Source organism: Euleptes europaea, chromosome 10 (assembly GCF_029931775.1).
Source record: "Euleptes europaea isolate rEulEur1 chromosome 10, rEulEur1.hap1, whole genome shotgun sequence".
NCBI lineage: Eukaryota > Metazoa > Chordata > Lepidosauria > Squamata > Sphaerodactylidae > Euleptes > Euleptes europaea.
In genome coordinates, this window is record NC_079321.1 from 63,303,672 (window position 1) to 63,375,760 (window position 72,089).

A 72,089-nucleotide genomic window follows, 5' to 3' on the forward strand; every position below is an offset into this window, starting at 1 on the left:
AAACCCAGGCAATTCATGCTGATTTAACCATTTGACAATAAATATTTGAATATAATAAAGTGCTAGGTATGAGATCCATTATTTTCTGGGACTTATTTGTAAAATTTGAAAATCAACATTATATTGTGGTAAGGATATCACAAACTATACTCTAAACACTTCCTAGATAAAGCAAACATGTTAGATGTCTCCAATGGCAATATGATGCAACACAGGATCCTAACACACAGGGTTGGATCCAGCATAAAGAGCTCACAGAAGGAGCTTATGGAATAGATCTTTCCTGACATTCCTTAAGCAGCCTGTTTTCCCCAAACGCATTTCACAGGGATGAAGGGCAATCTTTGTTATAAAAAGATTATGCAAAAAGAATTGTTGTCACATTTTCTAGATTAAACTAGGGTTTACTCTTGAGAAAAACCACTGACATTTTACAAAATACCCTTGTTTATTGATTAGTAAGAAATACAAAGTGGTACATATTTCCACATTCTCCATGCTTTCAACTTCTTTATATTATTTTAACAAGAAAAGGTAACTTGCAGAGGTCTTGTAAAGTTTTTCATGTCACAGTTGAAATGACAGCAGTGGAGAAAACCATGGGTGATGCAAAATATGGCCAGTCCAATTCCTAATCTCTCATGACAGGATCTTTCTTCCTGTTCAGCAGGAAAGTTTTCTGGTCAGGTTGTCCCCATCATGACTGATGGAAGTTAATAGTTGACTTTGCAGTTCCAATCCACGATCTTCATACATACAAGCCAACACTTCAATCCGCAGGTTGGGGAAGGACACCAATGTGCAGAAAATTATCAGGGTAGCTCATATGTTCACTTAGCCACTGTAGTGGTGTCTCCAACATTGGTTCTATTCCATGAATCACCACTTGGTTCTTTTCACTATCTAATTCCAAGAAAGACAGATTACTGATCAAACATCGACAGACTAAGACAGGTTTGAAGCAACAAGCATTGTTTCATTACGCAGTGAAATTCTTTAGAACCTTGTTTTCCTGAACTGATCATTATGCTGCTATTGCACAATTAACTGAATGAGCAGTAAGAAACCATCACAGAGAATGTATCAGATTTGAAGCCACATCACTGTAAAAAGAAATCTCATAGAAAATTTGTCTTAGTGCACTATTATGGAAGTTTCCACTTATTATTTCTGTTGTCCAAATTTTTTACCAATTCTAGTTTTAAGCTGCTGAAAATGGATTTGTCTTTTTTAAGTCATAACTGTTGTAACTAGGGCTTCAGAAAGAATCCTAGAAGAAATGTACTTGGATTTCATTGATACTTCCTGGCAAGTTTGCTTCACATCACAAATTTAAAACCTCAATATAAAATGCAGTCAGTGGTTCATAAATGGGGAGGGGGAGAGAATGGAACCCCTAGGGGATATGGTACACTAAGACTGAATGGCAAGTGTAGTGTAAACAATTCTGCATATTTTATTTGCGCAGCCTATCAACAGCCAAGGTTGACAGTCTCCAAAAGAAGGCAGGACAGATGTGAAGTAGCCTCAAGCCTTATTTATGGCTGTGAGAAACATCATGGGTGCCTGTTTGAAATGCAAGTGCATGGAAAGAGTTTCACAGGGCACAAATAGCCATTTGCACAACTTCTTGGACTTTGGCAGCGTTTAGGGTCAGTGTTTAAAGAGGTCAAAACTGATAACATACACCAATTTTAAATGGTTTCATGAAGATTCAACAGAAAATTTATCATATGAAATATACTACAGAACACAAATGTAATTTACACTCAATGCTGAGGTTATACCTCTGCAAACAATGACAAAGAAGGGCCATAGTAGTGCCTTTTGTCATGTCCAAATCTAGGAATTTGAGCCAAAGCTTTTGGAAGGAGGAGCCATAGTTTCTTGTTTTCACAGACTGAATAGTGTCAATAAAGAATATTACGGTATATTATGCCACTAGGAATATCTATTCACCTTGCTTGGCATTAAAATATGGAATTTTGAGCAGACACTTTTACTTATGTAAATCAGCAAAAAAATCCACCGAATTGAATCCAAGTTGTAAAGAACCACAGGCTTGGGCTTGGGATCTGTACTGCATATATCATGGTTGAAGGTTTTCTGCCTCCGTCATGGTGGTAATACTCAGTGGGGTCAGGTCAAAGAGGGTTAAACTGAGTCAGGATATAGTCAGCCAACGAAATACATCAAACAGACTTTAAAAGGGCAATTAATCTTAAACAGAAAATGCTTCCTGGGGAATGAGATCTCAATCTTAAGAGCACACTACATGATGTAGCAGTAAAAAAGTACATACACAAGCCTAGAGAGCTTTTATCCTGTGATCACAAACAGAAGGGAAGTGCTGTTCAAAAATACAAACCCTCAAACTTCTTCCGGGCTTCTACCCAGTGAAAATAAATGGTCAAATCATAATGAGTTACACAACATCAACAACTGTTTGCACACACAATTTTTAAAGATCTAAGGCTTAGACATTTATTAAATTTGCCCACAGTAAAAAACGGAGGAATCAAGAGCAGAAGATATAATGGTAGGCTTTGATGAGAACTTATGTTGCCACTGCATTTATTTCCTTATTAACACAACTGCTGAATAAAAGATAAATTGCAGGCCTTTTCAAATAAGCACAGAAGCCGCGGGGGGGGGAAGCTTGCTAAGCTGACTTCCAGTCACCCCAAGCCATGGTAAGATGGTTTGCCATTTATCAGCACAATGCTGGCTTCATCAGCTTCTGACACAACATTGAAAACGTTGCTGCCTGAGCATCTGCTGTGCCCAAAGTCACTCCAGGAAGAATCCTTCATATGTCATTCATTCTACAATTGTCTTTCTTGACTTCTAATTATATCAGCCTATGGCAATTTTATTATTATTGTTTTAATTGTAAGCAGCCTTGAGCAGGTTCTAGAGAGGCAGCATAGAAATTTATCAGTTTAATTAAACAATTTATTAATTTATTAAAATATTTATACTCCACCTCCCCTCTTGGCACTGTACACAAACAGACCATTAGTTGATCAAATTTCATTCCAGTTCCAAATGAAGTCTTACTTGCTATCACTGCATGCAAGCACCCCTACTCACAATCACCTGGCTAAATATGGCGCATTCTTACACATACACAGGTTTCCACGTACTACAAAATAGTTTTTGAACTGATTATGCTTCAACTTATTTTTTTAGCTCAGAAACTATTTTTCAAGATAACTGACTTTTAAAACCAGCTTAAGTTAAAGTTAAGAAAAATGAAAAGTGGCTCTACAAATAAGAAAGCATGTGTATTTTATACAGTACCTTCAGGATTAATAGCAGCAGGACAAACTTCTTTTAGGAGATCTCCCAGAGTATTTAGTTGTCCATCTGTCGCAACAGGACGGAACAGTTTCTGTATAAAAGGTTGCTCGGTTGTTGCCTGGCAGTAAGGAAGAACATGATAAAGATGTTACCTTACCTTACAGCATCATGATAGGTAATATACATCAATAAGCCAGTTACATCACTTGCAGGTTATAAACATCTCGAAGGGATAACAGTTATCAGGCCTGTAATCCTACACTTTTGCAACCTCTACATATTTATTGAGAAGCAGAGAATGTATGTATTTTAAAGCTCTGGTAGTGCTGGGAAAAGAGATTTTAAAAATAACATTCAAATGAGACTAACACATTCTTCTTCTAGCCCTAAACAGTATATGCATGGCACCATTATAATTTACAAAAAAGATGATTTACACGACATAAGATACAGAATTTTTAAAATCTGTTAGTGAAAATATGTAGTCAGAGTATAAGACTACAAATAAGTCTTTAACCAGCATCAAAAGCTTATCAAGCCTGACAATAATTGGAATGTCATCACTGAGAAGGCCCTCACAAGTCTCATAACAAAGGAAGAGGCAACAGGGCCTCAGATGAAGATCTTAATTGATGGGCAGGTATGCAGCAGTAGGCAGTTCTCTAGGTACCTTGATCCCAAGCAGTCAAAGGCTTTAAAACTGAACCTTGGCTTACCTGCGAAGGTTCATTCTACACTGAGGGAGGAGTACATCTTCATCAGTGGGTTTTGTCGTTCCTATGCTCAGGGAGGCAGGATCCAAAAAACCTTTGCTTCCTGTCACATGTGCTAGGACCGCCCTCTGATATCCAGTTTGAGGACTTCCATAGGAGAATTTTTAAAAACAGAAAGACAGATGTGCACCCAAAAGAACAAGGAGCAGCCATTGCAAAAAACACAGCTTAAAACCAAAAATTACCGTATTTTTCGCTCCATAAGACGCACTTTTTTCCTCCTCAAAAGTGAGGGGAAACGTTTGTGCGTCTTATGGAGCGAATGCCGGCTCGCGCCGTCCGGACGCACACGTGCCCAGCCGGCTCTGTGCACCCCGCCCGCCTCCCAGCTGGCCGTCGGGGCGGGGAACGCCGGCTCACGCTGTCCGGACGTGCATGCGCCCAGCCAGCTCTGTGCGCCCCGCAGCCTCCCAACTGGCCGTCAAAGCGGGGAATGCTGGCTGGGCGCGTGCGCATTCGGACGGCGTGGCAGGGCAGCGCGTGCGCGTCCGGACGGCGGAAGCCGGCGGGGCAGGGAATGCCGGCTTGCGCCGTCCCAACACGCACGCGCCCAGCCGGCATTCGCTCCATAAGACAAGTTTTTAGAGGAGGAAAACAAGATTTTTTCTTGTTTTCCTCCTCTAAAAACTAGGTGCGTCTTATGGTCAGGTGCATCCTATGGAGCGAAAAATACGGTAGTAACAAGAACATGAAAATACTTTATTCTAATTCCCCTTATTTACTATTCCTATATATAACGTATTGTTTTCCCATTAATTTTTTTTTTAATTCAGCTTTATCTGGACACTTGACATTCTTCATCTTGATCCATTCTTCACCCTGGGCGGGCAAGATGTACTCCTCCCTCAGTGTAGAAGGAACCTTCACAGGTAAGCCAAGGTTCCGTTCACCCACTGAGTTCGGAGTACATCATCATCAGCGGGATCTTCAAAAGCTGACATTCACTGGGAGGGAGTCTTCATTGATCATTTGATACAACATTCTGGAGGACTCTCCTGCCAAATGCCGTGTCGGATGAAGAATAGGCATTTATCTTGTAGTGACTTATGAACGTAGAAGGGCTCGACCAGGCCTTACAGATTTCTTCCACGGATGCATGGCCATCAAATGCTGCTGAAGTAGTGGCGCTGCGGACTGAGTGAACGGTAATTCCTAACGGCACTGGTATGTTGCTAAATTGATAGCACAGCTGGATACACTGTTTGATGCACTTGCTGATAGCTGCCTTTGCAACCTTTATTGGGTGATGAAATAGAAACGAATAAAGACTCTGAACGCCGGAAAGGTTCCGTCCTTCTCAAAAAGATGCGTAAAGCTCTTTTCATGTCCAGAGTGTGCCAGTTCTTCACCTTTGGATGAGTTCCTGTTGTCTATGGAACTTAGAATTTACCTTCGGGATAAAGGCCAGATCTAGATGTAGTACTACTTTATCCGCGTGGAAGACGCAGAGGCTTTTTCTAGATGACAAAGCCACCAGTTCCGAAACCCTTCTAGCTGATGTAACAGCCGCGAGGAAGAGAACTTTCATCCTAAGGTGACCCAGGGAAGCCTCCCGTAAGGGTTCAAATGGATGTCAAGTCAGAGCCTGGAGTACCACGTGAAGTCTCCAAGTCAGAAATCTATGAATTGTCGGAGGAGAGATGGCCGAGGCTCCTTTCAAGAAAGTGACTATGTGGGGATGCCTTGACGTTGGGTAGCCATCCAGTTGGGGAACAACCATCGCGATCGCCGTCACCTGTCGTTTGAGAGTAGATGCCTTCAGCCTTTGAGCTAATCCCTCCTGGAGAAAGTCAAGCAAGTTGCCAGTGGAAATGGTCACTGGATCAGTATGTTTTCTCCCGCACCATCTAGCAAGGCCTTCCAGGAAAAATCGTATAAGTGCCTGGTGGATTGTTTCCTGGCTTCCAACATGGTGTTGACGACCTCTGAGGTATAGCCCGTTTCTAGCAACCTTGACCTTTCAAGAGCCAGGCGGTCAGCTTTAACCAGGCTGGATCTGGGTGTACTAAGGGGCCCTGTTGGAGAAGGTCCTGGACTGGAGGTAGGGACCATGGCTCCTGGATCAATAGCTCTCTCAGTGTAGCGAACCAAGGTTGTCGAGGCCATCTAGGGGCTATGAAGATGACCAGGGCCCTCTCTTGTCTGATTTTTTGTAGAGCTTTGGAGATCACTGGTAGAGGTGGAAATGCATAAAGGAGACCCCGTGGCCACGGGGGCAACAGTGCATCTATTCCCTCTGCCCTTAACAGGAACCTTGGGAGGTGGTGATTTTCGCCTGTTGCGAAGAGGTCCATGGTAGGTCTTCCGAATTCCTCCGTTATTTGAAGGAAGGTCTCTCTCTTCAAGGACCACTCCCCCTCATCCACCTGCTGTTGGCTGAGCCAATCTGCCTGCTCTTTAGTACTCCTTTTATGTGCTCTGCCCTGATGGACGCCAAGTAAGCCTCTGCCCAATTCAGAATTGTTATGGCTTCTGCATGAAGGGAGGAGGAACGAGACCCGCCTTGCTTGTTCATGTAAGCTTTTGCTGAGACATTGTCCGTTCTCAGCAGGACGTGCCTGTTCTTGATTCTTGGCTGAAACTCTATCAAGGCTTTCCGGATTGCCCATAACTCCAGCCGATTTATGTGGAGGTGACTCTCTTCCGGTGTCGCAATGACCCTGTGCTACTTGTTGCTGCAGAATCACCCCCCAGCCTTCCAAGCTGACATCGGTGAAAATCTGGATCGTGGAGATCGAGAGATAGTTCTGGCTCTTGGCTAGGTTGTGGGATCTGGTCCACCACCTTAAGCTGTCCTTCACTTGTCTCGGGACGGTGAGGTGTGGGTTCCTCTTGAGTTATCTGCAGTTGAAACGCCTTGAGAAACCATTGCAGGTCCCTCATGTGGAGGCGAGCCCATGGCACAATCCCTATGCATGCCATCATTTCCCCCTGCAGTCTGACTAAGGACGACATGCCGGAGGATTTGGAAAGAATCACTGTCCTTGTCAACTTGACAATGGAGGAAATCTTGTCTGGTGGAAGGAAGACTGCATTCTGGTTCGTGTCTATGAACACCCCCAGGTGATGGATGAACTGGGACAGAGAGAGGGTGCTCTTGATCCGGTTTACCAGGAAACCATGGAGTTCTAGAGCCTGGAGGACGGTCTCCGTGTGCTGTAAGGACAGTTGTTCTGAAGGAGCGCTCACCAGGATATCATCTAAATATGGGAAGACGTGGATCCCTACCTCTCTCAGGTGAGCCACCAACGTCACCAGGACCTTGGTAAAGACCCTTGGGGCAGATGAGAGACCAAACGGGAGGGCCCGAAACTGATAGTGATCGAGGTTGTACGCAAAGCGGAGAAGCTTTCGTTGCTCGGGGTAGATGGGGATGTGTAAATACGCTTCCGTCAGGTCTATCGACGTCAGAAACACTTGGAGACGGAGTGCCTCTATGATGGACCTGAGTGTTTCCATACTGAAACGTTTGAGCCGTATAAATGTGTTGATGTGCTTTAGATTTAGGATTGCGTGCCAATCTCCGTTTCTCTTCGGAACGGTAAAGAAAACGGAGTATACCCCGGTGCACCGTTCTGTCTGGGGGACTGGTTCGATTGCCCTGATTTGAAGCAGGTGGTCTATGGCTGCTTGATTGTGGGCTATCTTGTCCAGTTTGGAAGAGGAGGGGAAGAGAAAGAAGCGGTTTGGGGGGGATTTGCGAAGTTCTAGGCTGCATCCCTCGTGAATAATCTTCTGTACCCAAGTGTCTGGGTGAAGGGAGTCCCAGGTATTGGCAAAAAGCTGGCATCTTCCCCCCCACCGGACTGTCCCAGCAGTCATTGTTTCCCGGGTTTCTCACTAAATCTGTTGGACTTGTCCAAGTGTTGTTGTTGCTGGAATCCCTTGTTAATGAGGCCCTTGCGAAAGAATCCCCTTCCAGAATTCCAATTGTTCCTTCTGTTGTCCGCTCTGCTCCTTGCCAGGGTGTGAGAGGTTCGAAGGGACGAAAGGAAGAAGAGTAAGAGGTATTACCTTCTTTCCTTATGTATTTTGGCAAGGCCTTTTTCTTGTCTTTCGTCTCGACTAGTATGTCCTCTAGTTTAGAGCCGAAGAGCCGATCACCCTCGAATGGGTATCCCAACAGGATGGATTTGGAACCGAAATCAGCTGACCAGGACCGCAGCCAAAGTGCCCTCCTAGAAATAGAGGAATCTGCCAGTGCCCTGGCCAACATAGTCATGGAATCAAGAGTGGCATCCACCATAAAATTTACTGCTTTCAGAACTCTGTTAAGACCACTCAGAACCCTTTTATTGTCTTGTGGAGTCAGGTCAATTATTTTTCTGATCCACATGATGGATGCCCGAGCCACCAATGCTGCCGTAGCCAATGCTTATATGGATACGGCCGAAGCCTCATGGGCCTTTTTGATAGCATAATCAGCTTTTCTATCTAGAGGGTCCCTGATGTTGCCAGCCTCATCCTCAGAAAGTAAGCCGATGGATTGCAGAGCGGTGACTGGTGCTTCAATTAAGGGAACCTGAAGGAGGTTAGAAGCTTGGGACTCTAGATCAGGGGTCAGCAAACTGCGGCTCGAGAGCCGCATGCGGCTCTTTGGCCCCTTGAGTGCGGCTCTCCGAACTTGGTTCGGAGCCCCTGCTCGCGCCGGCAGCCGGGCTGCGGAGCCGGCGGGCCTGAGAGAGAGAGAGTGCGAGAGAGCAGGCGAGTGGGCGTGCTGTCCCCCCCCCCCCGCCGTGGAGAATGGCCGGTTGGGAGGCTTGCCCTCAATGGTTGGGAGGCTAAAGCCTCGCGATTGCTGGGCGGGTGGTTGGGCGGTTCCTGGCCTGGGCCCGCCTATCAGCTGTTGGGCGGGGCGGGCTACCTTTGGCGGTGCGTCCCCGGCAGCGGCGTTGGGCCGCAGCGTCCTGTCTTCTGCGGCGCCGACTCCGTTCCCCCGTCGTCTTCTGGGGCTGCGGGTCCCTGTAAGCTGGGAAGAGGCACACTTTGTAGCCAGAGCAGGGGCTTGTCTGGTAAGTGGAGGGAAAGCCCTGGGGCGCGGGGTGGGGCCCCCGACCCGGGACACACGAAATGCTACAACTCGGGGTCGTCTGCTGAAGCTGGAGGGTGGGAGAATCAAAACTGATAAAAGGAAGTATTTCTTCACACAACACGTTGTTAAATGGTGGGACTCCCTGCCCCAGGAGGTGGTGATGGCTGCCAACTTGGAGGGCTTTAAGAAGGGAGTGGACCTGTTCATGGAGGAGAGGGCTATCCATAGCTACTAATCAAAATGGATACTAGTCATGATGCATGCCTATTCTCTCCAGGATCAGAGGAGCAGGCCTATTACATCAGGTGCTATGGAATGCAGGCCGGACAATGATCCTGCACTGGTCTTGCCGGTGGGCTTCCTGGAGGCACCTGGTTGGCCACTGTGGGAACAGACTGCTGGACTTGAAGGGCCTTGGTCTGATCCAGCACAGCCTTTCTTATGTTCTCATGTGTTTACTGCGTCTGTGAATCTAGAGAAAAGTTTGCTCACATTGTTCACATTAAGTGTTTGTCAGTCATTGTCATGATTTAATTTTATGGATACCTTACTTACTTTTTTCCCTCCTCAGAGGCCATGTCTACCCACTGGCTTTCTTGGCGGTAGACCTGGACTCTGAGGAGAGGAAAAAGTCCCCCTTCAGAGGCCAGGTCCACCAATTGGCTTCTATGGGCCTCCGGAGGCCAGGTCTACTGCCAAGAAAGCCAATGGGTAGACCTGGCCTCCCAATGGGACTACCAATAGGCTTTTATGGCAGTAGACCAGGCCTCCAGACGAGGACTCCGGACGGGGAGGGGGCAGGGACTTACAATTTATTTTTATCAATAAATAAGATCATTATTAAGTATGATATCAAGTTTTATTCAGTGTATCTATAGTTTAATTAAGACTTAAAACTTTAATTAAAGTTTATTAAGTTAATAAACAGTGTACCTACCTATATAGTTTAAGTAATTTGGCTCTCAAAAGAAATCTCAATCGTTGTACTATTGATATTTGGCTTTTTTGACTAATGAGTTTGCCTACCCCTGCTCTAGATTATACATTCTTCTAACAGCAGTGGGGAGCTGTCTGTTAAAGAGAGGCTTCTCCCATTTATTTTTGAGAAGGTCCTCAAAGTATTCAGGAAAAGGCACAGCCCGGGTATGGGTCCTCAGTCTGGTGAAGAATCCTTCATGCCCCTAAAATTAGCCTTACTTTTGGAAGCCTCTGAGTCCTCATCCTCATGAAGATCTAAGGCTGCCAATACCTTGCTCAGGAACGCCTGATAATCTTCCCCGGAAAATAACCGGGATTGTTGTTCCTGATTTTGAGTCTCCTCCCCCTCCTTGTCTTCTCCTGAGAACTCGCCCTCTTCTCTATCGCTAGAAGAGAGAGAAGGGGACCTGTTCCTGCTGGAAGAGGACAATTGTGCCTTCCTTGCTGCCTGTTGGCCAGGCACAGTGTGTGTCGCTGGAGCAATCCCCACATTCTGACTCAGAGTGGATGGAAGCCCTGGAACCCAGGGATGAGGCTCTGGATCTTGTGTCGTCCCCACAAGAATGGTCGCTAATTTGGGCAAACTCCTCTCTCAATGCCTGCCGCATTAAATTTATCAGACTTAAGTAGTCTTCCCCCTCTTCCGCAATTAAAAAATGAACATTTTCAACATTACCCGGGGTAGTCCCAGTCGCATGAACTCCAGAGGAGCCGGCATCACTGGGATCAAGTTTGCCCTCGTAACCTCTAGAGCAGTGGTTCCCAACCTTTTTTTGACCAGGGACCACTAGGACTTTTTTGTTCGGTGCAGGGACCCAAAGGTCCAAAATAAAAATTCAGAGAATTTGAAAATAAACTTTAATCATAACTGTTAGTTAAACATTTAACTTAGAATAATATTTGCATATGTTTTTTTTATAATAGAGAACTTTTAATTGAAAAGATTAATTTATTATGGGTTTATAACTTTGTTTCGCGGACCTTAATTTAGTTCTTGCGGACCCCTGGGGGTCCATGGACCCCCGGTTGGGAACCAGTGCTCTAGAGGCCGAATGGGGAGTTGCGGCGGCCATCTTGTCCGTGCGCGTCTTTTTCGCGCCGCTTTGAACGTCTCCCGTCTGGAGGCTCCATTTTTGTGCCACCGCCTGCAAATCAGGCCGATTAGCCTGTTTTTCCCCTTCGTGGCTCTTGGTGTCCCCTTCGTGGCCGTTAGGGAAAGCTGTTGGGGGGGGAAGGAGTCCTTCAACTTGCTCCTCGTCTCCTGACATTAATTCCTCTGAAGCCCTATCTCCACTCTCAGGCATATTGTAAACGGGGGAAGGTGGAGGGGAGGGGGAGACAGAGGCAAAGACGAGGGAAAACAGTAGATACAAGAGGAAAAGGCTGCTGGGTGCACACAGACCAAGATTAGGACTAAGAAAAAACACAGAAATAAAGTTAGACAGGAATAACTATTGAAGTACAAAGGCTAGGAAAGAAGCTAACCACAAATGCTGCTTCTCCCTCTAAGGCAGGAAGAGAACTGGATATCAGAGGGCGGTCCTAGCACATGTGACAGGAAGCAAAGGTTTTTTGGATCCTGCCTCCCTGAGCATAGGAACGACAAAACCTGCTGATGAAGATGTACTCTAAACTCAGTGGGAGAACCAGCACTTTGAATGTGGCTCTGAAGTGAATAGGCAGGCAGTACAGCTGTTGCAAGACTGGCACAATATGATGGCTATAATTAATGCCAATCAGCAATCTAGCTGATGCATTCTGCACTAATGGAGACTTACAGGCCATTTTCAAAGGCAGCCCCATAGAGAATGCGTAGCCATAATTTAACCAGGTTGTGACCTGAGTATGGGTAATTATGGCAAGGTCTTCCTTTTCAAGGAAGGGTGCAGTTGGCATACCAACTGAAGCTGTTACCAAAGAGACGTTATGAGACAGAGTAAATCTGTGCTTACATCGGCAGAGCAGAATACAACAGCACCCCCAAGTTACAAACCTGCTTCTTCAAGAGAACTGAAATGCAATCTAGAAGTTGACTCTTCATTCATTGATCAGCTACATCACTGACCAACAAGATTTCAGCCTTACTCTGGACTTAGTTTGTTGATATGATTTCTCGAGTGGCTTAATGAAAACCTATTTATTTCTGCTCTTCTTAAAATATGACTGCATACAATCAAAACTAGCTTCCTTCCTATCTTAACCTGCCTTGTGCAGCATGAGTAAAACTAAAAATCTACCAGATCACAATTAATGCTGTGATGGCAATCCTATCTATGATCTCTTCAACTGTATTCATGAAAAATTCAGGATCAGTTACGGCTTTTGATGCCCAAGAAACTGATGTAAATTACATTTTAAAACTTTTAATGAACAAAATGTACTCTGGCCTACTGAGATGTTTTTAGTTCATCAATTGCACTGGAATGCCTATACTGCCAACAATGGGAAACATGATCTATAAACGTTAATCTACAGACAGCCATTTTAACTTGAAAAGTGTGGATATTTTTTGAAGTTAGCTCTATTGAGCTTTTAAGCTCTGTTCTTTAGAAAGCTAATAATTACATAGTTCTTAAAAATCTGAAGCAAATACACATGTAGCACACCCGTAGCGGAAACCTTTAGTTGTCATGGTCTGTTATTTAGCAACATGTTATCATTATGTCTAACAGTATCAAAGAAATGTCAGCAATACTTAACCTAAATACTATGAATGTCTCACAGACTGTGGTTGAATTAAGGGCAGCCATTAGAATTACACACACATCTGGAATGAAGCTAAATGTATTTATTTTTATGTAGTAAGGTTTATTACAATTTTGTCTAGACAATGATGCCAAAAAGAATTTGGTCACAAATAGTTTAGGGACAATTTTCCTAATCATATGTGGGCAACAGCCCATGTCTTCCTCACATCCTTTCATTTGGCAAGGTATGTTGTAAGAAACAAATACAACTTTCCCAATGTCCTATATGATTAAGAGCAACAGTATTTCAAGGCCTATAGATAAATTATGGCAACTGTTTAGACTGAATCTCCCACACAGAGTGCTTATAAAGTTATTACCAACTTCCTTCAAAATGCCACCCAAATATGTTTTATAGTTTATTCAAGTTACTTGTATTCTTTCCATAACCTTAATACATATCTAAGCTAAACAGTCTGCAGCAATGACAGAAAGCTTTAAAGTACATCTACATTTGTCTTAAAGGATTTTATGCAGATATTCAAAACATGATTTATGAGCACAGTTCCAATGCTTTACCTTTCTGAAAGGGAAAAAAATCAGCACAGAATAAAATGATATAACAGTTACATTAGATAGTTGTTTTTAGTAGCTTATTTACTAGCATTACTTATAGTGGAACATTATACACAGAGTGAACAACTACAATTTTGAAGTACAGAGTCATATCCTTGGGTCTTGGGTCAGTTGGAAATAGCTTGCTATTCTCAAGCAGTGACCAACCCTACAAAGCATAAAGAGTTTCCTTTTCAACAACTCTTGCGTAAAAGCTAGACTGTTTGGTCAGTGGTCAGTGAAAATATATGGAGCCAAATACTCTTAGAAAAACTCTGACATATATGAAATGACAGCATCTGTTGTAAGTACATGTAATCAATTTAACTGCTGCTTTTTACACAAATGCCATCTCCTCACATGTTCATTTATGCTGCACATTAAATTATATTTATATCATTCATCTTCACACAAGATCGTTCTTTACAAGATGAGAAAATCTAGAATATATAATTTAATAAGAGCATTTATACCGCGTTTCAGCAAATGTGGTGATAAGCAATTTACTTCAATAAAACCATGAAATAAACTAACAGTCCACCAAAAAATTAAGAATCAAAGAGACATCTATCCATTAAGCAATAGTATAAAGCAAGCATCTAAATTGATGTCTAGATGTTCCACCTTAGCCACCTGACCACAAGTTGACGCTGAATTCAGACAAGATGAAGATGTTGGTTTGAAAGGCTGATAGTATAGAAATGTGTGGCCACTTAGGGAGGGGTGATATTCCATTGGCAGACTGTGGGGCACTTACGGATCAGTAGGCTGGTGTCGTTTACTAAAAATGCCTTTTTCTTTTTTCAATTACAACTGGTGCGGTAATCAGGTGCACTCTTGGATTCAGATGATCCATGCTACTGTAAATTTAAGACTAGATACATCTCCCCCTGTATGAAACTGTGCACCAACTTCATTTGTTACACCAGCTTCTTCTCACAGTTCCCTCCCAGAGAGACTCAGTCTGTAGTGGTCTGTTTCAGGGCTCTCTCAAAAATGCCCAGATAACTCTGAAGCAGGCTACCAGGAGCCAACAGCCTTTTCTTCCAATTACATAAATTTAGAAGATGGTAAGGAGAGCTTTCTGCTGATTTTTTCGACAGATTGTGAATACAGTTTTAGGCTTTGTTGTTTTGACTTTTAAAAAACTTTTTAATGCTTGCTTGCTTTACACATACTTTATGCACTACCTTGGGCCCATATTGTGAGAAAGGTAGCCTCTTAATATTTAATAAATAGAAAATAATTAGCTCAGAATCATTTTAAACAAAGGCAGGGGAAGAGTCAAAAGGAAGGTTCAAAGAGGCAAATGCAGAACAAAGAAAACCAAAAAGCTAGATAAAAATAGCAGTTAGGTACTATGCAAAATGTTTCTAAACAGATAAGGTACAATGTGAATCTCTTGTGGAAAGGTGTTTCAGGGAAAGTACCCCTACTGAAAAGGCACTGTCTGTCTGATTACCACCCACTTCACCTCAGTTGCTAGAAGTACCAAGACCTCTGATGCCAAACTTTAATAGGCAGGTTCATATGGGAAGAGATAGACATTTAGATACGCTGAGATTAGGGAGCTGGGGGCTTTAGAGACAAAACTCAACACTTTTACCCCAAACAAACTGAAAGATTCTGTAATACAAGGGTAATATGTTCATTTCCAGAGTTTTACATCAAGAAGAAGAAAAGTGAGGAAGCCCAGTAAAGTGTGTACATTCATGAAAGAAAGTGTGCCAAGAAGGGAAATACGCTAAACTCAAGATTCTTGTACTAGAACACCTGAAATTAAACCTATAAGGTAACAAGCATTTTAAAAAACAAAATCTAATAATCATATTTACAAAAATTACTCTCACCTGATATATTCTAAATGGGATGTAGCGAAATCCACTATCTTCTGGAGGGTACTCCATGAGTTTCCTGTTTATGGCCCAAAATTGGTCAAATTTATCTGAAAATGAGAATAGTATTACATGCTGTATTAATAAAACATGTCCTATAGAAGTTACTGATTTTTAATCATTTCAAATGGTTGGAGTATCTGCTTCAAATAGAAAGGTGATAAAATAAATACAAGGAAAGTATGCAGGGTCAGAATATATGTATCTTCCCTATATTTCAGTCTGTCCTGACCTAAGGTGACGAAAACTCATTCATATTAAGGCAAGAAATCATGGACAGCCCATTCCTGAGAGGAGGGGCTGTGCTGGTGGCAGTGCCGTGACACCACCTTCAAAGGAGGATTCAGCCCCCACCCCCAAAGACCGAAAGCTGCCCTTACTTGCAAGCCCCATAGAACCGCTCCATGGCATTCCATGGGGCTATGCCACCTAAAAAGGTGGTGTAAACGCAAGTAAGAGCAAAGGGGGTGTTCCTAGCCTGAAGGGGGATTAGGAAGCCGCCCAAAGGTGGCTCCACCACCGGAATGCCCCAGGAACTCCCCCTGGGGCGCCGGCGCACAGAGGTGCACCGTCAAGACGCTGGTGGAAGGCTGAGCTGGCATCCCAGGGCCACACTGCCATGGCACACAGGCAGTCCATGCGCAGCCCAAAATCGGTGTCCATGCCGATCATGGTAGCGCAAGTAGCCTGGGCGCTGGCGCACGTGGTGCGGACACCGGCCCTTACATGCCTCCAAATAACTTTTGCCCACACAGCTCAGGAATGGGCTGTACATCAGCCGAGTAATTAATGAGGGGGAGAATTAATCCCAAACTATGTTTAAGTTTCTGCACAACACTTAACTTAAACTGTCTCAACAACGACATGCCATCCCCACCCGTTTTATACAGCACATTAAAATGTGTACATCAATCAGCTAACAAGTAGTTCTTCTACCTCAAAGCAGCAAGCAACAGTATTTAGAGTATTATGGGTTGTAACCCCTTTTATTTATATAAATCCCAAAAGTGTTGGACACCGTATATATGCTGTGATAAGGAAATATAGTTTGCCTACTACTAGGGGAAGAACAGGAGCCCCATGTCGCAGAGTGTTAAGCTGCAGTACTGCAGTCAAAAGCTCTGCTCACGACCTGAGTTCGATTCCGACGGAAGTCGGTTTCAGGTAGCCAGCTCAAGGTTGACTCAGCCTTCCATCCTTGCGAGGTCGGTGAAATGAGTACCCAGCTTGCTGGGGGTAAAGGGAAGATGACTGGGGAAGGCACTGGCAAACCACCCCACAAACAAAGTCTGCCTTGGAAACGTCGGGATGTGACGTCACCCCAGGGGTCAGGAATGACCTGGTGCTTGCACAGGGGACCTTAACCTTTACCTTTAGGGGAAGAACACACTGTTGAATCGGCAAATTCATTTTTGATATACAACTCATATCACCAGAATCTCACAGACCTAGATGAATTCAAGCTACAGAATGTTTATTGTGAATGCAATAAAATCATATTTTTTCACAAAATCTACAAGACTACTCACCAAAAGCTGCTCTCAAAAAAACCAAAAACCCTTAAAGAATATGCCCCCTAAAGTATCCCACCTGTTATTTTCATGCTATAAAGACTTCAAAAGCAACTTACTCCAAAGTGTTAAAATGTCATATAGAAAAATTAAATAGCATTTCTGAGAATGAAAGTAAAGATCTAGAGCACCTTTGCTGTAACACTTTCTACAGTGGAAGTACTGATGTATGTCACTGATTTTTTTTTCACATCCCTCCCATACTATAAACACATAAATATGAGAACCGGCTTCTTACAGGTTGAAAGCTGATAGTAAGCCTGAAAGTTGGAAACCTGAAAATTGGAAACTAATCAATCTATTGTAAAGTTTAATTATTAACTAGTTTTGTGTTGCATACTTTGATTTAGAAAACATAATCAGATTCGTTATTAAATGTTCTTACACAAGAATCATGTCTATAAGAAAACATTAGGAAAAATTTTCTGACAGAGTGGTTCCTCAGTGGAACAGGCTTCCTTGGGAGGTGGAGGGCTCTCCTTCTCTGGAGGTTTTTAAGCAGAGGCTAGATGGCCATCGTATCGTATCGGCTATCGTATTTTGGTCACATCACGAGACGACAAGAGTCACTGGAAAAGACAGTCATGCTAGGAAAAGTTGAGGGCAACAGGAAAAGAGGAAGACCCAACAAGAGGTGGATTGACTCAATAAAGGAAGCCACAGCCTTCAATTTGCAAGATCTGAGCAAGGCTGTCAAAGTTAGGACATTTTGGAGGACTTTCATTCATAGGGTCGCCATGAGTCGGAAGCGACTTGACGGCACTTAACACACACACACAGATGGCCATCTGTCAGCAATGCTGATTCTTTGACTTTAGGCAGATCATGAGAGAGAGGGCAGGAAGGTTTGCATCAGTGCTTGGCTCTCAGGGCCCTTTCTTTCATCCTCAGGGTAGTGCCAACCACCACTTTGGGGTCAGGAAGCAATTTTCCTCCAGGACAGACTGGCCGGGGATCCTAGAGAGGGTTTTTTTTTTGGTCATTTTCTAGGTGTGGAGTAGAAGGTCACTGGGGGTGTGGGGGGCGAGTAGTTGTGAATTTCCTGCATTGTGCAGATGGTTGGACTAGATGATCCTAGGTGGTCCCTTCCAACTCTATGATTCTATGATCTCAGAACTGCCTGACATTACATATACAAATGCCAGAAAATTCTTAGAAGTGTGAAGAGGATGGTCTTGCATAAATTAACACTTGAACTGGTCTCAAATCTTCAAGATGGACCATATGACAGTTTGCGAGGCCAACGAACACTTCAGGTGGCCCAAACAATCCATCTGATCCACATGCTTGAATACCAGTCTGCCACATGTGGGTGTAGCACCAAAAGGTGAGGGTGGATCTAGTAAGAAAGAGAACTACAGATGATGGATGTTGATCCTTCCTGTTTTTTTCTCTGCAGCCCCATCTCCCTCCTGGTTTCTCCCAAGGGCTGACTTCCATTAACAGAGCCTGGCTGACCCTGGGGACAAACTTCCCTGGAAAAAATACCTGGCAAGGAGTTCCAGCACCATAATTTTGCATTTTAAATAACACTTCCTACTTTCAAGGTAAGTGTGCCTCAACTGCATGAAGAGTTAGCCCTAAGTTTCTTGCTAGTATGTAGCACATTTTCTCACTAGTAGAAAGGCTCAAGCAATTTTTAGATGCCTCCTCACTGCCTAAGATACAAATCATGCTACTCTACCAGTCTGACTGTAGTTGCTTCAACAACAGCTACACTTACCAGACATTCCAGATTCAATATAACTCGAGGGCTGAAAAGCTCCTGTAGTAGAAATTTCTACTGCCAAAAAAACAGCAGGACCTATTTCTGTCTTCACCATCTCTCATGTTCACACTGGTATTCACATCAAGGGTTATTAGACTTGCAATGCAATCTTCAGCAGAGTTACTCTAGTCTAAGTCCATAAAAGTTGGTGCAGACTAATGTGCTGTGCCAAAAACGTATAACTCTTGTAGCAGTCCCCAATGTTTTATTACATGCTTTTAAATACTGCATTGTATGGCTTTTTGATCAATGGACAAATTAATAAGTTTTCATTCAAAGACTGATGCATCAGTGCATAGTCAGATACAACTAGCTGGAAATGCCAGCAAACTCTTTTGAGATATAAGCCTATCACAGTCCGTTAATACATCCTTTCCAACATGTTTGCACATTTTTCTTAAATAATACTTTGAATACAAACTGAGCTTGTTTAGTATATTTTACCATCAATAAATGACTGTGATAGGCTTATTTCTCAAAAGAGATCTGAAATTAAACAGGGCAGTTCAGAAATCTGAAATTGGCCAGATAAAACTACTGTGTGACTCCCAGGTTTCCAGAATCTAAGTTATAAAGAACACTGTAAAAAGAAGCAGTGACAAAATAAAGATCTCCCGAGATGGGAAAGTTTCTGGCCCACTTTCTAAAATAGTAAACTATTTTGTTAAAAGAATACCAAATTATATTTTCATCTCAAAGTTTGAGGGTCTCAAGAATCGTTGTCTACAAGAAACATAACTTTTAGTGTTTTCATTTTGCAGCTATTAAAATTAGAATTAAAGCCTGTAACACACAAGTAACATGACAGTAGGCTATCCTTGAGTGTATTTCCAAAATTGTGCAGCTCCAAATTCTTGACAGCAACATACAACAATGCATTTAACAGTAGCCTTCAATTCTGTATTAAACCATGTAGTCTGATGCAATGCAACTTACAAAGTTATTAGTAGGAAAAAAAATGTATGGTCTTTCATAGAAAAAGCAACTTGCAGATGTATCATTAACTTTGAGGCAGTTATCACAACTGCTACTTTCTTTTCTTTTTTGTGGTCATCAATTTTGTTTCACAGAGGGGTTTAAAATCAACCCATCTATAATGAAAGCCATACTGAAAGATGCAGCATGTATTTTAAAAAGTTCTCTTGGTTTCATAAGTTTTTCTTATTTCTCTTTTACTAAGTAATGAAATATAAAATTAGCATTTGAAAGCTTTCAAAACATTATCTGTTGGGTTCCACAGGTGCAGTTTCCAATGACACACACTGAAACCCATACAACCAACATTTCTAGGCAAACTCTTTTCTTGGGATTACCACAGTGTTCTCCCAAACAAGTCAAACACATTTCTGCTTCAAACCTTGTTAACAGAATAGTTGATAACTAAGAACATTAGAAGGAACAAAGCTTAGACGTTCACCTACACAAATCTATACCTCTGCCCTAAACAGCTTTTCATTAAGCTCTCTACTTTGTTTAAGCATACTTTAATTTTCCAGTGGTGAAGCCCTTCACAAGCTCACTTTTTATTCATTTGCCAAACTATTATTATATTCCCCACATTTACCTCAAGTTTGATCCTGTATGACCAGAAGCAAATTTGGCAAGCAGCACCTGGGCAAAATGTTACACAGACACACTGAAGCCTGTAGTATTCAAACTTTATTCTTGGAATGTCCAGCCAAGGTAAATTAGGATGCATGCTTAGCTTTGACAAAATAACTGCAGATCTTAAGAGTTTACAGTCAAATGTGATTGTTGCAGCTGAACCGTTGTCCAGGACTCGGTTCTTCTTTCATCTAAATATGCATATAAATCATTGCTGTTATGGAAAGTTTTAATTCTTTTGCCTCTTTCATCTAACAAGTTGTATGTCTAAACCAGGGGTCCCCAATGTGGTGCCCGTGGGCGCCACGGTGCCCGCTGACACCTTTTTTTGGTGCCCATCAAGTGTTTTAGGCAGTAGGTTGGGCCAGGTAGGGCTTTTGCCCAGCAAGGTTTCTGATTGGCTGTGCAGTGTTTTTTTTTAAATGCTGCTTTGGCAGCAGCTTCCTCCTCAGCACAAGGATCTATACTGTGTTACCAAAGTTAAGCTGTGGCAATCATTTTGTGGCTGGCTCCTCCTCCTGCAGCAGCCATCCCTTAGCCATTTTGTTGCTGCGCCCACCATGACATATCAGAGTTCCAAACATACCCACAGGCTCAAAAAGGTTAGGAACCCTGGGTCTAAACACTTAAACGAGGCACAGAGAGGCAATATCTACTTTCTAAACATGTGAAAGTTTGAACACCTTCCTATAACATTTAATAATGCATAGGACTGAAAACAGAGGGAGAAAAAACAGAAATTAGTCAAAAATACCATCAACCGAAGGTGAAGCATTTCCAGAAGTTCTAAACTGCTACGCCTTCTTCATTGCTCTGAAGAAAAACAATTACACTATCCACTTTAACAATTCCTCAGGTATAAACGCCACCGAAATTTAATCACTTTCCACAGAAGTTGTACTTACCATTTTGTAATCCCATCCAAAGTTGCTTATGATCCTTTTTTTGCATCTCATTGATAACTTGACTTTTATGCTTTAGAGCATCTGCTTCTTTTATAGAAGCCATGAAATGAGCTTCAATAGCATCCTTAGAGGGACAATGGAGAAGGTCTTTTTCTGGAAAGTTCTGGAAAAAACAAGATTTCATCATTAAAAAAAAGGAATGGTTCATCAGTTCAACAGCATTTTCTGTAGTGTAACCAATGAGACTAAACATGGTGCATAAGTCTCACTAGCCTTGTAACTCTTCATTAGTAATCATGAACTAAAGTGGCTTTGCACAAGAGAAGGCATGATGTGCCACGATGATATTTAGGACTCCCAAAGAACCCCGACTACATAACACAGTTGAACAATCAGAATACGTTTACCCTTCCCCCCCTTCCAGTTTTCTAGCCTGACTTAAATCAATGGCAAATTCCTTCCAGGACTCCACCATGTCTCACCCTTTGGGACAAGATCTAGCAAATGAAGAGCTCCCTCTGCACCCTAAGTATCCTTCCTAAGCAAGGAAGGCCTGAAGTTAGGGGAGAACAGAAACATAAATTACATGGGGAAACAGGCATTCTGCTACCGGAACTCCAGCATAGGTCCCATCAACCCAGTTTGTGTCTTCAGTAGTAACTGCCCTTTCAGGAATTATCTGGTTTTATAGCAGCTAGGACCTTTAATAGTAAATACTTAAAAAAAACAAAAAACAAGCAAACTCAACTTTGCACTCAAATGTAGCTGAATTGAGTGTGAATTAAAGTGAGGAAACACGGATCAGCTCCCAATTCTGACAGCCAATATGCTAGCTTGTACCAACCCAGCAACACACACTTACTTCTTCCCCTCCACCACATGCACACAAGATGTAATTATGAGAACCTCTAGTTTTAAAGCTATACGTTAAAAATTCTTCAAAACCAAGACATATGTACCTTAAAATGTACTGTGATATTCCAAGGAAGAGCTGAATTTGATGCATGAAGATCAAAGAGCAAGCCAATAGGGTAATGCCTAGAAACAGGTGAAAAATGTAGAAGACAAGAACCTTAATTGCTAGAATTGCAACACTAACCACTTCAAAGGTATGAATGTTTTCAAATATATATTAAAAATATCTCCATATCACAATAATCACACACACACACACACTTTCCCTAACTCCCTAAATCAACTAAATATAATACCATCTCTGACCAACTTCTTTACATTCATTAGAGTACTACTGAAGCCATAACAGTTGCTGCAATATAATTTAAGGCATACGGATCATGTGGTAAGGTGAATTAATTTCTGATCTTTCGTGTTTCACCCACATGCCAAAAGGCATTCTAGGGGAACGTTCAGTTTTTAAACCCACAAAAACATGGTGCAAACTGACCCCAAGAGTGTTCACTCAATACACATTTCTGCAACAAACCTACCTTGTAAGCTGGGTTGTGATTTTGAAAGCAAGCCCCTGTTACCCATACAATGATCATGGGAAGGGACAATTTACATAAGAATTCCTTCATGCTATCAGTAAGTGCACAGAGCCCTAAGGACAGGACAAGCAAGTGGAAAAATGGCAGTCTAGATCTGAGAATAAAAGGCAGTCGTTAATTAAATCTCTCTTCAGCACCAAAAACACACTGGTCATCTAAGAAACTGGGAGCAGAGGAAAAACATGGTAGCAGAATAATGTGAAATAAGACACTGTTTGAACAATATAAAAAAGTGCTTCTCCCGAGGGCCTGAACAGGCCATTTCCAAAGTTAGACAGTAATTCTGAGCCACCTTTCTTAACATTTACTCTCTTTGAAGCAAAAATTTGAGCCAGCGATAGCTACTGAGGTCATGTAGGTCCATCCAGCCTATGGCCTGGCAACTTCACAGAATCATAATCCTGTCCACGTCACAAAGAGATGAGGCTGTAGCAAAGCAGTAACTTTTACTGTGCCTAAGGCTGGTTTTCTTCCAGGTCCCCTTATGCCACTTGGCCTTTTGAAACAAACTATGCCAATGAGTCCATTCCAAGTGTTTCTTCTGAATTTATCATCCCAATTAACATATTTCATTTCGAGAGAAAGCTTCAGGCTTCTGGGATAGCATCCCACAAACTTGTTACAGCTACCGTATCTAGGTAAGCAGCAGAACCCCCCACCCCCGTTTCAAATAAAGTTGAATTGCCACCCGTTTCAGAAGAGATCCACAATATTTTATATCAGCAAAAGAAAATCTTGGCAGCATTTATAATGAAGGCAAATCGTTCAGAACTCACTCCTCTATGCTGGCCTGCTGATTTTCATTTAAGTACAACTGAAGCTAATTTGATTGCTCCAGTTTCATTGGTCACAACTTTCCAGAAGCCAGTGTAAAGAAAAATAAGAATTAATTGTGAGTAATTAGGTCAAAGCTAGAGTTCTTCACACTGGTGTTTCGTAAGTACTTGGTACACTTTGGCCTTCTCGCGATGCTTCCAAACTACTCTTCTAATTCAAACACCAGCAAACTCCCAAAAAATTTTCTTTTTTTTTTAAACAGGAATGTTTAAAATGGATTTTCAGAAGTCAAACGTCGATTTTTCTTCATACCCAGACAAAGCAACTGTATCATATCATTTTAAAACTCATTTCTAAAGCCACAGGAAGCGGGGGCTCCATCTAAATTAATCTTCAGGTCTCGACCAAAGATTCATACTGCCTTCAGACGTTTAAAACCTAGTTGGATGAAAAATCCCGGCCCACGCCTGACTTCAAGTTCTGACAGGTTTACTGGTAGCTCTTGTCAAATTTCAAGGCTGTTGCTGACAGAAACTGAAAGTGGTAAATACTTAAACTGACAAAGTCAGGACACAGACTCCCTGAAGCTAATAGCCACACATAATTAGATACGCCCTCGGCATATCTAACAACCTCTCACCTCTGCAACCACCCTTCAGCAACTACCAGTATCTCAAGAAAAGTTTCACCATAAGCCTTGGATACTCAACATCTCTTTACCTCTTTAAAGAGCAAATGGTGCTCAACGACAAAATCGGAACTGTTCCCTGGTATCATACAGTTTCTTAGGTAGGTATGTAAACTACTCATGAATAGCAAAAATACAAGTCTACTAGTAAACATATATTTGTAAAGATTGTGGTAGAATTTAGAAACTCACAAGATGAACAGACGTAAATCTGTCAATCTATGTAAAAAAATTAGATAAAAGCAAATATGCTTGCCATCGTTCCTTTCGACAAAGGAAACAATAATTAAGGCCAATCAGAAAATATTATGATCAACAGAATATCTAATGGGAAGGTCCAAACAGTATCAGATCTATAAGCTTGAGCTCTTCACAGAGATTTTAATGATACTAACGGAGATGGCTGAAGCCATCAAATGAGAAAGGTAATTTTAGAAAATGCGAAAAGATCTGTGGGAATGCTGGATGTATGAAACGCTTATAGCTGGCCTCCAGGACCACAATATAACTTTTAAACAGTGCAGTTACTACAGTTTAATATGTCAAACGTGGTTAGATACAAAGGGGAGGTAACAAAACAAAAATGAAGATTATAAACCCCAATGCTAGAGGCCAACGTGCATTCCAATTTAGTGAACGACATATTTAAAACCATCAAAATGATTGTTTTCTTTGACTGAAGAGACCGGACACAAACAACAAACTGTACAGGACATGGCAGCTTCTTTAACATTCTTAGTTATTTAGCACCATCTGCTGGTTAGTCCACTCAAAGTTCAGAGGCAGTAAATTCAGTGGATTTCTGGTCATAAAGTGCCACCACAGACAAATAACTAATACTTTTCAACAATCCATCCAGATAGCTTTCAGATTTTGATATGGGGGGCCCAAAAAATTCTACAGCATCAGCAATTCATCTGCTGCATCAAAATAAATAGTATTTTGGCATCTTGAAGACAGACACACTGTGGCATAAAGACTTATGCCACAATAAGTCTCTTCAGCTTTAAGTGCCTTGGGGGGGTCCCTGAAATTTATGTGTCTTCCATACATGCATACCACACCCCTCACCTGTTAAAACTTCAGATATTTAAATAGTTTTTCAGTTCCTAAAGGCCATGCTTCCAAAAAAATGGTGATGGAATTAATGCTGCATAAAATTACTGTTTACATCATTCTACCATCTCAGTTTTTAGGAGATATGTAGGTGCTTGGAGTGAGGGGTGGGTGGGGAATAAAACCATATTCTTGTTCAAAGTATGCTCTCATAAACTAAGCAAGATTAAATGTAAAAATGGAACACTGCTTGTTCTTAAACCATGTCATTTATTTGCCAGGTTAAACTGAAATTTGTGCCAAGTGGAAGAAATTTTTAATAAAACGTTTCCTCTAAAGCAAAGCAAAGAGCAACCTCAAACTCTTAGCAGTTGCTGTGAACAACAGTTACAGAAGTTTAAGCTATGTCAAAAAAGCCAGTGGCTTGCTTTTTCTCAACCAGGACATATAACAAGGTAGGAATAAGGACAGATGTCTCTATGGTTGGCTTTGACATATTCTAGGAGCCAGAGCCAAAAATTCAGGAGCCAGACTCATCCATAACAAATATATTTTCATTGTTGTATGAGCTGCCTTGAGCAGGTCTCTGGAGAGGGGGAATATACATTTACCAGAATTACACAATCTTACACCACCTTTTGACTGCATCCATATAAAATAAGGAAAGACAAGATTCCAGGGTAAACTGTCCAAGCTATAATGCATAGGGACATCATGTATATGGAGTATTATCCAAGGTTTCTCACCTGTGGTTTGAAACAGGTATGTACCAACCAGACGTTATACCATCTCACCTGCTTATAGTTCCAGTAGAATTAGAGGCATGGAGGTGCCCTGATTTTAGCCAGGGTTGCTTTTGAAATTTTGTAAAGTAAACTTTTTATAAACAGTTCCCTGGCAAGGGGACGGGGGCGCTTTAAAAAGTAGAACATTGGAGAATGTCAAGCGCATATCTGAAGCAGTCTTACAGGCAAATTACATAATAGTTTCACAAGTGTGTAAAGTCCTAGTGGGGTTTTGAAAAGATTCATCAGGAGGCTTCGAGCAAAAAGGAAGGGTAAGCAGAAGTACTTTTTTTTTATTATTTAGTGATTTTTACTCAGTGATACAGAGTCTGTCCAGGATGAATACAACTGCCTTTTGTCTATCTGACTGTCTGTCTACTGTATGTCTCTTCTCTCCTGCACATGCTCCTCAGCTCTGCCTTTTAAGAACAGCTCCAACCGCACCTCTTAAGCAAGGCTTTTGACCCGAGTGGGAACTCCTATATTAGCTGGCTCCTGTCTGTGCCAAAATCCCTAAGAAGTGTAGATGGAGCTGCCAGATGAACTTCTTAAGTAGCCCTCCACTCTCTTCCTCTTAGGTACGATTTTTGGATGAAAGCAGTGACTAAAAAGCAGGGGAAGGAGAGCTACTCAAGAGGGTGGGTTGCAGTGCCAATCCAGCATCTTCAGCAGCACTCGTCCTACCTTTTATCAACCGCTGTGGGAGGCAGCTCTGAGCGTCATCAGAGGGGTGGGAGAGAAACAATAGGTGCAGCAGGGAATTGTCAAGGCCCTGCAGCCCCCTAGTGACTGGATTTGTCAAAGCCTGCTCCAAGGTACATGTGGTATGCTGTTGCAGGATCTCCTTTGAGTTGAATAAATATTTGCAAAAAATACTTGAAAAACAACTGTTAGCTACTTTTATACTTTTGCTCTTATCGAAAAAAATAAACACAGTTCTGAATAAGTGTTAATTAAAAGAAGCAGCTCGATTGCTATGAGATTGCTTTGGAGAACATTTACAGGATTTATACAACATGTGACCAGTTTTTTATAAAGAAATACAGTACCATAGAATCCAGTAGGGAAATTTTATAGTCTCACCTCTATTATGCAGTTCTTGATGAACCAGAATCATGATTATTGCTGCTTCAAGAGTTCTGCACACTCATATTTACTATGTTCACTAAGGCCACTAACGCATGGTAAGCTTTGCAATTTTTTGTCCCTCCCGTCACACACCTCTTGATCATACATTCAAAAAAAGGAACGCATGGTCGAGAAGGTGCGCCTCCACCCAACTGGGGTTGCCGAGTGGCGAGGAGGGGAAAGAGGGCGGGGAAGAAAAAGAGGCGTGGGCTCTGGCTCTCTTCCGCTGTCGATGAAAGCGGCGGCAGCTTGCCAGGGGAAGGTGGGAAGAGGATGGGGAAGGGCAGGTGGAGGAGGTGGGGGGGCAGAGAGGCGCAGGCTCCATGCCCTCCACTGTCGATGGAGGCGGTGGCAGCAGCAAGTTGCCAAGTGGAGAGGGAAGGAGGAGGGCGAGGAGGGGAGAGAGGGGGTGTGGGCTCCGCGCTCTTCCTCTGCCGCCGCCTCTCTCACTCTAGGCCCTTTCATCCTCTTGCCTTCTCCTCCTCCCGTGGCGCTGGGTGCTTCAGCGGCAGAAGGGAGTCGAATCCGCGCACGTACATGCACCAGAAAACTCTCACGATTGTATTGATATATTTTTTAAATTTTTTTAAAAAAATTAAATCCTGTTGAGGTTGGGGGGAAGGTCGGTTGATCCCACAGGAGGGAGGCGGCCATGCGTGTAGACTCCCGCAATTTGATACAATCGCGGGAGACTCGCACAACAAAACGGCCATGCGTTAATGACCTAGCTGAAAGTACTAGAAATCCTGCTCCAAAAGTTATTAACTACCACAGTGTAGAGCAGTGGTTCCCAACCTTTTTTTGACCAGGGACCACTAGGACTTTTTTGTTCGGTGCAGGGACCCCAAGGTTCAAAATAAAAATTCCGAGAATTTAAAAATAAACTTTAATCATAACTGTTAGTTAAACATTAAACTTAGAATAATATTTGAATATGGTTTTTTTTATAATAGAGAACTTTTAATGGAAAATATTAATTATGGGTTTATAACTTTGTTTCGCGGACCATAATTTAGTTCTCGTGGACCCCTGGGTGTCCGTGGACCCCCGGTTGGGAACCAGTGGTGTAGAGTAAGCACAGAAAGAAAATTTGATTAATCAACACCTGAAGGAGAGGACAGGGACAGAGAGATTCAGCCATCCTTCAAATGAACATTTTTTTAAAAAGAGGACATCTAAGCTTGCTAGAGCTACTTTACTACCCTTCCCATTGCAATCTCCTGACCTATATGGCTATTACTCCACATGGGTCCTGTGACACTGGGAATAATTCTTTGAAGGTCAGAAATGGTTGTTGCTGGAGGGGAGGCAGGACAGTCAGGAAAAATTGGGATCCTTGCATTGGCCATGCAAGGTTCTTGCACTGGATCCAACCAAAGGTCTCCACTAATGTAACATTCCACCAGTTAAATCAGGTCAGTCATTTACATGTCATTAAAGACTATGTACAGAAACCAGAACAGCCCATTCCCAAATTCAGCCATCAGAACTATTATATTTAAACAGGGCCAAATATCATTTACTTTATCCTTGTAAAGCGGACAAATACTAAAGATTCTATTTAATGGAAATGAGAATCAGTGACAACTAGATCTGAAAATCATGCAGCCTTGCTAGGTCACACCTGATGCCTCCCTAGCCGCAAACAAACAATTAAGCAAACAGCAGCCTCTTTAGCACTCATAACACCAACATGGTTTAGAATCTGCCGTTCAGTTACCCATTGAGAATGTGAGGAAAAAGCCACTTTCATCCCTTTTCATCAGTGTTGTTTACCAAAAAAAGGGGGAAAGAAACCATTTAAGTATTCCACTCATTATAACAATTTCCAATAAATCTGATCTTCCAAGACTTTTGTAGGATTTTTCCACCCAGATCTCCCCATTACAACAAGCAGATGAGTAATATACATACCAGCATTTTAAACTCACCATTTCAGTGGTGTGCCTTCGTATTCAAACCATATTTCTACAACATCTTCTTGTCTCATAACTTTCTGGAAATGTTTTTTCACCTTGTCTGTTACAAGTGTCAGGTAGCTAACCCTAGGTAACAGCAGCTGTGAGAAAAGGTTTAAATATGATACACCCTATTAAAAAACAGAATACATAGTTTCAAGCCAAAATATCCGTTCAATTTTAAACCTTAATTTTTAAATGCAGCATTATTGTGTCTTTTAGAAAGTCCAAAGAAAGTTTAATTTATTTACTTATTTTGTTTATACCTCACCTTTCCCCCTCAAAGTAGCTTGTATCCTCACAGCAACCCTGTGAGGTAGGTTATGCTAACAGTGTGTGACTGGCCCAGGGTTACCCAGTAAGCTTCCATGGTAGAAAGGGGATTTGAGCCTGGGTCTCCCAGATCCTAGTCTTATAACCTAACCAATACACCACACTAACTCGCAAAAGGAGGAAGAAAAAAAGTAAAGCAAACATATAACAAGCATTTATCCCTCCTGTGTTTAGTTTGGAGATTAAAGTGGGAGAAATTGGGGTGTGTGAAAAAGTGGAAGATTTACTCCAGTCACTGCAGCTATAGTAATGTGCCAGCATTTCTACTACCATAGGTCCACAGATCTATATCACAATGCTAGCGTTATTTTTAAATAAAGATTTATAACATACAGCATAGCACTGGCACAAAAAAATTTCCATTCCTTTGCAATGTGCATTAATTTTATTTAACTTATTTAATACAGGTTGTTCTAGATGTCTTTTTTTGTCCTAAGTATAGCAACATCTTTATGGAAAAATATCATACAAATTATGTGACTAAAATTGTACTTGCTTTTCAAATGCATATAGCAATTGCACACTTAAAGACTAATCCTATGCATGTTTACTAACCAATTCAACTAAATACTTAGTTTTACAGCTTTAAGAGAAAGAAACATTATGAAGGGTACAATCCACCAAAAAGATCCGCTGAACAAATTCTGTTTAAGTAAGGCTCCCAAGACAACAAAAATTCACACAGATGTTATCCAGCAGGAAAAACGTGTTCTTTCTATGAAATAATAGGAAAAAAGCATTCCTTAGTAGACCAAACACTGAACATGAGTCAGCAGTGTGATGCAGTAGCTAAAAAGGTAAATGCAATCTTGGGCTGCATCAACAGAAGTATAGTGTCCAGATCACGAGAAGTGATGGTATCACTTTACTCTGCTCTGGTTAGACCTCACCTAGAGTATTGTGTTCGGTTTGGGGCACAAAAAGATGTAGACAAGCTGGAACGTGTCCAGAGAAGAGCAACAAAGATGGTGAGGGATCTGGAGACCAAGTCCTATGAGGAAAGGTTGAAGGAGCTGGGTATGTTTAGCCTGAAGAGAAGACTGAGAGGCGACATGATAACCATCTTCAAGTACTTGGAGGGCTGTCATATAGAGGAGGGTGAAGGGTTGTTTTCTGTTGCCCCAGAAGGTCGGACCAGAACCAACAGGTTGAAGTTAAATCAAAAGAGTTTCCATCTAGACATTAGGAAGAAATTTCTAACAGAGCAGTTCCTCAGTGGAACAGGCTTCCTTGGGAGGTGGTAAGTGCTCCTTCCCTGGAGGTTTTTAAGCAGAGACTAGATGGCCATCGGTCAGCAATGCTGATTCTATGAACTTAGGCAGTTCATGAGAGGGAGGGCATCTTCTGGGCATGGAGTAGGGGTCACTGGGTGTGTGTGGGGGAGGTAGTTGTGAAATTCCTGCATTGGGCAGGAGGTTGGACTTGATGACCCTGGTGGTCTGTTCCAACTCTATGATTCTGTGCACAGGCAGGGAAAACTACTTTCAGTGACAATCGTGACCAAATTTGCTTAAAATGAAGCTGGGTTAGGTCTTAATTGTACTAGTGAGTTCACAGACTTCTTTGGGAAACTGACAATTTTTTCATCCTTGTACTTTCAGGCTACAGATATTTCTTGAGAATAAGAAAACTAGTCTAGAACAGAACCCTCTTGCTTGGGAAAGGGCCTACTAGAGGGGCTTTACGAGCAATCAACAACCCATTCCACCCCACAAAAAGACTTTCTGAGAGAGCTATGCAACACTACTCCAGAAGAATGACAGCATTAGGCTGCATATCTCTAGATGATGGGGAAAAGCATTAGTACCCATTTGTTAGAAGGCAGATATGCCACAAAGATTTTCCACACAGAAAATATTATCGTGCAACATACATAGTATGTCTTTATACAATAATACTCACATAGTAAGGTTCAGCTTCCCTTTCAGTGATCTCATCTTGATACAGAGTAAAACAGGTTGGTATTCGCCCAAACCACACTTTTCTAAGTATGTCTTTGTCATCTGTCATTCTTCCAGGAAGTACAGAAGCACATGTAGGCTACCCCTTCAGAAAAGACACTGTGAATAAAATATAACTGATCAGTTTTTAGAGCCCAAGGTTATTTATCATTATTTTAGCCTGCCTTTCTCACTGAAACTCAAAGTGGATAACACAATCAACAGGATAAGACATCTAATAAGCAATGTAATAGGACTAGGATACAGAGATCATGTTACACCTTTAGCATGTTTCCACAGCACAATGAGGAGGTTACCTCTTTTAGTTTAGACAAACTACAAATCATAGAGCTACTCATTAAAAAGTCTTTGCCAAGAACAGAATACTGTATTTGTGTGTGTGTTTTTAATCAATCCATTTTATCTCTACCTACTGATAATCACACAATTACAATGTACAAGTACTTCACTTTTAAAAACTATACAACTCAATTTGGTTGCAATTTTAAACTGTCACAGCCTAGCAGGGAAGCAGTATGTACTGTAGGTACAGCATGGATTTTCAAGATTTTTTCCTTGCAAATAAACAAGGAAGCCAGATTAAAGTGGAAAATTGGCATGCCAATTCCACCAAGGGACTAAACATTTTTACGTCAGACAGTAAGTGCTCACAATCCCCACACCCCACTATGAGGTGGCTGCCTGGGACAGAAATCTTTGGAGCCTTCACAGGAACACATTCTTCTGGATCACATCAATGTTTCATCCAGTCCAGCAAACTGTTTCCAATAGCAGTCATCCAAATACGCCTACAAGGAACACTTGAAGGAAACAGGCCTACCCATTACTTATGCCCCGACAAATCATTTTGACAGGTTTATCATCTGATTTCTTTATCATGGCTAGCAACCATGGCTAGACCTAACCTACACAATTTACCTATCTTTTCTAGAAGGCATCTAACCTAGTAGCTTCCACTATGTTTCATTTAAGAAGTGAGAACTTCTACTTTTCAAGAAAGACTTCTCACCTTTTATGGCCTCCTTGACATTTTAAAAAATCTATTCTGGCATCCCATGGATTTGTTCATCCACTTTCTCATCTATATAGCTTCTATCTGAGCCACTGTTTAAAATGGTTTGAAATAAATTCCAACTCAGGAAGGGATTTAATCCTCCTTACTCTCCCCTTCAGTTTCCTTTTAATAATTGCTTCATTTTGAATCTACTTTTCCCATTGTTTCTTCCAGAAGGGAAACTTATTTGGATTTTAAGCAATATTTGGATAAATATCAAACTTGACAAAAATGTATTTTTAAAACAAAATAGCTCAAAAGTATGCAAGGATGTGATTTATCTATGACCTAGTTTAAAAAGTGCTCTGGTTTACAAAATAATACGAATAGTTGATTTGGACAGAGCAACTGGGGTAAGGAAAGGACAAGGAGCTGAAATTGCTCCGTAGTCCTCAAGCACAGCCTCACTGAGGGAGAGTCAGCAATTTTATTCTCATGTCTCTCATCACTCCAGCAATGGTTCCTAAAAGGTGGTCCTCCCCATGGTTCCTGCATCTCCAAGAATAATATTTCCAGGCTTAGAAAGAACTTCAGCAATGAAAGAGAACACTGAAAAGCTGTGTGCACCTTCCATACATGGATGGCAGGATATTGCCCAGTAATTTAAGAAGCCTGGCAAGACCCAGACATCAAACAGGTTGGAGATTATAAAGGCTATAATTGATGGTTCAATTTTTTATTTAATAATACTTTTTTTTCTAAGTCCAACTAGGAAGATAACCAATAAGCTGTCGAGTTCTCAGAACTCTTCTCAAGTCTGGGTGTTCGGTTTAAGACAGGGGTGTCCAATCTTTTGGCTTTCCTGGGCCACATTGGAAAAAGAATTGTCTTGGGCCACACATAAAATACACTAACGATAGTTGATTCATAATGTTTTAAGTAAATTTACAATTTTGTGTTGGGCCGCATTCATAGCCATCCTGGTTAAACCTGGACAAGCCTGGTTTAAGACAAGGGGTGGGAAGAAGAAAGGGAGGGGAAAATGTTTTAGGGCTTGATAGAAAACTCCACACTGAGTACTGATTATTAGTGTTACTATGCTGGATGGCTACCTCCAATTTTAGCATCATAAGAGGTTTCTAACCATCTAACCATGAAACCCTAAACCAAGTACATCTTTCTAAGGCCACTGACTTAGAAGGGCATATCTCTGTTTAAGAATGCTATGAAAAGGTTTGAGGACAGCATTACTCAGAGATTTTGTCATGTAGCGCTACCCTGGGGAGAGTCGTTTAGATTAATGTCTAAGTGGAGCAGTGACAGCTATGGTATCCCAGTGGCAGAAAATCAGTTATTAGAAAGGTCTTTAATCCACAATAGGTATTGCCCATTATAAACACAATTTAGTAAAGCTAAAAAACGGAAGGGCAGGAGTCAGTCGGCTGTGTGTATGTGGGGGGTGGGGTTGGTACCTCCCCTGACATGCAGAAAACACACCCTCAAGATCTCTGGATGCAAAGTTGCTACTGTTTTCCCTTTAAAAAAAATTTTTTTTTTAATTGAATTGTTTAGGGTACAGAAATAAAAAGATAGGGGAACGGGGGGAAAGGGGAAAGGGTTGGGTTTCTGTGTCCAAGTTTTGTCAATACACTGAAGACACATCTCAGAAACCAATTACACTTTAAACACACCCTATAATTTTGCTTACAGTAAAATGTACGATATCTCACCTTTATAAACATTTCCTAGATGCATACTGATAGCATCTCTAACAGCAGTATAAAGGCTAGAGCTAAGTATATCAATCACGTATCTTATAGGTCAGGTTAATATGCTAAACACAATCAGCCCGGTTCATTGATGAGGCATATTTATCATAGGGGGTCACCGCACTTTGTACTCCCAGCGATGTATTAAGAGTCTGAAAATGTTATAAAAAACATCGCTTTTGTAGAGGCAAACTGGGGTCCGTGGAGGGGGGGGGGAAAGAGACCTGAGACCGTTATCAAGAAAAAACAGTTTTATTCCAGCTGGTCACCCAGTGGCTTTAGCAAGCAAAATTAACTGGGCCCCGATTATACTGGGGCGCACACTTTTAACCAAAATCGATGCCTTGAGAGGACGGGGCCAACATTCAACGCCTATCAGGTTGTTTAACATTGTCTGGAGCCTCTAAAGCTCTGGCAGTTTATTCCAGTTTTCGATCTCATACAGCGTTCACCGTGACTTTCCCTGACATTTCACCTAGCAGCATACACACAGAGCTAGCTAGCATGTATCCAGGCAGACCTCTCTCCCTGCAGCCTTAATACACTTCAATACATCTACAGCATCGGTTCCCAACCAGGGGTCCATGGACCCCCAGGGGTCCGCGAGAACTAAATTAAGATCCGCGAAACAAAGTTATAAACTCATAATAAATTAATATTTTCAATTAAAAGTTCTCTATTACAAAAATATATATTCAAATATTATTCTAAGCTTAATGTTTAACTAACAGTTATGATTAAAGTTTATTTTCAGATTCTCAGAATTTTTATTTTGAACCTTGGGGGTCCCTGCACCGAACAAAAAAGTCCTAGTGGTCCCTGGTCAAAAAAAGGTTGGGAACCACTGATCTACAGAAAGGAAAAGAGGTTATTACACCCTATTAAATCAGACTGCTCAAGTGGATCTTCCATGTTCAGGGGGAATCTATCTTGCCGTCTCCCTTTAAAAGGGGTTTTTGGAAGAGGTCTTCACCGCGAAAGGGGCCCAACGAAGTGAGAACAGTATTTTTTTTTTATAACGTTTTCAAACTCTTTAATACATCGCTGGGGATACAAGTGCGGTAACAACGGTTGCCGAGGCTTCCAGGAAGTCGGCAACTCCTCGCCCGGGGCTGAACGTTCAACAGGGGAAGGGGGGGGAGGGGGGCTCGGCTCCGCTCCCCGCGCTTCCAGCCCCCCCCATTCCCCAACGGCCATCGCCGTTGGCCCCGCCCATTCCCCAACGGCCATCGCCTCCAGAACCCCGCAGAGGGGGAGGGGACAAGGGACGCCGCCGTTACCTGGCCGCCGTTTCCTTCTCAGCCGGCCCCTTGCGCCGAGCTCGGCCACAGGTCAGCTACGCGCAGGCTCTGTTTCGCCCCCCCCCCCTCTGCCCCCGCCCACCGGCAAGGAAGGCCGACGACAGGCAGGCCCCGCTGTCAACTTTTCACCCCCAGGTCTCTCTCGTAGGGCCTTGCGCTGTCGCGTCACGTGATCCCCCCTCCCAATCTGGTCCTTTTATCCTTTCGTATTTTCCCCCTTGCCTTCAGAGCGGAGGGAGGGAAGCGTTTGGGACAGCCAGCTCCTTTAACCAATCGCCGCCTGCTTTGATTTTGCCACAACCCGGAAGTAGCGACTGGGATTGGCCATAGAGGCGGGAAGGAAAGAGGCGTCGCGCAGAATCCAAAGCCTTTAGTTGGCGTGCTAAAGGCTTCCTCCAGGGGGCAGCAGGTAGTCGGAGAGAGTGAGGGGCGGTGTTGGGAGAAGGGGACGCGATTGGAGCGTCTCTTGACATGGGGGAAGGTGGGCGTGGCCAAGCAGGGGCGGGCTCCTGGGGGGGGGCGCTCGCGTTGTCAGCGCTCTTTGCTTTTAACATATGGCGTGCAGATTTACGTATAAGCTAAACAAGCTATAGTTTAGGGTCCCACTCTCTTGGGGGGCCCTCAAAAAAAATTAAAGGGAAAAAAACCTGGATGTACATTGTGTTTCTAAAGGAACTTTTGTTTTTGCCAAATGTCAATGTGTTCGCATTATTAAGTTTGTTATGAATAAAAAATCGTTTTAAGTTAGAGCTTAATAATTATTTCACGATTAATATACTTCTTATTAATTGTATTTCAGTCCAACAATTACTTTGATAAAATACATATTTTGTTACGTGCAAATGGCTTTAGACACCTATTAGGTCCATAAATTACCATGTAGCATATTCACAGCGGGTAGCCGGGTTCGTCTGTCTGCAGTAGTAGAAAAGGGCAAGAGTCCAGGAGCACCTTAAAGACGAACAAGAATATTTTCTGGCAGGGTGTGAGCTTTCGGGAGCCACAGCTCACTTCTTCAGATACAGCTAGAATGTGAATCCATCTGTCTTTTAAGTAGAGGAGAGGGAATTCAGACAAGCATTAGTATGTAAATGTTAACAGTATGTAAATGTGAATAGCAGGCGTGATGGGATTAGGTGTGGTATGCAGAAGAGTCTGTGATGTCCAGGGGAGAGATGGGTATGGAGAAATCAGCATTGGTAATGAGCCATGAATTTACTTTTCTACATATAGCATATATTCAACACAAAAAACAGCGACAATTTGTTGTTGACAAAGGACAGCTGGACATATAAAGGGCCCCATTACCTTCAATAGCTTAGGGCCTCATCAAACCTAAATCCGGCCCTGAATACAGCTGCGCTTGTGTTTGGGGTGTGGGGCTCTTGGTAAGTGTGCTGAACTAGGATTGGGGATATCACCCAGGGAATCAAGTCAGCGTTCAGCCATGAAGTTCCCTGGGGGGACCACTGTCCAGAGAGATTATCAGATCACAGATTAAGCCAGTTTGAGTCGTGTTTGTTCTGATAGCTGTGAATTTGATAGCTGTAGATTTGATACATTGTTGGATACTGCGTTGTTGTGCTTGTGCTACTGCAGTCATCGTCAACTGGATTTTCTTGGGTGAACACATGAAGCTGCCTTATACTGAATCAAACCCTGGGTCCATCAAAGTCAGTATTGTCTACTCAGACCGGCCGCAGCTCTCCAGGGTCTCAAGCACTCGTCTTTCACATCACCTACTTGCCTAGTCCCTTTAACTGGAGATGCTGGGGATTGAACCTGGGACCTTCTGCATGCCAAGCAGAGGCTCTACCACTGAGCTACAGCCCCTCTCCCCAAGACAATCCAGTTTCAAAAGACTGCTAAAGTGTAGTGATGATGCAATATGCACCTATACATGGTCGTAGCTTGTTCTGTCTTGGTCTTTTGACTAGGCAGGAACTTGTGTTATATTTAGTGAGTGAGGGGCTGTGGCTCAGTGGTAGAGCATGGTTTCATAGTTTCCTTGATTGAATAAATCCATCTCATGTTGGATCTTCCTCTTTTCCTGCTGCTTTTAACTTTTCCTAGCATTATTGTCTTTTCTGGTGACTCTTCTCATAATGTCACCGAAGTATGATAGCTTCAGTGTGACCACTTTAGCTTCTAGGAAGAGCTAAGGCTGAATTTGATCAAGAACCCACTCATTTGTCTTTTTGGCAGTCCATGGATTCTGTAAAACTCCCCTCCAATACCACCTTTCAAATGGATCCACTTTTTTCCTGTCAGCTTTCTTCATTGTCCAACTTTCACACCCGTAATGGGGAATACTGTAGTATAAATTATCTTGGTCACCAGTGACACATCCTTTCACTTTCTAGCTCCTCCATGGCTGCCCTTCTCAGTCTTAATCTCCTAATTTCTTGGTTGCAGTCTCCTTTTTGGTTGATGATGGAGCCAAGGAATAGACAATCTTGAACAATTTCAGTTTCTCATCATCAGCTTTAAAGTTATATAATTCCTCTGTCGTTATTACTTGTGTGTTCTTGATGTTCAGCTGTAATCCTGCTTTGGCACTTCATCCTGCTTTTAAACTATGGTTATGCTATTGCTTTGGTAGAGCAATTTCATGGAATACAGAAGGTCTCAAGTTCAATGCCCAGTGTCTTCACTCAAGGGGATAGCAGTTGATATGAATGATCCATACATAAGACCCTGGAGAGCTGAGTAGAAAATACTGATCTTATTGGACCAAAAGGTCTGATTCACTATAAGGCAGCTTCATGTGTTCTGTTCCTGGGGGGTTTGGGAGGGAGTGGTTTGACCACATCAGTCCAATCGTTGAACAGTGGGGTAGAGTGGGCAGGGCAAAGAAAACTGACAGAAACATTACATACAAGGAAAAAGCCAACTCAAAATCACCTTCCAGAAAAATATTAGGGTAAATGTCATCTCGAAAGAACCAGAGGAAAAAACAAAAACCCTGAAATGAAAACTAAAGGCACAAAAATGCATGCGGAAATCAGGAGATAAACTGAAGCAGTATGGGGCCAGAACTGATGGGAAAAATCCATCTGGATTTATCTCAACCCCATAATGCATACTCTCTTTCTCTCTGCCACATGCAAATCTAGACTTTTATGCATAATTCTTCTTTTTCTACCACCGTATTTACTGCACCTTCATCTTTACCTCGTTTTCCCCTCTCTTTCCTCAGCTTTTAGGTCTCTCAGTTCCCTTCCCTCCTGTTTTTTCCCTTTTCCACAGGCATAAGTATTGCCTTGCTGGATCAGATTCTTATCTAGTCCAGCAGTTTCTTCCTATCAGCCGTCTGGCTGGTGGTTCTGGAGCCTCACACAAAAGCCAGAAATGGTGGTGATAGCCAGCCTCTATTGCTTATACCCAGCATCTAGCAATCAGAAGTATACTTCCATTAGGTGTTAGCTCTAATAACCATTGATAGACTGTTCTCTGCAGCTTGCCTAATTGTCTGTCTGTGTGTGTTCGTGCTGTGTGGCCTAGACCAGTTATGTAAATATTGGATTTCTCAATGTTTTGCTGTCCTCCCTCAGCTAGAATTCCAGTCAAGCTACTAAAGTAAATGTCTGCACTAGTTTTCTCCATTCTCCAAGCTAATAGGGCTTATGATGCAATGCTCACAGGACTGCAAATGACATTTATAGGCTAATGATTCAAAAAAAATTCATTTCCAGCCATGTGACTAGTTCAGGATTAGAAGAAGGAACATCAAAGGCTGCATCTTCTCACAATGTAGCTGAGTGCCTTACAAGGTAATGCTCAGCTCTAGGTGACCTAGAAAGAAGAAGAGGGCTCCGTGCTGTATAGCAAGTTGAGCAACCAGAAACAGCACGCAAAAGGCAACATGGTATAAATATAAATGTAATAAAGTAACTAAGTGAAATAATGTGAAATATACAAAAATACAAATAGAGCAAAATGCACAAATATAGACAAAAAATTCCCAGCCTAGATAATTGAAACAATCATCAAAACACTGATACAATGTATCAAGCTCAAAGGTATCTACTTCTAGCCAAAAGGTCTTGAAAGTTGCTTGTTAAGTAAAGTCTTGTATTTTTCTTTTCCACAGAAAGAAGCAAACAGGAGGCTTGGGAACGAACATCAAAGTCAATCCATAGCCTAATCAACATGACGTGTCGTCTAGATCATTGGTTAGAAGTAGATACTTACCTTTGAGCTTGATACATTGTATCAGTGTTTTGATGATTGTTTCAATTATCTAGGCTGGGAATTTTTTGTCTATATTTGTGCATTTTGCTCTATTTGTATTTTTGTATATTTCACATTATTTCACTTAGTCACTGTATTACATTTATATTTATACCATATTGTCTTTTGCATGCTGTTTCTGGCAGCTCTAGGTGACAGCACATCACCGTACTGCTAGTGCTGCACCAGCATAGCCGACTCAGTGGTCTCTGTTCTAGGAGCTGAGAGAATAACAACTACTCTGAGTCCAAAGCAATACTACCCACACATACCAATAATGGAGCTGCACATCAGGCGTATGTGGAAGTAGCCAACAAACACATGCCAGTGGATATCACTCTTCCCCCACCCATATACTCAACACATCAAGGTAAGCCCAGCATCCTCCATTTTATGGAGGACTGCGGTGACCACACTCCCAGGTACTCCATAGGTAGAGGTTAGACTCTCGTCTTGCAAGCACAGTGGGGGCACACAGGGAAGAAAACATGGTCACTCCAACCAGATCACATTTCTACAACCCACTTGGTAAAGGGAGCCCCCCATTTAAAGGTGATGGCTTCCCCCAGGCAAAGGTTCAGGTTTTGTTGGGGAAGAATACCCCCAAGGAGCAGCTTTTGGCAAGGAAAGAGGACACAAGTACTGTAGCAAGAAAACACACCATTGCACATTCACAGAAGGTAGTACTTGTGTCTTTCTGATTGGTTGCAGACCTTGGTATTCCTTGGTGGTATCCCATCCGAATACTAACCAGGGCTGACCCTGCTTAGCTTCTGAGATCTGATGAGATCAGGCTAGTCTGGGCCATCCAGGTCAGAGCAGAAAGATAAGATAGAATCACTAAAATCCAAATTTGAGAACTTCGGGGGTAATAGGGTGTAGCTAGTTTATATAGACACAATTATGTGAGCTGCACATAGCTTTACTAAAACGTCTAATTCATACCCTCTAAAGACATGATGTGAGGTACTCTAAGTGTACAGGAAAACATTGCCAATGGATATATGTAGCAAACCCAGTTCTATTGGTCCTGGGATTGTTCTGGGCATGAAGCCATCTTTTTGTAGCTCAATGCAACATTACTCATTAGTTTTAACAATGAACAGTAGATCTGGTCTTTGCCCAACTATAAGTTGTCTATCCAAAGCCAAAACTGAATCACTGGAAGAGTGAGAAAAAATGCATGCTTGCAGTTTGACACAGAAACTAAAACAGATTCTCAGGCCTGTCTGTGCTAAACATTCTAAGCAACATTTCCTATTAACCTTAAAGTTCACAACAGGTTTAGGATACCAATGAAACCCGCTCCTCCCTGGCATACCCCTGTTGCTGCCCATTTTGGCCCATATGCCAGCGTGGGTGTGACACTGGCAGAATGCGCTAGGTTGGCATATCTCTTACGTTGGCAAGGGGATTATTAGCAATCCCTAACAATTTACAGACATCCTAGGACTGCACCCTTAACATCTTACATAGCACATTGTTTCCCTGTGTCTGAGCTGACAGTGTTACATATCCACCCTGCTTTGTTGCAAAAGCAGAGCTATGATCCATAAACCATCCAAGTTGGAATAATTAGCTTCAGTGGAATTAAATCAATAGCTATCTAAACATCTACCATAACTGGAATGTTCAGTGGACTTTGAATTAGATGTGTGTGTCCTTGTGCAGCTTTTTAAAAGTGTTCTAGATTGATAGTTACATTTTATTGTTTGAAAGAATAATACATTATTTCCCAGATATGAAAAGCATGGAGGGCAAGTCTGTTGAATTCAACTGGTAGATCTTCTGGATAAAAGGCCAGTGGGAGAGTCTGACCTCCAGTACTTTCAAAGTAATGAGTAGTTTTCCATATCTGTGATTCCAATAGAAATAAATTTACATTGCTTTGAACACTCCACATGTAATTATGCGCGCAAGGTGAGGTTCTGGTGAGAACTATAGGCTTGGGTGGAACTAAATAAATTGGAAAACTGGATAAACTGGTTCCCAATACATTCCGCGAGACAGAATTTCGTACTGTTTGAGTAGCTGAGTTAAGAGGGAGCCACTGAGAAGATGAGAAGGCACTGATAGGAATCCCAGATTTCCTCATATTGATTTACTTCGCTATTGCAGTTTACTACAGCTATAGCATAGCATGTTAAATGCTGTAGCATGCCTTCTTTTCTTAAGGTAAAGGTAAAGGTCCCCTGTGCAAGCACCGGGTCATTCCTGACCCATGGGGTGATGTCACATCCTGACATTTACAAGGCAGACTTTGTTTGCGGGGTGGTTTGCCAGTGCTTTCCCCAGTCATCTTCCCTTTACCCCCAGCAAGCTGGGTACTCATTACACTGACCTCGGAAGGATGGAAGGCTGAGTCAACCTTGAGCCGGCTACCTGAAACCAACTTCCGTCGGGATCGAACTCAGGTCATGAGCAGAGCTTTTGACTGCAGTACTGCAGCTTAACACTCTGTGCCACGGGGCTCCTTCTTTTCTTACCTGGAAGCTATATTGGATTCAGCAGGGCTCAGTATGACTAAATATGTTCAGGATCAGCTGCACAGCTGCAATCCAACACACAGCTCACTTGGGAGTAAACACCACTGAACACTGTGGGCCTCAATTCTGAATAGGATTGTCGTATTCCAAGTCCCAAATCGGTGCTGACTTGTTTGCATATTATGCAAATTGTTAATGATGCAAATCAGCACATTAGTGTCTCATTTTATGCCAATTGTTTCGTTACCTCCTGGTAAGAACCACAAAAAAGGGGAACACTGGTTCAGTTTTCTTATCTAATTGTTTGTGTGAGAGAATAATAATAATAATAGAGAGAACAATAATAAGATATTACTGCTTCTCTTGTATATCAGTTAACATGGTTATGTCCACCCATTGGCTAGAATGCTAGAATCTGGAAACAGGTATCTTTCTTGCTAAGCAATTGCGCAATGTACTGTCAGTGTACCCTAATAGAAGCCACAATGCCTGAACAGTGAATGGCATGCTGTATTCTGGGCAAAACCAACTTCATAATTTTTCCCCAGTGTTGTCTGTGAAGAACCACATGTAACTGAAAACCTGAACATACAAAGCTAGAATTACGTCATAGATGTCACACACCATTTTTGACTTAGTGATATTTCAGAATAACAGTGTGATTGCGAGACCATCAACACAGAAATTTAAAAATGATGCAAATCAATCCCAAATAATAATACATGGGGTTACTTGGGGTAACAAATGAATTGTAACAAATGAATTTATAGCACTCTTGTGCAGTTACTATTATGTAGAATGTAGAATTATGTAGAATGGCTTGAATTTAGGTACTAAACAAGCCTGAGAAAAATAAAATATTTTTTCATTATATAGAGTTGCATACTTTTCTCCCCCTTTCCAGATAGCTTTATTCAAACATACACCCTGCTGCAGAAATATTTATCTGAGCTTCTCAAAATATAATGTTGCAGTTCTATCGTGTCACCACAAGGTGTCACAGTTCTGCCACTTGCAGTTTTTCACTCATGGTAAAAAAGTATTTCATTATGTTCTATTAAGCAGTTGTTTTAGTTTTTAAGGAAATATCTAAATATTTTCAGTTGCATTTCATATTTTCTTTACTCTTCCTACCTAATTTGATATATCACATATGTTTGTGTGTGTGTGTAAAGTGCCTTCAAGTCACAGCCGACTTATGGTGACCTATTTTGGGCTTTTCATGGCAAGAGACTAACAGAGGTGGTTTGCCAGTGCCTCCCTCTGCACAGCAACCCTGGTATTCCTTGGTATTCTCCCATCCAAATACTAACCAGGGCCGACCCTGCTTAGCTTCTGAGATCTGACGAGATCAGGCTAGCCTGAGCCATCCAGGTCAGGGCTCACAGATTGTTTAATTAACAATTAATTGATTGCTTTATATCACATATTAATTTATGTGTAATTATGATTGGGCATTCGGTTGCACCATACTTCAGACACTGTGTAGGTGTTATGCTGTCTGTGTATATTGGCAGTTGACATCTAGGGGAATGGCATTAGCTGGTAGGATAGGAAAACTCACCGTGTGATGGTCCCAGATTTTGCAGTAAGTTGCTGTAAACACTGGGGCAGGAGTGAGAAACAGCTGACTAAGTGCAAAGTCTAGACTGATTCAAAATTTCTTTGTTGGAAAAGGTTATGATGAATGCATGGCTGGTGTATAATTCAGGCAAAAAGTGGTAGTGGAGTTGTATGTTACAGGTAATACAGCAGGGATTTAAGGATCAGTGACTTGTTGGGGAGGGGCGGGATATAAATTTAATAATAAAATAAATAAATAAAATAAACAGTGCACTCCTTACCCCTCTCTAAGACCATTGAAGTCAATGGGCTTATAAGTGTGTAACTGTTTAGGATGGCAGTGCAATATTTTTAAACCACACAGATCTTCAATAAAATAGTTTTTGGAATGTTTAGTGACGTTTTTGTTATGAATTATATTATGAAGTCAACTTTGAGTTCTCTATTAAAGGATTTGGGAGTATTTCTATCATTTCAGAGAATGTGTAAAACAAGTGTTTAGGAGGGCATTTTTATACAGAGATTAGAACTGTAATACAATGTAATATTAGAACTGTAATACTGTAATACTGTAATACAATGGAATTGCACAGAAGGTCACTTCTGTAAGGAAACAGACTGCAGTGTTTATTGTATGCATTCTCTTGTTTTCCCTTCATTGTCACCTACATTTGTAACCCACTTTCCCAGTACTGTTGTTTTATTGGCATATGCCATATTAAAAATCTGATCTGAACCCACTTTCCCATTATGCTTAGGGCTGCCAACTGCCAGGTAGTAGCAGGAGATCTCCTGCTAATTCAACTGATCTCCAGCCGATAGAGATCAGATCACCTGGAGGAAAATGGCCACTTTGGCAATTGAACTCTATGGCATTGAAGTCCCTCCCCTCCCCAAACCCCCCCTCCTCAGGCTCCGCCCCAAAAATTCCCGCCGGTGGCGAAGAGGAACCTGGTAACCCTAATTATGCTACGGCATGCCTATGTATGTTTGTTTGCATTGTTTTCCAATTCTGTAATCCTAGTCCTATATATTGGATATTTTATGTTGTCAGATTGAATAGTATTCTATCACTTTTACTGCATTTTTTGTATTTGCAGTTCACATTCTGCATCTTTCTCGCATTTCTTAGATATGTTTTGTTTGTTTTGCATTGTTTTCTAGTTCTGTAAACCTAATCTTACCTATTGCATTGTTTATAGGATGTTTTATGGTGTATAATTGAATTGTTTTCTTTGTTTTGTAATCCACTTGGAGTCTCAGTGAGAAAGGTGGGCTACAAGTGAAACAAGCAAGCAAATAAATAAATAGCAAATAGAAAAGTAGAGATAACTTTGTAGTTGTGGATTTTAGAGGATTTGCACATCCCAGAGGTAAGCTTCTTGGGCAATTTATATTTGCTGAGATTCTCCAATCCATTCATTGTACAAGTGTTGTTGGCTGTGCTAGAACAATGCAGAGTAAGTTGTTTGGAGACTGTATTCTGTGGTCTTGCTTCCCTGCCAAACAAGTGTCTAAAATGAAATGCTGGACCTGGGGGAAGTTATACATTCTAGCCCACCCAGCACACAACAATGGTTCATTTTATGTTGAGAAAGTAACATGCAACAAGTCTTTCTTCCTCTGTGTTTGTACTTTCTCCCCCCTCCTGGTTTAAAACAGCTTTGACACAATTTAGATCAAGGAAAGGGTATGGGGAAAAGGTTAAGCACTCCTCCTGGGCGTTGCATTGCTGTTTTGACCAAATTCAGAATGCTCTGTGGCTTGTTTTTTAAAATAAAAAATAAAGATGCTAAATTAAAATTAAAGATATGCAATAATGGATCTTCCACATCATGTATGTTTAGGGTTGCCAGCTCCGGGTTGGGAAATACCTGGTGATTTTGGGGGTGGAGTCTGATGGGGGTGGGTTATGGAGAGGGGAGAGGCTTCAATGCCATAGAGTCCAGTTGCCAAAGCAGCCATTTTCTCCATGTGAACTGATCTCTATAGGCTGGAGATCAGTTGTAATAGCAGGAGATCTCCAGCCACCAGCTGAAGGTTGGCAACCCTGGGTATGTTGAACCAGGTTGGCACAGTCCGCCCTCTGGGGTGGTATGGCATAGGCTTCCTTCCCTAGCTAAGCCTTGTAGAGCAATGCCTTCTGTGATAATAGTTCCATGTTAGTCTGTAGCAGCAAAATGAATCGAGACCAGTTAAAGAAAAACAACATTTATGACAGCATGAGCTTTTGCGGGTAAAGCTTCTTTCATCAAATGCATCCATTAGGCCAATGCTTTTATATTCTAAATAGAAAGGCAGTATGTGAGGGGGGAATAGTACAAAGAGAAGCCGATTTCAAACAAGATCCAATCCAAACAGTAATCAGTTCAGAGTGGGTGTGGGCCACTCCTAACTGTTGTTAGATAGGCAAAGTATGATGGTGTCACAGGACTCCTGTTTTGCCTTGTAAAGCAAAACATACGAAGGTAAAAAAGAAAAATCTGCTTTGGAAGCAGAAGTTCTAAACTTTTATATCAATAGTACAGAGCCTGTGGCTTTTGGCTGCAAACCACCCTGATAGCTCCAACCCGTTGCAGCAGCCTTAGCAGATAATTGTGCAGCTGCACAGCTGTGCAGGGTTCCAAATTCCAGGTGTCCAGGTAGCGTGTGCCAAGGCCCTGCTGCTTCCACTGGTACTGTGGGGCAGGGGGGGGGGGAGTGACTGATCACTGCAGGAATTTGTGGATCCCACTCTTAGATATCTTTATTTTGCTTTGAAGTCACCATGTTCTCAGAACCCCTATCTTCAAGCCAAATTTAATCTTCTATCTTCTCCCTTGAGTATTTTCCCTTTTAAAAAATCGGTTAAAGGTATTCTAGTATCACTTTCTTGGATTTTTAATATATTTCTTAAGGAGTACAGAATAAGTTGGGTACAGAATAAGTTTTCATGCACTCTTCAACGAAGTTCTGGGGGACTGGTGCTTACCCTGGTTGGCTCACTTTGGAGGAAAGAACACGGGGGATTGATGGTGTTTTTGTAATATTTTGTCTACATAGAAATGTACAAGTAGGACAAGGTAGAGAATCTCCCAGAGAGAGATCCTGTTCCTCTGAGGTGGTTCAGTCATCTCTCCACTATCTGCATCTTTCTCTGTTTCTTTCTTCCAGCATCTAAAATGGTATTTTCTTTTTCCACAACCCCCCATCTGCTTTCTCCTTTTAGTTGAGTGGGGGGGTGTCACTTCCTCTAAGCCTAGATGGGTACAGGGCTAGACCCCTTTCCACGTGCCAGGGCTAGAGCCCTTTCCATTGATAGTATATCTACAATCATTGACAAAAATTACCATTGTTTTGTCTTAAACTCTCTCCCTGCCCCATGGCCTGCCACAATAGGCCAAGCTCATAAAACAGACCACTCACTGTAAATTCACAATGGTATACACAAAAGATACTGTGCTCTTTTACTGCTCCATTGTACATTGAATTAACAGAAATATAGCTGCTATTGATGTGTTTCCATAAAAAGGCACATAGTCTGTCAGAAGTGACCCTCCTTTATTTTTACAAGCTAAGGGATTAGGGTTGCCAGGTCCCTCTTCTCAACCAGCGGGAGATTTTGGGGGTGGAGCCTGAAGAGGGCAGGGTTTGGGGAGGGGAGGGACTTCAATGTGATAGAGTTCAATCGCCATTTTTCTCTAGGTGATCTGATCTCTATTGGCTGGAGATCAGTTGAATTAGCAGGAGATCTCCTGCTACTACCTGGCAGTTGTCAACCCTATAAGGGATGTTGTGTTGCCATGGGACTCTACAGTAACAGTTTGCATATTTTTCATTTTTCTCTCTTGTTTTGAGGTGTCAGGCTCTTCCTTGGAAGTCATAGCTGTCCCTTGAAGGGTCTGAAACGTATGCCGTCCCTGTGTCCTACTTTTCCACCAGTCTTGTGTTCAAACAACCCTCGTCTCTTTCCTTGCTGTGAGATAAAACTGGATGACTGCTTGCTTGCAGGCAGGAAGTGGGATTAGCATGGGAACTAGGTGGCAAGCAAATGAAGTGACATGGGAGTAGGGTGGCAGCTGGAAGAATGGAATGGGAGCCACAATAGCTACCTGCTCTCTCACTGACTCCAGGCATTTAAAAGAGCAGACAAGAACCCTGGATGAGGACTTGGCAACCCGTCTTCTGATGCAATCTTAATTGCAACTAAAGTTTTGGGGAAATGATATGTTACATATATCCACACATATAATAATTTCATTAAAACCATTTTTAAAAAATTTGAGCCAGCCTTCTGTCCAGGCAATAATCAGTGATGCTGCACTCTTCACACATAAAATGTTCAAACATTGAACTTGCCCTGCATACAGGGCCTATTTTCTGCTTAACCGAGCACTGCATACTCTCAAATTGCTGATTTTTTCACAATTTAAAGTGAGCAATAGTTCCCATGTATTGGCATCTTCATAGTTGGTCATATTCTTCATCATCATTGGTGGTCGGTGTTTATGTTGGGAAAGAATGACAGCGCATTCATGAGATCTAAGGGCAAAAGCCCTTAGGAGGCCAGGAAGGCACCACAACAGCGTCCAGGCCCCCCGTGCTGGTGTCTGGCCAACTAACGCCGGTGTTAGTGGCCTGAACGCCGGTGGGAAGGCCCGGACACCGGTCGCGGGTGCTGCCCACCCCGGGATGCCAACAGGGCCTTCTGGCGGCGTCTGAACGCTGTCAAAGGCCACACCAGGAGGCATTCCCGGGGCATCCCGGGAGGTGTTCCTGGGGCGTTGCAGCGCTGAGCTGGGGGAGAAGCCGCCTTTAGGCAGCCTCCAAAGCTCTTTCGGGCTGGGAATGCCCCTTTTTATTTTTGCCGAGATACGCCACCTTTTAGGTGGCGTATCTCCCATGCAACCCTATGAGGGGTGCACGGATTTTTAACGCCTGGAGGAGGCAGCACAGCCGTGTTGCCTCCAAAGACCGGTGTAGGCATTCCTCTCAGGAATGCCCTGTGAGAAGAGTAAATGACAAGAAAGATGGGCCACCTGTTTCCTCTACGTAAAGAACCATCCTTCATCCTCAGGGATGCTCAGAAAAGTAAGGTTTGTGGGAAAGGAAAGGAAACTGATGGGGAGAGGAACTGATGGGGGGATTCAGTGTTTGTGTTAATATGTATATATTTGTGAACATTCAGTAGGATTTTCACAAAACAGCCATTGAGCATTTTTAAGTATTCAGTGGGGATGCTTGAAAAAATTGTGAGCAATTTGGGGCTGGGCATGGGATATTTGCCGATCACTGATGCCGGGCTAGTAGTGTTAAGAGGGAACATATAATCAAGCATTTTGCTTTTAACCAGTTGATAAAATATTGTCAGTCCTCTTCTAAGCATACTTATAACAAAGTGAGTACCATTGAATCCAGTAGGACTTACGTCTGAGTAAATATGTTTCAATTAGACTGTGATCTGTAATCAGTGAATCAGTTATTAAAGTGTTCTGACAAGAACAAGTAAATAACCACCAAGTCTAGCATCCAGACCTGGCAGTGGTAATTTACTGTGCTAACTTTGGCAGCATTTATATGGCTAGATAATTCCATAACAGTTTTCAGTAGAAGCTTGCTTGAGATATGGCACAAACCTGTTTTACTACAACTAGAAATTACTAGTGTTTTTCAAATGACTTTCTTTGAGCCACACCTAATATCCGTTGGCCCAAAATGTTTGCTGTGTTAGTATACTGCTTTTTTATAGAATTATAAAGCATTGGTATAAATAAAATATTCCCTTGAATTTCCATCAGATGGAATGCATCATTAATGTGCATTTTTCCTAGTGACAATGTTTGCTAACAACTCATGAAAAAATTACAATTACATTCAGTTTTTTTAATTCTAGATTTAGCCAAGATATTCTATAAATCACCCATCCCTGACAGAAATGTAAATTATAATTAAATTAAATGTTAAATTATAGTTTTCAGTGTGAAAGTATGTAGGAAAGTTGGGTTGCACTTAACCAATTGAGTTTCTGCTGAAACGTCTGTGTGAGATCCATGTGTGAATTCCTCTGTTAGCATGGATAAGTTCTGCAATTCTGTGAGCCTACTGATGACCTGGGGCCTAAAAGAAGTCCCATTTGCTAGTCTCTATAATTTAGTTCACACAGGAACCTCCAAACCAATCCCTATGTGTATACAGAAGTTGGCTGTAGAAGCTGTCCGTTCTTACAGGTACTGAGTCTAGCTGGAAGGCCCATTTCTGCCCTCTCTGCAGGGTGGGGCTACCACTGTTGTATTTACCAATGCCTACTTGGCAATGCTTGGCTTCTTCTGGCAGCAAGGAGGGAGTTATATACCATTGTTCACCCTCTTTTCTTTCTGAAGAAGCCAGGCACTGCCAATTAGGTCGCAAGTGATGGATGCTGAAGCGAGATTTTCCATCTGGCTGCAAACAATTGTCAAGGCATGGTACCCTCTGTAGACAAATGGAGGCTTCCGTACCTGTGAGGACTGGCTCATGAGTTCTTGTGTGAACCATCTGACCTATTCACTGCCTGTCCCTTTAAGTAACCTGTTGGAATGGAATATCATTGTAAATTATATTGACAAGAATACAGTGACATTGTTGAAACCCTTGAATCTGTAGACTTATGTAACCACTAAGTGGAAATGCAAGTGGCACAACTCAGAGATGAATCTTTCAAATGATTTGGTCCATTTTTTTTAACATGAGAAGATACAACTTTGGACATCACATAAATTGAGATGGAGCAGGAAGCAGAAGTGCTTCTTGTTCTCCACATCTGAATCCAAAACAAAATTTTGTAATTTACCACACCCACAACCTCCAGGGCACTACATCACAACCTTTTCTTTGACATTGGGTGTTATCTTTTAGTAAATACGTCTGTAGCTTTGTTTGATTCAGTGAGTCTCTCTTTAGATTTGAATGGACTCTTGAAAGCTCATCATAAATAAATCTAAGTAATTTCAGATTTTCCTTTCTCATCTCAACAGCCCAGAGTCTATATACAGTCTCTGCTCCCAGTGGTGCCACATCCTTAGTCCTGGCAGTCAGTTCTTCCAGTACTCCAGCATTCTTTGATGTGCAGCAGCTATTGAAAACATAAAGGAAACAGCACTGTCTGACTCCAGGGTTTGTGACAAGTTCTTAATTAGGCCAGATTAAGAAAACAAATTACTTCTTCCTAAACATTGGACTTTGTACATATCAAGTTGGCCCCAACAACATTTAGTCTACAACCTACACAAACTAAGACAGACAGTAAAGAGTATTTCCCCCCAAAATCACTTTTCTATAATACTATTTTTCCTTAATACAATGTACTGACATGGTTAAGTGCACTATCCTAGTTTTTACAGCAGCCCTGCAAAGTATGCAAGTGCTATTTATCCCACTTGAGGAATTCTTAAGAGAATAGTAGTTTGACAGGCAGAGCAATCCTGAAAAGGGGGGGCAAAGGAGGTGGCGTGACCCCAGCACCAGCATTAGTGCCACTTGTGCCAGCTAAATGGGCACGAATGCGGCACAAGGTCAGTTACGCTGGTACTGGGGAGCAATGCAGCAGCACAAGGCTCGGGTGCCAGTGCAGCCTGTCCAGCAGAGTTTCCCCGGGGCAAAGGTTCATGCCAGCGCCCGAAGGAGTTGTTCCGAAGGAGCCCTATCAGCTCGGGAATGCCTCCTTTTGCAGGCGCGAACTTGCACCTGTTGAAATGGTAGAGTAGCCCTTGAAACTCAATGGAGGAATTTCATGGGGCTTGGGGGGAATTGATTTTATTTATTCTCTCACTCTGCTGCAAGCCGCTCAGGGGGTGGCATGGCTATGCCATCCCTCGACCCGTTCCAACTACACCCCACCCCCCAGGATTGCACTGTTAGACTGCCCTGCGAGCTTATGGCTAAGGTGAGATTTGAAACAAAGAATTTCTGCCTTAAAGCCTTATTCATTACACGATACCTGTTCTAACTATAGAAAAGAGGTTATTAATTATAGTGGATGAATCTAAGCATAACAGGTCTCACCTTGGATTTTATATTTAGCAGTAACCTGAAATGAGCTGTTCCCATAGTAGTGAGTATTAAGATATGTCCCTTTTAATGGATGGACTTTTATTTGGTAAGACAGAAATTCCTATGAGCTTTTGTCCTTTTATAGATGGCAGCCCTTGTTTCTTAGAACCACTTGATTTGATAGATTCTCGAGAAGAGGAATTTGTTCTTTCAGTTCAAAGAGTAATCAGTACATTTCCTGGCTTGCCTTATAGGATAGATCAGCTTTGGCAATTCACATTTTATTTATTCCAATGTTAATATCTCACCTTTATCTGGGGATCCAAGGTGGCTTACAATATGGCAACAGCCCAACCCTCTCCAACAATACCATTGCAAGTACATGAATAAGCAACGCATTCACAGAGCCAGAGCCAAAAGTAACAAACTCTTTTGCAACCCAACTAACGCCTTCAGTAAAACTAACAACAAAAAAGCAGCCTCAGTTGAAAGTCATCTGAAACAAAATAGTCTTGCAAGCATTCCTAAAAACGGGCAATGATGGCACCCTCCAACCCTCCTCTGGTTGGCCATTCCATAAAATTGTCCCAAGGACCAAGAAGGTCCTAGACTGAGCCAAGGAAAGTTTCAAAGGTCCAAGACTGGGCACCATGAGTAGAAGTTGAACAAAGAAGCATAACCGGCCCATGGGAAGGTGCGGTAGACACGTGATTTCTGAAGGGCTTTAAAGGCAAGAATGAGTACCTTTAATCATACCAGAGAGCAAATAGCCAGATGTTGCATGTTCAAAGGGACTAATCCCAATCAAGAGGCTGCCACATTCAGCACTGACTGAAGGTTCCGAAATGTTTTAAAGGACAGCCCATGTAGAATGAATCACAGTAGTCCAACCTAGAGGTTACAGTAGCATGGATCAACCTGTCTAGGTGGCATGAATCCAGGGAGTGAGATAACTTTCATGCAAGATGTAATTGAAAGAAGGTGCTTTTGTAGGGTTGCCAACTGCCAGGTAGTAGCAGGAGATCTCCTTCTATTACAACTAATCTCCAGTTGATAGTGATCAGTTCACCTGGAGAAAATGGCCACCTTTGGCAATTGGACTCTATGGCATTGAAGTCCCTCCCCTTCCCAAATCCCACCCTCCTCAGGCTCCACCCCAGAAATCTCCCACCAGTGGTGAAGAGGGACCTGGCAACCCTATGCTTTTGAAACAGCACCAACTTGCTTTTCTAGTAACAGGACTGGGTCCAAGGGTACCCCCATATTCTTTGCATGACATGCCAAAGATAACCTGACATCAGCCTTCTTGAGTAGTATCGCTTTATCACCCTTACCCATCTCTGTCTCACTTGAGAGTAGTGCTATATTCTAGTTCTGTGATTTTTTTTCTCGATTTTTTTCATTAGCCGGAGCAGTAGAATGGCTGAGTAAAGGCCTGGTAGTGTTTTGTTAAAATCAAACAAATTTCTACCCTGGGGCTATAAGATAGGGGAATCTCTATTTTTTTTCCCATGAGGAGAAAAGCAAATGATTTTTAATGGCCAAATAGCTGGACTAGAGTTAGTCCCTTCTAGATTGCCCCCACCCCTGAGTCCTAACAGGTGCTACTTGTTTGGGGAACAACTGCATTGCATGATTTTAACTGTGTGTAGTGGAAATGTGAAAAGATTATTCCTGGGCTACCAGATTCACATGAAGTGAAATGTCACTAGAGTTTAATGTGACAATTTTCTATCATTAAAATAATTAAATAATAATTTAAATAATAACGTAATAATACAATAATTTCTATCATTAAAATAACATTAAAATAAATGGGAATCCTCTCTCTGCAAATGAAGAAGCAGGGATCTCTGAGACAGCATTCTAGTTAAGTCATTTATTATTTACCTTGGGTGTCTGTTTATTTTTCATAAGAACAGGTGATTGAACTTCTTTACAATAGCTGATAGAAATCAGATTGTCACAGGGGTGATGGTCGGCCTTTTGGATTAACATGTTTCCTTTAGATTCTTAAGTAAACACTGCTGTCCAGTTCTTTTATTTCTTGCAGTTATATGAACGTTTTACTCCAGTATGTTGAACTATATTCTTTTGCTTTCTTGTTTCTGTTTTGCTTTTCAGCTGCTCACTGGAGGATTCAAATTATTCAGTACTGCCCTAATCTCAGTCAGTGAAATACCAGCCCAAATAATAAAGTCCTACCAGTACAACTTTGGGCAAATCTCCAGGGGTAACGTAGTAGTGTAATGCTGGAAGAGCTGCTTCAAAAAAATTATTTATGTCCTGTGTGTATCTTACAGTCTTGGTGTGTAAATGAAGAGGCATGCTTTGTAAATCTTTGTGCTCATGCTTAGAGACTGGAGAGAAAGTTTGAAAAATTATCATCACTGTAGTTCTGTTTAATATTTTTTATTTTTAGCTGACAGATGGAAAATTGTGCTTTATTTGCTCACTCTAGAGCACCACTTTTAGGGCTTCCTCTTTGGTAAAGTATAAATCAGGAACTTTCCCAATAATCTTAACCTAAGGCTGTATTTCCTAACCTATCTCTGTCAATCTCTCTGTCTTTTCTGCACTGATCCTTAGAGCCTTATATTCTAACACCCATTTTATCTGTTCAAAACTCTTCATCCTTACACAGCATAACAGCAACACGAACAAGCATCTATCCAGTTCTTCTGCAATCTTTCCTAAACTTGCTTTCGTATCATGCTTTTTGAAAGATCCCAGCAAAGCTAGGATAGATGCTGTAAGAATGGGGAAGTCCTGATCTTTCCCAGATATTCTCACATTGATGCCATTTTCCCTGCCCCCATGGTGGCCATTCTAATATTGGGATTAAAACACGCATATTAGAAAATCAATATAGTAGTCTTGCCATTGGTTTCAATGGGAACACATTTCTGTGTGTAACCTCTCCACCCCCATCCTTATTCAATGGTGAATAAAATCTCAGAGATGGTGTTCTTCAAACAAGGAATCCTCCCTTCCAAGTATTAGGCAGGTAGGATAAAGCATCCTGTTTCTATAAGCAATTAAATTGTCACAGAGCAGAGATATGGAAACATGAATTGGCATATGTGAATATTTCTCTCTTTTCCAGAGGTCCTCAAGGAGTGGGTGGGGAGATCTGTTATATTACAAAAATGGAGCAGGCAAGCCTGGGGTGAAATCCTGGGCCCTATCTATTTCCCCATTCTCTGCTACTCTGCATGCCTGCCAGGGTAGGGAAGCTAAACCTTTGCTTCTGCTTCCTGGAAATCAGGTGGGTTGGCAATCTCAGGTGGAAATCTTAGCCTCTGCTTCTCCCTCCTTTCTCCAGTCTGTAAGCAAGCTGCCAGTCATAGGTGGAGGGGAAACAGCCTTTGCCTCTGTTCCCTTCAATCTAGTCTGCCTGCCTGTCAATGGATACCAACATCCATGCCTCGCAGTTATTGCCCCACAGCAAACAGCTAATGGAAAGAAGAAGAAGAGTTGGTTTTTCTATGCCGACTTTCTCTACCACTTAAGGGAGACTCAAACCGGCTTACAATCACCTTCCCTTCCCCTTCCCACAACAGACACCCTGTGAGGTAGGCGGAGCTGAGAGAATGTGACTTGCCCAAGGTCACCCAGCTGGCTTCATGCGTAGGAGTGGGGAGACAAATCCAGTTCACCATATTAGCATCCGCCGCTCATGTGGAGGAGTGGGGAATCAAACCCGGTTCTCCAGGACCATGTCCGCACTGAGCGTTTCAGCTCCGATTTCTGCGGGCTTTCCTTGCATGTTCGTACTTCATCTCAACCGAAGGATTCCGGAGACGTCTCCAGAGCACAATTTCTCCGCGTTAAGAGCATCCACTTATACGGCGAATTAATAAAATGAAACGTCTTCCTCACCCGGGGCCTTAAAGTGCGAACATGCAATCTGTGTTCAATCCACTTCCTGCTGCCAGCCCACCCACCCCACTCCCCCTGCCTCCCTAACTGATGGTGGACCAATGCCGCCGCTGCTTTGAGCGCCGACGGCATGCGTGGGAACTCACCGGTCTTCATTTGATCCTGGCTTATCAAATGCAGCGGAGAAAGGCAGCGAGGTGGGAACAGAAATTTAAAGTCGTGTTGGATGCTTGTGTACTGGACACGTTTAAATTGTGAGGTAAGTTGCTAGTGCGTTCATGGGCCAGATCAGACTCCACCGCTCCAAACCACCGCTCTTAACCACTACACCATGCTGGAAACATAGGAATCCAGACTTACATAGAGTCAGAAAGCCCTCCAAACTCCAGAGTTTGTGCAATGATTAACAGAAAGTTTAAATTATGTGCACAGATGCCTGCTGGTACTATTCTGTTGGGCAGGGAGATTAGGGAAATGTTACAATTGAAAGATATCCCTGTCAAGTACATACCTGCTGAGCCATTATTTATCCTTGCATTCCATCCTGGTTCCTAAGAAAAGGAAACCAGACAGCAAGACACTAGAATAACTATCACATTGGGACAGACAAAAGGAAATTCTTCTTTATACAACAAGCAAAAATTCATGGTCACTTTATCCTCCTTTAATCCTTGTTTCAGCCAGGATTCAGCCAGGATCGAACACATGCATTTCGCCTAATGTGCGTTCGATCCTGGCTAAAATAGGGATTAAAGGAGGATAAAGCAACCATGCGTTTTCACCCAACGATGGAAAGATGTAAAATGTGGAATTCACTGCCAGACGATGTAGTCATGGCCACAGGCATAGCTTTAAAAGGGGATTAAGCAGATTCATGGAGGATAGGTCTATCAGAGGCTACTAGCCATGGTGACTTAAGGGAACCTCCATGCCCAAAGGCAGTCCACCTCTGAATCTCAGTGTCAAGAGGCAACATCAGGGGAAGGCCTCGGCCTCTGTGCCCTGCTGTTGGCCTCCAGAGGAACTGGTTGGCCACTCTGTGCGACAGGATGCTGGATTAGATGGACCACTGGTCTGACCCAGCAGGGCTCTTCTTATGTTCTTATGATGGGTCACAAGGCATGCAGTCTTCCGAGGAGTCTTTTCAGTGGCTGTCAACCACTGAGTGGAATTCGTTTACTTCTGAGCCATCCACCTCTTTTCCATGCTTGTGACGCTTTCCTGGCTGTGCTAGCAACAAAAGACAAGGGTAACTGGACTCCTTCAATATCACAGTCAGTCTACCTTTTATCCCCTTCCACCACACTGTTGTTCCCATTGCTGTGACCCTGCAGGGCCAAAGGGCACAAGCCTCAGGCTAAGAGACAAAAGTCCAAGAGCCCTTTAGCTCTTGCTCTTCGGCATTTGGCAAGCTGGCTTGATTGAAAAGTACCAGTTAAAAAGTGGGAGTCAGTCACTCCCAGTAGAGCTTATGGCCCGGGTGTTACCACTTGCACCCCTCCCCTTGCAGCGCTGGCAAGCTGCCTTGTTTAGAAAGTACCTATTAAATTTTTTACATTACACCACCTTGAGCTCTTTGGAGGAAGGGTGGGATAGAAGTGTACTTGATAAATAACATTCTAAAGTGTACACCTACATATGTATATACTAAGATAAGCAGAACTATAATATCCACAACTGAAGAATAAAGACATTCTAGTTTCAGTGGCACATAGATTGTTTTTATTATTAATTAAATTATACTTTGAAGTTGTTCTTCCAGATTGTTTGGAATTCTACAAATTGCTACAATTAGGCAGATTAAAGACCTTGAGTTAAGGGTGTTGTCTGATGCTACGATCACATTCTGAGCGAATGAAGCTTTTCTGGTGTATGAGCTTCACTCAAGTTGTAGAACAGTTGGTTTATTAAAGAGAATACCATATTTCATTATTTTTATTCCAGGACATACCTACCAGGATTTTTTTTTTTTCTGATGTGGCAATTATACTCATATGTAACTCTTTTGCCACACCATGCCCAATTCTTTGCAGCCTCATGGTCAACCATAGTTGTGGCATGGTACCTAATTTGCAAATGAGTGTTCTTTTTTGGTTTATTTCATTGACTTCCTTTACAGCCCCCCCCCTTTCTCAATGAGACTACAGGTGGCTTACAAAATGGTGGGGGGCTAGGGTTGCCAAGTGACAGGTGGTGGCGAGCAAACCCCTGCCAATCCACCTGGCTGCCCGCCAACCAGCTGAGGGTTGGTGGGCAAACGCCTGCCCAAGACACCACGTAATTTCTGGTTTACACCCAGAAGTGCTGCATTGCAACGGGGCCTTTGGGGGGTGAATAAAGTAATCTGGGGTTCTTTTTTGTATGCTTTAAATTTTGATTTAGATTATAGTTTGTAAAGCACCTTGAGTCACAGGAAAAGGCAACATGTAAGTATTTTAATAAATGCATACATTCAAATATGTTTACTCTGTGTGTTTACTCAGAGGTCCATGGGACTTCAGTAGGACTTACTTCCAAGTAAATGTGTACAGGGTTGCAATCAACATACCTTATACAGTGTGGATAGATTCTTGGTCCTGATGCTGAAGTGGTGGGAAAGAGGTAGGTACTTTAGTTTAGTTTAGATCTCACAGAGGATTTTTGAAGATGGAACAGAGTTATATTTACAGATTTCTCCTCCCACTGTAGACCTCCATCTCTGCCACCATCAGCCGCTGTTCCTGGTTGGCTCCCTTTCCCACAGGAGCAACATTTCAAGGGGTATTTTGAATTGCAGCAGGACAGGGGGAGATGGGCAAGTCATTGGACAGAAATCCTGTCCATCCATGGAAATCTACTTGAGGTCCAAGCTCTTATGTGCTCTTCATGCCACAGTCCTTTACCCACGTATTTTGGAACTATTCAGCTGTCACCAGCACTTTCCCAGCTGAAATAATATAGTCATCATGGTCTGTGAAAGATTCTAATTATAGTTCTATTAGCGAGTTACTCATGTTGTATTCCTTTGAAGCCCTTATTAAAAGGAGTATCTGAAGAAGTGAGCTGTGACTCACGAAAGCTCAAATCCTGCCAGAAATTTTGTTAGTCTTTAAGGTGCTACAGGACTCTTGCTCAGTTCCAAAAAGAATTCTAGTTATGTTTATTTTATTGCATAACATTGAGAATGAGCTTTGGCATATTATCCATGTGATTCACAATACCATTGGCTTTGAGGGAAATGTGTACATGTAATAAAGATTGGCTTCACGTCACATTGAACTGCCATAAAAAGTATTTGTATTGTTTACTGTAACGACCATGAGTATTTCTCAAGTCTAAGCATGTCACAGTTATTTTTGGTTGTAGTACCATCATGATCAGTCAGAGGAGACGTTCTAGTTAATGCCAGCGTACTAATTCATCCAGTATTTGTGCTGCTTGTTTTTTTATAGACTCAAAAGGCCAGAGAACCCAAACATCATGATGCTGATTTCTTTGGCAAAAGGCAGGTTCTCTGTGGTGATGGTTATAGTGTGCTACAACTAGAAGGGAAACAAGCTGCATCTCAGCAAACATTTGTTCTGAACTGATAACTTCAAATGACTAAAACCAGCCAAACCACACCCTACAAGGGAAAGTAAGAACCTCCCCCCCAAGGGGCAAAAGAATTGATTTTTTTATTCCCAGATATATACATCAGTCACATGTAGGCTTTGATGCAAAAACCATCCTCTTAAGTCTCCTCAAGAGGAAATTAGTTTGAGGATTTGTCCAATCTACCTGACATGCACAGAAAGGAGGAAGAATTCTGAGAGTCAGAATATTGCATGTGATGTTTACCACTTGAAAGGCAGCCTGGTTGTGCCTATTTAGAACTTTGAAGCCTTGCTGCCCACAGGCAAAGAAAGATGGAGTAGATTGTTCACACAGAGGGACAGAAGAGCTCTTGACCAGCGTTCTCCTTCTCTTGTTTGTCTCTGGCTGTTTCTTTCCCTTGTGGTTTGTTTTCTCTTTTCTTCCTCTCTGATCTAGCTCAGATGAGCTGCCACAGAAAAAGAGAGCAGGACCAATGCATACAGATCAGGAACAGGAACAAGGATGAGTGGCCTTCCCCCTCTCATTTTCCCAAACGTAAGCACAGCAAATGATCCTAGTCACAGAAATGTCTATATTATTTACATTACTCTTAAAAATAGTATATCTTGATTAAGTCTTGCTTGGGGGGAAATTTCAGAAACAATACAATAACAAATAATATTAATAGTTTTAAATATTATATATTTGATGCAATATTGTGATTTAATAATAATTCAGTTCTGTTAATAATGTTTAATTTTAAAACAGTATTTTATAAGTATCATATAAAAATCTGTTTTACAATAAGGCTGTTATGACTATTAATATGTAATGCTGTGTTACTGTGTATTGCAAAGAATATTGTCTGTTATCTCTTGTTTTCTATTCATACTACCAGTTTTTATTTAGTTGTAATGACTGTAAGTTCAAACTCTTTTAACCTATTTTTTCTATTCTGTATTCTTATTTTTCCACTAATCAATCTCTCTCTCTCTCTCTCTCTCTCTCTCTCTCTCTCTCTCTCTCTCTCTCTCTCTCTCTCTCTCTCTCTTTCTATATATATGTGTGTATATATACTTTTAAAAGGGGGGGAGAAAAAAAGGACCTAATGTGTAATCAGTTTGTATGGGTGTAGGTGGTGTGCCTGGGAGGGAAGGCAACATGATATAGCCCTATCTCGCAGATCTCAGAAGCTGAGCAGGTTCGGTACTTGGATGGGAAACCAACCAAGGAAGATTCTGCAGAAGAAGGAAATGACAAACAAGTTGACCATATTAGTTTGACAGAGACAGTTGTCAGATAGCTGTCAGATCTGGGACATCTAAACTGATGCAAGAGGCAGCAAGAGCCTTGCAGGTCCCAGAGTGAACCAAAGCAAACCAGATTGAGGCAGTAGGCTGATGCAATACTGTGGGCAGGTCTGCAGGTGGCCTAATTGGTAACTGGTGCCGAACATGTATATAAGACTGTATGATAATTACTCTGTGTCGGGAAGTATAGTGGAGTAAGTGTACGTGATGGTTGGTTTTATCTGTTCTCTGTAAAAAATAAACGAGCACTGTTTTCTACAAAGCCAAGGAGTTCTGGTGGTGTGTTCTGGATAACTGCTAATCCACTAGCTCCCACGTCAGGTTTCTGGGCTCAGATTCGCTACACTGCGCTGGTTACATGTGGTAGTAGCACAACAGTGTCCAGAATGTCCAGAGGCTGCTGAAACAGTGAGAGATTGAGTGGAGAGATGGCTCAATCTTCCATTCCCGTGGAGAAGCTCAACAATGACAACTACAGCATTTGGTCGGTGAGAATAGAGCATTATCTGAAATGTGAAGGTTTATGGGAAACTGTGGAGCAAGCACCCGCTAATGCAGCAGAGCGGGAGAAGGATAAGAAAGCGCTTGCCAACATAATTTTCACTGTGGGAGATGGCCAGCTTGTATATGTTGCCGGCAAAACGAATGCGAAAGACACGTGGGAGTCTTTGCAGACAGTTTATTGCAGAGACTCAGCCGGGACTATACTAGCACTAACAAGGCGGCTTTATAGGAGTCGTAAATCGCCTCAAACACCTGTTTCTGAACACTTAAGGACTCTAGCTGAGTTGTTTCGGCAGTTAGAGTTGAGGGGAAAGAATTTCTCTGATGAGGACAGAGTCTACATCATGCTTGGTTCTCTAGACGAGAGTTTTGATGTGTTGATAACCTCGTTGGAGTGTATGGCGGTAGCACAACTCACATTTGACTACGTTACCGGAAAGATCCTGGAAGACGAGGAGTGTCGGCAGGAGGGATGGATACAGAGGACTTCAGCCCAGCTGAGAATTAGTCATCCCATGGAAAGAGCTGCGTCTCGTCCTTCTCTGGAGACCACAGCCCAGGAGTTTTACAACCCTGATTTACAACCCTGGCAGAGAGGAAATGCACAGGCAACGCCGAAGACGTCAGCCGAGCTGAGGATTCAACCCAAAGGTGGGAAAGTATTCTACTCAGCGCAGAAACCAGGGAAGCAAGTGCATGGGGCCGACCGGAGGAGTGACAGCTACAAGCAAGAGGAGGAAGACTGTGTGTTATTTGTGAGAAAATGTTATTCTTGTGGAAGCAGTCAGCACCTCAGAAAAGATTGCCTGCACCTGAAGAAGAAGACGACAACGGCAAAGAGACAGTTCCAGAATGCCACACACACGGCTGGAGTGTTGGTGGAGGATGATAAGGGTGAGGATTTATGGTTGCTTGACAGTGGGGCCAGTAAAATGTTTGTTAAAGACGCCTCTGTACTGGCTAGCACAAAGCAGTCTGCTAGAACGCATGTTAGCCTGGCAGACAGGAAACATTTAGAGGTTCAGTGTGAGGGAAGCCTAGATTTTCCTGAGTTAAATCACACGTTCCAAAACGTGCTTTGCGTCCCCCTACTGGAAAACAACTTGTTAAGTGTGTCAGCTCTGGCAAAAGCTGGTTTTTCAGTACAGTTTAAGGGAAACTCTTGCCAGATATGCAAAGAAGGAGATACACTGATACAAGGGCAATTAAAGCAAGATGTTTATGTTGTGTGCAGAGGGGCTAGGGAAGCCACAAGCACAGTGGAAATGTTAAATGAAAACCCCCACCCAGGTTGTGTACACCTCCTACACAGAAGATTAGGGCATGCAGCCTATTCCACAATCCAAAGGACCCTAAGCTTACTAGGGGAAAATGATGTGAAGGTAAACAAATGTAATAACTTTCTGGATTGTACTGTTTGTAAGTCAGTGAAAAGCAGAAGGAGCCCAGTGGCCAAAGTGAGCAAGAGGGTGACAAATAAACCCCTTCAGCTTGTTCATTTGGATATCTGTGGCCCGTTCCAAGAGAGTGTGTCTAAGAATAGAGTTGCTGTTGTGATAATTGATGATTATACGAGGTTTGGATGGATTTATCTGCTCAAATACAAAAGTGAGGCTTGTAAAACAATCAAGTACTGGGTGAATAGAGTGGAAAGGCAGCTAGGCTTGAAGGTTGCCAATCTCCAGTCAGACCGTGGTGGTGAATTTCTCATGCGTTATCCCAGTGGTTAGAGAGTAAGGGGATTGAGCAAAGATTGGCTAACCCCTGTGTTCCTCAAGAAAATGGAATTGCAGAGAGGAGAATAGGATACTTGAAATCCATGTTGCAAGCCCTGCTGGAAGATGCCAGTTTAAAGCCTAGATTTTGGGCAGAGGCAATTAAGGTAGCTAATTACCTGATTAACAGACTATGGACTTCAAGCATAAATGACATCCCCTGTACGGCATTGTATAACAGGAATCCTTCCTTGAAACACTTAAGGGTGTTTGGAGCAAAGGCATGGGTCGATATACCTTTAAAACTCAGAAGAGGGGGAGGAAAAAAGTCCAAGCCACTGTTATTTCTGGGGTATCAGAACGCAACCAAGTCATACCGTTTTGCAGATGAACATAATAAAATAACCATTAGCTGTTCTGCTAATTTCGGTGAGTCATTCAATTGGTCAAGGCTGCACTGCTCAGATATGGTGCCTGAAATGGTATCTCTGCCAGTTAATGAGCAGGTTGATGAGCAACTGGAAGCCAGAGATAATGGCAGTTCTCCTGGAAGGGCTCCTAGCAGGGAGATTGTAAAGTCTGAAACTCCAGAAGGAGAAAAATCTGGAGAGTTCTAACCACAGCACAAAAGGTGTGCCGCCTAAATGTTTTGGGTTTGATGATTGTGAATGTGTAAACAATGTGTCAGCAGTTGAGCCAGCTTGCTATGATGAGGTACTTTCTCTGGAAAAAGAAGAGAAAGTTTTATGGCTAGAAGCCATGCAGGAAGAGATGGATGCATTAAGGGAATATAATGTCATTACTCCTTCTCAGCTACCGCAGGGTCAACCCGTGATAGGGTGTTTAAGCTAAAACAGCTGTTGTTGGGTGTTTAAGCTAAAACAGCTGGCTGATGGCACAGTGAAACGGAAAGCCAGAATAGTTTGCAAGGGATTTGCCAAGTGCAAATATTTAAATTATGATCAGACTTTCAGTCCCACGGTGCATTAAGAAACGATTAAGACCGCCCTGGCTGTGGCAGGGTTGAAAGGTCTAGATGTGTATCACTACGATATTCAAACGGCATATTTAAATGCTCCTTTAAAGGAACAAATCTATATGCAACAGATTCCTAGCTTTAAGCTAAAGCAGGAGAGCAAGGTCCTGAGGCTAAATAAGGCATTATATGGCTTACATCAATCAGCCAGAGAGTGGAATCACTGCCTTACTGAGGCCATAAAACAATTAGTTTTCAAACAGAGCGTGTCAGATTCTTGTTTGTTTTCTAAATGCTCAGGACAGAAAAAATGCTTTGTAATGTCATATGTTGATGATTTGTGTATGATGACAAATAATAAAGGTGACAAGGAACAGTTTGAAAAGCAGTTAGGAGAATGCTTTAACTTGAAATGTCTAGGAAAGATAAGTAATTATCTGGGGGTGAAAATAAGCAGAGACGAAGACGGGATGTTTTCTCTGTCTCAGCCTGCAAAATACAGCAGCTACTGGAGAAGTTCAGTATGCTACAATCTAATGCTGTGGATACTCCTATGGTCACAGGATATGTGAGTGATGAAACAGAAGCACAGGCAGAGTGTGATAAGACTATGTATCAGTCTTTAGTGGGAAGCCTGCTTTATCTCACAACTTGGTCTAGACCTGACATATATCAGGCTGTGCACTGCCTGTCCCGGGTCGAGCCCCTCCCAGGGTCGCCCGGGCCGTCCAACGGCTCCCCCCCCGGGAGCCGAGCCCACACTCACCGGGGAAGGGAGGGGGGCCGAGTGCAAAGCAGTCCGCCCCGCCGACAGCCGACTTGTCAGCGGCACCTCCGCCCGGGTTGGCTCTCCAGGGCTCCTCGGAGAAGACGCCCCGAGTCTCCCAGCCCCAGCACCGGCCGCGGCAGAAACGGCCCGCGCGCCTACACCCCGCCCCGCTCAACAGCTGAGCTGCGGGCGGGCGCGGGCGGGGCCGGAGAGGGCGCGCCGGCTCAGAGCCTCAAGGCCAGCCACATGGCCCGACTTCGGCCCTTATTTGGGAACTTCCGGGGCGGGTCTGAGGGAGGAAGGGGCGGGGCCTCTCTGGCCTGGAGGGGATATAAGGCCAGAGAGGAGCCAGGGCCAGGGAGGAGCAGCAGCACTAGGTGGCGAGGGCTGAGCTGACCCAGAGCAACCTGGCTGCCTCCGAGGGGGAGACAAGTTCTGATTCCCCCTCGGACTGGTCTGAGGCCGAGGAGGCTCCTCCGGTCAGGCTCTCCTCCAGGGCAGAGACCCCGAGGGCGACGGCGGCGCCAGGGAGGCGCGACACTGCCTGAGTAAGAAATGTGTGTCACCTAATTTAACTGATTGGAAAGCAGCAAAGCGTGTGTTAAGATACCTAAAAGGATCTATGCACAGGAAGCTGTGCCTGAGAGCTTGTGATGGAGGGCTGGTTGCCTACGCTGATGCGTCATGGGCAGATCAAGGAAAAGCCAAGTCCACCACCGGCAATGCAACTGAGAAATGAGCAATGTCTTAGAAGCAAAAGCAAACATATCAGGATCAGATATGAGAATGTGGCTGATGCTATAAACAGAAATCAAGTGTATATTGTAAAGTGTACTAGTGAAGAAAACGTGGCTGATCTGTTCACTAAAATCGTGGATAGTAACAGATTTAAACAATTGGTCAAATTATTATGATAACTTGAGAAGGAGTGTCAGAGATACAAGTTGACCATAATAGTTTGACAGAGACAGTTGTCAGATAGCTGTCAGATCTGGGACATCTAAACTGATGCAAGAGGCAGCAAGAGCCTTGGAGGTCCCAGAGTGAACCGAAGCAAACCAGATTGAGGCAGTAGGCTGATGCAATACTGTGAACAGGTCTGCAGGTGGCCTAATTGGTATCTCATGCCAAACATGTATATAAGACTGTATGATAATTACTGTTTCGGGAAGTATAGTGGAGTAAGTGTATGTGATGGTTGGTTTTATCTGTTCTCTGTAAAAAATAAACGAGCACTGTTTTCTACAAAGCCAAGGAGTTCTGGTGGTGTGTTCTGGATAACTACTAATCGACTAGCTCCCGCGTCAAAACCACCTCTACTTTTCACTTGCCTTGAAAGCCCCTTGCTGGGTTCGCCATACGTTGGCTGCCACTTGACGGCACTTTACACACACAGGTGGTGTTCCTACATTTGAGTGACCACAAATAGAAAGAGGGAGGTCCTGGCATGCTTAGTTTTAAGAGCTAGCACACTCATTCCTGCTTGCCTTCGATGAACATTTGCCCTGCACACTGATATATCATGAGTAATGAGTGCTGTTGAATTTGGATGAGGTATACACAGTCTCACTGGACAGAGAGTTCCAGAGTTTTGGTGCCACAACTGAGAAGGCCCTCTCCTGGTTTGCCACCTGCCCAATCTTAAAAAACTGGTGCACCCAAAGCAGGGCTTCAGAAGGTAACCACGGTGGTCAGGTAGCTTCATAAGGAAGTAGACAGTCCTTCAGATATGTTGGTCCTAAATTATATAGGCCTTTTTCTGCCCAGAAGCAGATTGGGAGCCAGTGTAGGTAGGCCAAGGCTGGAGTGATATGGTCCCTATGATCCAGTCCAGTCAACATGCAGAAGGTCCCAGGTTCAATCCCTGGCATCTCCAGTTAAAGGGACTAGGCGAGTAGGTGATGTGAAAGACCCCTGCCTGAGACCCTGGCGAGCTGTTGCTGGTCTGAGTAGACAATACTGACTTTGATGGACCAAGGGTCTGATTCAGTTTAAGGCAGCTTCATGTGTTCATGTGGTGACAACCTAGCCCAAATCTCCAGATGACCTCACCCAGTGGTTTAATGTAGATGTTAAAATACATACGGGATAAGATGGAGCTGTGCAGGACCCCACAGGCCAAGGAGCTGAGCAACAGTCCCCTAGCATAGGGTTGCCAGATCCCCCCTCTCCATTGGTACGAGGTTTTTGGGGGTGGGGCTGGGGCGATTGCATGTGTGCATGGCCACACACTATGCAATTACATCACTTCCGGGTTCACCCCTGGAAGCACCGCATCGCCACAGCCTCTTTAGCACTCAAACCTCCCAAATGTTGGTGTTTTGAGGGTTTGAGTGCTAAAGTGGCTGTGGTGATGCAGCACTTCTGGGGGTAAACCCAGAAGTGATGTAATCATGCTGCCCGTGAGTGCGATCCCTGCTCTGGAGCAGCCTGGTGGATTGGAGGGCAATTGCCTGCTGAAACCACCCACCTGGCAACCCTACCCTGGCACCACCTTCTGAAATCTATTCTCCATTGCAAAGCAGTGCCTCCCGGTCCTATCCCAGAAAGGCAGTCCAGAAAGATACCATGATCAAGGGAATCAACACGTTCTGAGAGGTCCAGGAGAATCAACAGAGTCACAATCCCTCTGTCTACTTCCTGCTCCTCCTATTTCTGACCATTTTATTATTCAAAATATGCCCCTCTGTCATATGTGGGTTAATAAAGGTATGGGAAATTGCCAAACTTTGGAAATTAACTGAAATGGTCTGAAACAACTTTGCTTTTAGTTCGGAGGTGGATTGCCATTATCTGCCTCCGCATGGGCTGAGAGAGTTCTGAGAGAACTGTGGCTGGCCCAGGTTCACCCAGCAGGTTTCATGTGGGGGCATGGGAAACTGAACCTGGTTCTCTAGATTAGAATCCGCCACTCTTAACCACTACACCATGCTGGACACGCCTAACCCCTTAAGGTTTCCAGATGCACCCCCAGTACAAAAATGCAGTCAGGAAAAAGATAGAAACCTTACTTGTATGAGTGAGATATTCAGGGAAAATGCAGGTAGAAAATAAGACAACAAACCTTTCAGGGTATGGGAAAAAACAGCAAAAGGATTATCACGATTTTGAGCTGCGAGAAAGAGTCAGTCGTTATGAATGAAATATGGGAGGGGTGGATTACATTGATTCCAAGAAATAAAAGCAAGGGCTGAATGTTGCAGAGGTGAAAAAGGCAGATGCTGACAAGGAGGTATTTGTTTCTTTATCATTTTAATTCCCTTGATCCAATATACTATTGTGCTAATGCAGTCAGACTAACTTTTTTATTTTAGCTATAATAACCACAGTGCACCTGTCCATTTGTTTAAATACTGACTTGAATAGTAATATATATTCCATGAGTGGGATTGAAGGTTCTGCCTGGGAGAGCAGAGGCTTATGTGGATTTCTCACAGAGGAGTAAAGGTATTTAGTAATGGCATACATAATTTCTCTACTCTCTTACCTCCTACTGAGCAACAAAGCTGTTTTGCCCAGGTTGGACTCAGTAGTTCCCAAGTAAGGGAAAACGAATGAGCCTTTTCATTGGGGGAAGACTCCTGTTGAAAACAAGACTCTCTCCTCCAGTGAAAGATTTCTCACTAAGCAAAGCACTCAGAATATTTTAAATGGTCTTTTAAAAGCATTTTCAAAATGTTATTATTCTTCTGATTTTATTGGATGGTCCCATTCATTTAAACCCAGCAGTGTAAAAACCACTCCCTGCCTTACCTTATAAGCAACACATTTCATTTGCTGCCTTTTTGCTTACTATAGAACAGTGGTTCCCAACCTTTTTTTGACCAGGGACCACTAGGACTTTTTTGTTTGGTGCAGGGACCCCAAGGTTCAAAATAAAAATTCTGAGAATTTGAAAATAAACTTTAATCATAACTGTTAGTTAAACATTAAGCTTAGAATAATATTTGAATATATATTTTTCTAATAGAGAATTTTTAATTGAAAATATTAATTTATTATGGGTTTATAACTTTGTTTCGTGGACCTTAATTTAGTTCTCGCGGACCCCTGGGGGTCCACAGACCCCTGGTTGGGAACCAGTGCTATAGAATGTGATTAGTATAGATAAAGAACACCTTAAACACCTTAACTTCATATGGATCTTTGTGGTACTCATAAACAGTCCGGCTGGTCTGAGTTGCTCCCACAAATATTAAGAATGATGTATAATCACCATTATATTCTTGCTAAGTAAACAAGACTTCTGAGTCCAAAGGATCCCAAGGCTCATTTTAAAATATGCATATTTATTATTGACTTTGTTTTTCAAGGACAGAATAATATGTTTTACATATGAAACTTTGTGGAATAACCTGTCTGCTAGTTGTGACATGACTATATCACCTTGTGATCAGTCCAGTTATATGATGTAGTGCTAAACTAGGACTAGTGAGACTAGAATTCAAATTCCTGCTTTGATGTCCATTGGGAAATGTGCATGTAGCCTTGCACATAACATGATTTTAACAACAGAGCAAACAGCAGTTACACTGGGTGGGTTTGCAAATGCAGTAACAGCAGGGGGAAAAGGCTAAACCTGCTTTTCCCTTACTGCTTTGGTCACAAGCAGAAAAGCTGGTGTGTGAGAGAGAGGCAGAAAACTCCCATCCCATGTCTGATACCGAGGCCATCAACGCATGGCTAGGATGTCATTGGTTTGCCCCTGTCATGTCTCACTCTTTTATTTTATTTTTATTTTCTATCCCACAATCCAAAAATTGCATGCATGTGCATCTCTCCCACAAAAGGTCAGTCTCTGCTCCCAGGACTTATCACAAAGGGCGCTTTTTTGCACGGATCTGGCATCTGTGCAAAGAGCACACACGCTATATATAGCCACACAGCCACCTGCAAAAGTTCTCCTGTTAGTCCCTGCGACGAACAAAGAGTTAGTTTGAGAGAAGCTCAGGAGGGGGCAGAGCTAAGGAGCTCACTCTCTCTGTTCTGAAGAAAGGAATTGATTCTGATTTTGGTAACCTGTGTGTTCAGTAGCTGTGTTTGACTCTGGGAACCTGAGGGTTCAGGTCTGCCTAAACTGGTGTGACAGGCAGAGACTGGGAGGAAAGGGGACCCTTTCTTGGGTCACAAAAAGGGAACAGGCTCTGGGAAGGAAATATTCCAGATACAGGGTTTTGTTAAGGGATCACTGCCACAGAAGTGGGGTAGATCTATACTGAGAACTGGAAGAGAGATTTGAGGAGAAATCTCCATACTTCTGTGTTTTCTGGGGAAGAGAGATTGTATGGTCTCCAACTTCCCTGACAGCTAGGCAGCAGAGTCTGAATAGAAACATCTATAAGAAGTTCTGGGAACTGAACTGAATTTGTGAATTTAAGTTAAGAATTGTAATTCTGTACCAACTAAGCCATCTAAGATCTATGCCTTCTCTGAAGTGAAACTTATAAAATAGCTCTGGCTCTATGCTTTCCTAACCATCATTTCTCCTCCAAATCTATCCCTTGAACAGTGTTTAATAAATCTCTCTTTCTTATTAACTTGAAAAAGCCTCTGGTGTCTCATTTCTACTGAGGTGAAGTAAGTAAAGGGGACTAAGGATAAATATTAAAACTCCAAGTCAACATTCTGGCAAACAAGCAGTCTCTCTCTCCCTCAGCATAGGACGGGAAAGGGGGATCGTGATAGTCCCCAATGAACACAATTACTTTGAAATGTGTAAATAAGCCCCAATGAACACAATTTACTTTGAAATGTGTAAATAAGCCCCAGAGTCAACCATGAAATTCTTTGGGTGATCCTGGGACAGTCACTGGATTTTAGCATAACCTATCTGACAGATCATGATGGTGTAATCTGATGGTATCTGAAGCTCATACCCTGCCAGAAATTTTGTTAGTCTTTAAGGTGCTTCTGGACTCTTGCTCTTTTCTACTATCTGACAGAGTTATTGTGAGGATAAAATGAGGAAAAGAAAAACCATGTATAATGTATGCCACCATGAGTTCTTTGAAGAAATAGGTGGGATAAAAATATGGTAAAGTTTATTCTTATTATATTATGATATCAACCCAGTGCCTGGTTTAATATTGCAATTCAAGTACACATAATGGCAGGCTGATTATTAATATTTAACCTAAGTCTCAAAATATATTACTAGTTTTCACTGAGTAATGGTTAGTCCTGATAAAGTATCAATGGATTTAATGTGCCCAGGCATGTTCCCAAACAAGGTAACTGAATACTCAAAAGAGAATAAGTAAATCTAGTGAAAACTATGCCACTCTAATCCACATCTATGGCATTCTTACAAAGAGAAATAAAATCAGATGTCTATGCTGCTGCAATTAACAAAATGAAATAATGGTCAACATACCAAACAGTATGCCAACAGTCTGATTCTGCCACAGTCTAAACACCCGTTTTGCCAGCAACTCAGCAAAGTTGATGTTTATTTAGAAAGCAGAATTTGAAAAGTGTAGTATTGGCCACAGTGAAGTTAGCAACTGTGTTAAATTTTGATATTAAATCAGACAAACAAAACGTTTATGCGTTGTGGTAGAATTTTATATTATGGGAACGATCAGTACATGGTTCATATTTACCCTTCGGCTGTCTCACAGTTCTGCGTGTTACCTTGGCAGCTGTCCATATCTGTATATGAAAAGTCAACATTAATTATAAAAACCACTAAATTCCATCTCCTCTGACAAGGAAAATAAGAAAAGGAGAAGACATGCCTGCCATGTGAGGTACCCTCTGCGTTTGACCACCACTCAGTAGAGTCACAGAAAAAGGCACAAAGGCACAGAAAAAGGCACAAAGTGGAAGTGTTATGATAGTGAGAGGTAAGGTTGCCAGGTCCCTCTTTGCCACCGGCGGGAGGTTTTTGGGGCGGAGCTTGAGGAGGGCGGGGTTTGGAGAGGGGAGGGACTTCAATGCCATAGAATCCAATAGCCAAAGCCATTTTCTCCAGGGGAACAGATCTCTATCGGCTGGAGATCAGTTGTAATAGTGGGAGATCTCCAGCTAGTACCTGGAGGTTGGCAACCCTAGTGAGAGGGCATCAACAAACAGTTGTGCTCTTAACAAATGTTTTATTGAACTGTCAAGTGTAGGCCCAGAAAGGGGGAGCTCTGTTCCCCATAGCACCTTTCCCCCATGGATCACAGTTCCTGTTAACATAGTTCATTTATCATGATACAGGCAGGACATGCAAAATGAAAGCTTCTGGGATAGATTTCGCAGGGAGAGGAAGATGTGCCAGGGTCTCTCCTGTGCCAGTTTTGGAGAGGATAACACTGCCACAGTCAGTGTGACAAGCAGGAAGTGAACAATACTGGGTCACACTCATCAGCAGAGCAGACAAGATGTTCTAAGTCAGGACACTCCAGCCGGAGCCTTGGATCTTTGTTGGTGCAGAAAGACTTGTTATTCTAACAGAAGGATTAAATAATCAGGTTCCACCCTTTCCCAGCCTAACCTGATGACGGCAAAATCTGGAAACATTCTAGGACTTGCAGGAATGTCAGCTTTCTCAAACAGGCCCAGTTTAGGTTACAAATTCCATGTGATGAACTAATGGACTGCCAACAGATGGGAATTCTGCTCTGGGATCTTAATTCCCAGGTACGTGCAGGCCCAGTTCAGAACAGGATGGTGGTGGCACACAGGGAATGGGTCTTCAGCTTCCGTCCTGTGC

The 72,089-nt window shown here is 42.5% G+C and overlaps 1 protein-coding gene across 1 annotated transcript; it reads right to left on the minus strand.

Moving 5' to 3' along the window:
- Window positions 1–670: 670 nt before the first annotated feature.
- ATG5 (autophagy related 5) lies at window positions 671–31,425 on the minus strand. Its single transcript, XM_056856327.1, has 7 exons — window positions 31,268–31,425; window positions 29,006–29,133; window positions 22,092–22,170; window positions 21,133–21,295; window positions 15,239–15,333; window positions 3,304–3,421; window positions 671–903 (listed from the first exon to the last, which is right to left on the minus strand). The coding sequence occupies exons 1-7, from the start codon at window positions 31,373–31,375 to the stop codon at window positions 770–772; spliced, it is 825 nt and encodes a 274-aa protein (XP_056712305.1). The 5' UTR covers window positions 31,376–31,425; the 3' UTR covers window positions 671–769.
- Between the last annotated feature and the right edge of the window lie 40,664 nt (window positions 31,426–72,089).

Bases quoted from the DNA above. Each gene is read 5' to 3' on its own strand.
- ATG5 (XM_056856327.1), bottom strand. From the start codon at position 31,375: ATGACAGATGACAAAGACATACTTAGAAAAGTGTGGTTTGGGCGAATA. The intron at 22,171-29,005 runs GTGAGTTTAAAA...ACCTGTTTCTAG, and splicing joins GAAGGCACACCACTGAAATG to GCATTACCCTATTGGCTTGC. The intron at 21,296-22,091 runs GTACATATGTCT...TGTTTTTTCCAG, and splicing joins ATATCACAGTACATTTTAAG to AACTTTCCAGAAAAAGACCT.